At 43.3% G+C, this 71,135-nt stretch overlaps 2 protein-coding genes and 1 pseudogene across 3 annotated transcripts; 2 read left to right on the forward strand and 1 right to left on the reverse strand.

Moving 5' to 3' along the window:
• Positions 1–12,685: 12,685 nt before the first annotated feature.
• On the forward strand, positions 12,686–33,666 carry LOC133149901 (neural cell adhesion molecule 2-like; annotated as a pseudogene).
• Positions 33,667–45,393: 11,727 nt separating this feature from the next.
• On the forward strand, positions 45,394–49,384 carry LOC133150064 (uncharacterized protein K02A2.6-like). Its single transcript, XM_061272353.1, has 2 exons — positions 45,394–46,008; positions 46,121–49,384. The coding sequence occupies exon 2, from the start codon at positions 46,125–46,127 to the stop codon at positions 49,008–49,010; it is 2,886 nt and encodes a 961-aa protein (XP_061128337.1). The 5' UTR covers positions 45,394–46,008; positions 46,121–46,124; the 3' UTR covers positions 49,011–49,384.
• Positions 49,385–55,726: 6,342 nt separating this feature from the next.
• On the reverse strand, positions 55,727–60,362 carry LOC133149876 (uncharacterized). 2 transcript variants are annotated; one of them, XM_061272074.1, is made up of 4 exons: positions 60,110–60,362; positions 59,933–60,010; positions 59,531–59,857; positions 55,727–59,431 (listed from the first exon to the last, which is right to left on the reverse strand). In XM_061272074.1, the coding sequence occupies exon 4, from the start codon at positions 59,160–59,162 to the stop codon at positions 56,685–56,687; it is 2,478 nt and encodes an 825-aa protein (XP_061128058.1). In that variant the 5' UTR covers positions 59,163–59,431; positions 59,531–59,857; positions 59,933–60,010; positions 60,110–60,362; the 3' UTR covers positions 55,727–56,684. The 2 variants fall into 2 exon arrangements, with proteins under 2 accessions (XP_061128058.1, XP_061128059.1); XM_061272075.1 differs by having other exon boundaries at positions 59,538–59,857; positions 59,933–60,362.
• Positions 60,363–71,135: the final 10,773 nt, after the last annotated feature.

Here is a 71,135-nt window from a genome sequence, read left to right on the forward strand (position 1 = left end):
TTTTAGCCTATTTGTCCTATCCAAATCTGTTCAGTCTCCGATTATGATGCGTTTCTCTGTAGCTCTACGCATTATTCAATTTTTTATCAAATCTCCTCAGTTCTGTCAAACCCAGTGCACAATGAAGCTCCTTTCCACTTTACCCCAAGCCCCACGAAGTTTCAGCACCGCCACGGCAAGGAGTGCGATTTGGCCGTCGGACATTTCAAGTCCATACCCTTTGCCGCACCTCACCCTCTCAAGATGGTGTTCTTTTGTTGTTGCTTCAGAGTCAACACATCCATCACTCTCGAATGAGTCCATTGTTCAAGTGTCCATTTTTTCTTCAACATTGTGAGTTCCTCCGCTTCTCACTGTCTTTTCTCGTCCCCGAAGATGTCGTCTTTTCTCCGGAGTGTACTTGCCCCTTCCAAGCACAACAACAGTCTTTCTTTGTCCTTGCCAAAGGTCAAAGGTGCCTCAAAGCCAGGCACCGTTTTGTAGACGTCCATGGCTGCAGGCAGAGTCTCGGGATCGAGCTTTCAGGGATCCTGGCACTGGAGAGTGACAGACTGGGACATCAAACTTGTAAGACTATCTCCAAATGTAGCTGCTGCCATCCATTCACTAGTAACGTTTGTTTACCAAACTTCAAATTCTCCTAGTAACAGCGATCTCGTCTTTATATTGTAAGTCCTGCAACTCATCCTATTTTCGAGCTACATTCTGTCTATAGTTCCTATTTAATGAGACAGTACATTGTCTTCAGTATCATTATTTAAAATTAACTCAACGAGGTCTGCGTTCCACATGTAGCCCTGATCTATGTCTTGACCTCTCAAACGTTATTACCTGTGTCATGCTTGCTCAAAAATGTGACTTAGAATATGGTGTTGTGAATTTCCAATCTCCCTGATCAAATTGGATCCCGCTTCTTAGCTCTTCTTTCTCATGCTCCTGTTAGCCCGCAACTATCCAAATTAATAATGTTGTTTTTTCTTTTAACTGTCTTTCTGTTGAACCTCTAAATCTTTCTTGTTGCTAACCTATCTGCACCAGGAAGGGTCTTAAAGAAAGGACCAACAGATTACTCCCAATATCTCCTCATTATTTATGAGTTAGCCTCCCTTTCCTCACTCGGGTGCATATCTTGTCAGTTGTTAATGGAAACCAGATGTCTCGTGCCAATGAGATCATGGACCAAGGCCCAAACAATCCCGCACGAACCTGACCCGAAACATGACCCGGTCACACTTAGGCTTACTAGTGAGATATACATTGCATGATACCAGAATAGAATTTTACCACAGTATGACACTAAATGTATTAGAAAATCCATATGTCGTAAAGGTTTGTATTATTACTATCTTCCACTATCTGTCCTATTCACTCCCTCCTTCTGAGGCTTGACAACGCCCATGCCTCACACCTTGACAAACGTTTTGGGAGAACGTGTTCTTTACTACATATGATTCCATCATTTAATTTGACTCTCTTTTCAAAACGCTTCTCAATTTCCCAGTTCACACATCTTCTGCATGTGTTACTGGTTCTCCAGTTTTTTCTCTAGTTAATCATTAATCCAAAAGCCATGTTTTTCATTTTAGCATTCAACTTACTCAAAACCACTCTTTCAGCAAAGTCGCTCTACTAATTTTCCATAGTAGTCGCCAACAGCTTCAACCATTCAACCTGTATTTTCCTATCATTCAAGGCAATCATTCATCAATGCTCATTTGCATCTCACACACAGTCTCCAAAAAGGAGTCTTACCATCACATTGGTCTCAATTCATCCAAGCTCACCACACAACATCCATATACCATTTTCAACTCAAGGTTCCTGATAGAACAATCCACCAATCCAAAAAAAAAACTCAACTCAAAAAAACTACTGGCAAATTAATCTGAATTTTCCCTTTGTTTTTAAATTTAAAGAACTCAATTTCTCAGATTTAGCTCGTATATAGCAGTTTGTATAATTTTATAACACCATCAATCAATTATTCCTATTAAATGTAGCATTGCAATGTCTTAAATTCACAATTTTGCTTCTTCCAATTCCTGAAAGCGTATTCTGTCGTTTCTTTTTCAAATTTCTCATGAGGGCTCGACACTTAACATGCACTAGTGTGGATCAATTTCTGCTCGCAAACACATTTTTCTCTTTTCCTCTCATTTTTATCTTTCCAAATCGTTTCTGTTCTGCGGTGCAAATTGGATAGACCACAGTCTAACAAATTTCTTCACACTGAAAGTTTAGCCAATCTTCATCATTTTAACACACATGCACAGCTCTCGCGCGCGTAGGGCAGGTCCCAGCACCAATGATTCGTCACAGGCTGGCCATTTCCTGTGGTCGATCATGAGCTAGTCCCTCCCACGTACACGAGGACAGTACATTCTAATTTTTCATTTATCTTATAGAAGCAAGTTGCATTTATTTACCACTTGATTTGCAAATTTGAACTTTAGTGTACACACACAGTTTGATCTCTGGTCATTTGTCATTGGGCATACAAACAGCATTGTCATACTTCTTGCATGGACAAGAGCTCTAATAATCCAAAAAATGTTCCAATAATCTGACAATGACATGTTTTGCTGTCATATGGGCATCTATTCTTTCTTTCTCTGTATTAGCATGAAGGGTCAAAGGAGAGGAAGCTTGTCATGCTGTAAATGTTATATTTTTTATGTTAAATTTTTCCTCTGCCTCTTCCTCTGCCCCTTGACTGGCACCGCTTTTTTTTTTTTTTTCTTCTAAAACACTCTATTGACCAGTGTCCACGTTTCCCACAGTTCCAACAGTTGTCAGAATCTGATGGGGGTTTTGAATTGTATGGTGGCCTTCGGCCTTGTTGGTCTCTCTCTCTTCCTCTCCCCTTTGGGAACTTTGGGAGAAGATCGTTGTATCTTCATTTAGATCATTATCATCATCTAGATGAAATACATCAGAACATTTGCCTTTTTGGATAACTTTTTCAGCATGCCTGTCCCACTGCATAGTTGTTGTATACAAGTTTTGCACACGAGCGGAATGCCTCTCTTGCTCTTCTGCTTGAGCTGCGGCTGGAGCCGTGGCCTGGACAGTGCGCCTGCGCACTGTGGCCTCATTGTCTTCCGGCCTGACAAACATGGTCGCAGCACTTTTCAACTTTCTGTCTTTTGTCTTTTGGATTTATTCTCTTCTCTCTTGTGAAGCTTTCAACCACAGTCTAGCACAATTCAACTCTCTCTCTTTTCTTTTTCCACTTCAGCATGTATTACATACAATCAAGAAATCTACTCGCCATGAACTCATCTCCATCAAGAGCTAGGGATCTACTGTTTTTATTTCCCATCTTAATTTGGTATTTTAGGTTTATACAATTATTATTATTATTATTATTATTATTATTATTTATTATTATTTATTATTATTTATTTATTTATTTATTTTTTTCTTTGAGGATCCTCAATGCAAGATTAAATTGACCTTTGAACAATTACTAGCCTGTATTATTTTCGTGGATCAATGCTAGAACTGCTATTTAGTCAATTTATCCTACCTTTCACTCTCAATCACACAAACTCCAGCGCTTTTTTATTTTTATTCTTAGGCCTATCCAGGATGGGTGTAAAACCCTTCCAAACAGCTTGGAAAAACGGACAAAAAAAATGAATCTTCAATTAAGAAAAAAACTTTTTTCTTAGCCCGTTCTTTCCATTGGGACTAGAATCCCAGCTGTTTCTTAGCTTGGAAAAACCAAAGCTGTATCTCATAGCTCGGACGAACCAAAGCTGAATCTCATAGCTCGGACGAACCAAAGCTGAATCTCATAGCTCGGACGAACCAAAGCTGAATCTCATAGCTCGGACGAACCAAAGCTGAAATCTCGTGCACCTTTTTAACTTTTTACGCGTCTTACAACAACACAATCACACAACTTTAGGGCTTTAACTTACTTGTCTCCTTGGTTCGCTGTTCAGCCGGGTCCCGCCAATCCACATCTGTCAGACGAAGGCAGACCTAAGATGCTGGCCCAGCGAAGAAGTTCTCTTCCCAGGACTTTCTTTTCCAGGTCCTCCTAATGGACGCTGGCTTGTCGACAATGCAGCACGTCTTCCTCCGTCAGTCAGATGGTGGGTATGAGGGTCTCCCGGGTTTCGGCACCAAAATGTTAGGGTGGTGCTCACTCTAACTTATTTTGCAAGAACCACTTGGAGACAAGTTAGTCGTTTTGGGCACCTGCAGGCGGAGAGTCCATTCGTCACTGTGCGTACAATAGGGGTGTAAATCGCGGGTTTTTTCACGATACGATATAATATCGATATAAAGAACTACGATACGATATTTGCCGATATCTTAAAGCCTGCTGCGATTCATTCACGATATATCGCGATATAGTGCTCTACGATCGATTTTTTTTTTTTTTTTTTTAATAAAAAATATAGAACAATATCCTGATTTATAACAATTCATACGCAAAATCAACAAGGTACTGCAAACTCTTTATTTAGGAAATTACAAGAGTATTGTAGTATACAAAGTGCTTATTTTAACACTGAACTTTGATGTCGTGTTTTTTCTTTAAATGTGCGGCGAGATTTGTGCTCCCTGAATATTTGATCACCGCATGGCAGGATTTACAAACTGCACGTGTCTTGTCCGTTGAGCCATCTTTTCTTTGGAATCCATAGTGCTTCCAAACGAATGACTTGAAGCCTAAAGGGGAGCAAATTTCCTCGTCTCTTTGGACACTAGCCATAGCACCAGCCCAGGAGCCGCGTACTAGTTGTCGCCTCCCCTTTCACGCGCGTGCTCTGCTCACAACACAACAACTGCTCCCGGAGAGAGGAAGCAAGCAACAATGAACTGGATTTCAAAATAAAGTCGCGTCTAATGTCCGAGGTCAAACACGGCGATATAAATCGATGTTTACCTTTAGCATCGATGCCAATAAATCGTAGAGCATTATATCGATTAATCGATGTGTATCGATGTATCGTTACACCCCTAGCGTACAACAATGATCGAATGACGTCTGACCCTCGCTTCCCACAAGACCATCTTTATTAGGAGAAAAAGGGTGGGGAGTGACAGTGGACTGAATAGACACGTAAAAAGGCCCTTGACCTCTAGATTAGCAGGGCAGGGGATGTTTTACGACATTGTGTAGGATGGAATAAGCTAGGTTATTTATTACTGGTTACACACCAACATAAGCATAAAACTAATCTACCAAGGTTATTCATTACTGGTTACATACATTCCAACATAATCATATTGTTGGCAGAGTAGCCATACAGCAGCAGGTACATGCGTGGAATCCAATCACAGCAAACTCGGTGGAATAAAATAAAGAAAGACGAGGAGGCCGATCAACTCTGTTGGACACCATTCACTGCGACTACTGCGGCGTTGGCTTGTAGGGACCCAACTGTGCAGCATGCAGGAAGGCTTTTTATTACACACGCCCACTTAACAGCTCTTCACAGGTGGTTCCAATCATACAATAATCAAGATACTATCATAAGAAAATAACACTATTTAAACATATGACAAAACATACAATAGAAAATGTATAATTGGGAGCATCTCTCAACACCCCCACTTGCTCTCACATTATAAACCTAAAGAAAAGAGTACCTTGACATTTTAGTCAGAAAACAAGTCCATTTTCCTTTAGTTAGACCCAAACATAAATCCAGCAAATTTTGCCAACTTAAATTTTGTTGCAGGCTTGGTCATATTAGCTGTAGGAGAAAATGTCTCCCCATAATCCACACCCATCTTCTGGCTATATCCCTTAGCAACATATCGGGCCTTGTACTTCTCAGAACCATCAACATCTGTTTTAATGGCATACACCCATCTACCCCCCATTGCTTTCTTGCCCTCTGGCAAATTGGTCAGGGTAAATGTGTTGTTTTCTTTAAGTGAATGCATTTCCTCATCCATGGCTTTAACCCACTCTTTTGCCTTATCTGAGGCTACAGCTCCTGAAAATGACACAGGTATGTTAAACATTACGCGATAACAGTAATCAATGTTACTCTGGACTTGATCAGTCTCTTCATCATCAGACACATATTTGGACACATTACAATCTGTGTATCTGTCTGGCTGCCTTCTCTCTCTGGTAGGGTAACGGCTACCATCAGGCTCACGTTTGACTTCAGCTCTTTCTTGTTGTGGTTGGTGGTGGCTGACTTCAGGTTTTTGTTCTCCGAACACAAGATTTGGACTTCTTGGTTTGGTTCTTACAAAGTCATCATCCTCAGATGTGACAGTCTGTGTTTGTTGTTCTACACCTGATTTTGCCACAAACTTTACCAATCTGTGCTTTTGCACTTTCTTACTGACAGGGGAATACACAATGTATGCAAGACTGGTTTTATCATACCCAATAAAAACACATTTTTCACACCTTGGATCAAGCTTTCTCTTGTCTTGTTTATAGGCATAACACTCTGAACCAAACCTCTGCATCCTAGACAAAATTGGTCTTCTTCCTGTCAACATCTGAATGGCTGTCTGCCCTGTTCTTTTGTTAAAACACCTGTTCCGGATCACAGCAGCAGTTTGGACTGCATAGGTCCATAGTTGTTTTGGCAAACCACTATCAATGAGCATACACCTTGCCATGTCAAAAAGTGTTCGCCAATTGCGCTCAGCAGTACCATTTTGATGAGGAGAGTACGGTGCTGATTTCTGATGTTTAATCACATTTTTAGTGAGCAAAATCTGGTAATATTTACTTGTAAATTCAGTACCATTATCAGATCGGATACATTTTACTTTGCCATATGGGGCTACATCTGCCAGAAACCTTTCTGTAGCTTGAACAGTGTCACTTTTGTTCTTTAAGAAATACACAAAAACAGTGCTGGAAAAATCATCAGTAAATGAAACTGCATATCTGTAACCCTCTTTAGATTCTGGGTGGATTGGCCCTGCCAAATCTGTGTGAACTAGTTCTAGAGGGGTCTTAGCCCTCACATCAGGATCTTTGTTCCTGGTTTGGAAAAACTTTCCTTTAGTACACACTTCACAATGTTGAGGTTTGCTTATTGACCCCTTAATTTTCATGCCATCAACAACATTTTGTAATTTCTGAATGTCTTTATAGTTGCAGTGTCCCAGTATCTCATGCCACGTCTGAATATCATGACATCCTTTACACTGATCCTGATCGCAATCATCATCATCATGTACTGTATGCAAATAATATAGTCTATCACGTACGTGGATGGGGAATTTCGTACCGTCTTGGTAGATGAGGACGTTCTTCTCCTCCTTGAAGACCACAGTGGCTCCCCTGGCAGTAGCTGCTTTCACGGATAGGATGTCTTGTGGGTAGGATGGGATGTACAGCGCCTGCCTCAGCGTTGCGTTCAGGTGTCTACCTGTGCTGTCGATCAGGCAGACTTCTGCATCACCTCGGCGCTCCGCGACGCCCTTGCACCGCGTGCCGTCCGCCAGCTCCACGCAGTGTGTCTCGGCCTGGAACCCGTCATCAAACCGCTTGAATTTCGCCAGGTCTGTTATGATGTGCGAGGTAGCCCCGCAGTCAACCATCAGGCCTCTCACGTCGACTCTTGCTGCCCCCTCGCTCACTCGGAAGAAGTACTCGTCTCGGTCCTGGTACTCCGTCACCCCGTGGACCCTCCGTGCGTCGTCCCGGTTGCCGCCCTGCTTCTGCCTGCAGGTCGCGTCCCGGTGTGTGCTGCTCTTGCAATGACTGCACCACAGTTTACGTCGGCAGGCCCTGGCCATGTGGCCCTTCAGGCCGCACTTGAAGCACACCACCTCCGCGGCGCTCCTCTCGGCTCCCCGGTCAGCTGGTCTGTCAGGTCTCGCTCTCCTCTGCCGTACGTTCATTACGTTGTCATCTGCTTCAGCCCGCATCTTCTCTGTGTCCTCGTAACTGCGCATCTTTGTTTTGAATTCAGAGAACTGCATCGTCTCATCACGTTGTGTGACATGGATTGCAAATGGTTTAAAGGACTCCGGCAGACCTTTTAACACCATTGCGACCAATAGTCCATCACTTAATGTCTCACCGGCATTTCTTAGCGCTGTGATTGCGGTCTCTGCCCGGATCACATACTCGGTCACACTTTCACTCTCAGACTTCTGTAGCGATGTCAGTTCTGTGTAGAGACTTATGATGCGTGGCTTGCCTTTGCCTTGATAGTAGTTTCTTAGGATCTGCAGGGCCCCTCGCCCGTCATCTGCAGCATCGCGCATCACCAGCGACAAACTTTTATCATCCAAAAACTGAATGAGTTCTGCATACGCTTCCTCATTCTTTCTAGCGTCTTGCTGTAGTTCGTCTTCTTCCTCGGTTGTGGGCTCGTTTAAGATAACGTCTTTCAAATCCTGCAATCGCAGGTGGCCCAAAAACTTTGCCTCCCATAATTCGTAATTCTTTTCATCACCGTCGAACATTAACCGCGACCAGCGGCTAGCAAAACTGTTCCTCTCTGTAGCCCGTCCGCTCATGGTGCTCACAGCGTGCTATCATCACCAGTACGTCGGTGGGAACATGCGGTGTTGGATTTACCTGGGCCCATAACCTGTTGGCAGAGTAGCCATACAGCAGCAGGTACATGCGTGGAATCCAATCACAGCAAACTCGGTGGAATAAAATAAAGAAAGACGAGGAGGCCGATCAACTCTGTTGGACACCATTCACTGCGACTACTGCGGCGTTGGCTTGTAGGGACCCAACTGTGCAGCATGCAGGAAGGCTTTTTATTACACACGCCCACTTAACAGCTCTTCACAGGTGGTTCCAATCATACAATAATCAAGATACTATCATAAGAAAATAACACTATTTAAACATATGACAAAACATACAATAGAAAATGTATAATTGGGAGCATCTCTCAACACATATGATCAAGATAGTTTTGGAAAACCCTGACATGTACTTTCTGTACTACGGTCCTTTTATTCTCGCACCTTTAGATGTTCACAATGCGGAGCTAGGAAACACAGAGTGATTGATTCAAGTGCAAAGAGAAATGATAGCTTCAGCGGTAACAAAAGCAAAACAATTGAAGTGTCTGCGCTTGGACTTCTTAATATCTTCAACTTTCCAATTTGCCAGTCTGAAGTCAAACCGGGTGGGTGACCTTTTTCATGCCCCTTTTCTGGTGTCATGCTTATCTTTGAGCACCCCCACCCCCCCCACCGCCCCTCTCATATCGCTAGATGCAGCCGGAAAGATTTGCAATCTTGTGTGTGCGCGCAACAGAAGTAGACTCCAAAAAAAAGAAAGAGAAAACGTATCCAATAGCGTCTAATTGGTTCAATTGTGATGATGATGATGATGATGATGATGATAGAAGTTGTTTATTAAAGCTATTCCAATCAACTAAAGTGCAATCATGACCCACTTCTCAGTGCAGGCCAATTTTGTTTTCAGCAGGGAAGAAAATGCGCGATACTCTACTCAGTCCAGTAAGGCTTCATTCATTTTGCATTTTGCTTCTGTATTGAAACTGCTGATTAAACTGTGAATTGAAACTAATAGGTGGAGAACTGAACTCTCGCTCTTTATATAGCGGACGTGTCTTGCGCATCTGTTCTGCGCATACTCTCATGGCGGCCTCCGTATGATATCCGGTCTTCGATGGAGATTAAAAAACAAACAATATTTGACAATAACACACCTTCGAGGATTTGCATCATCGCATCAAACCATGTGTCGTCAATTATGAATTTTACTGACAGGATGGCTGAATGCGACGCGCGATTGACAACAAACAAGAAGAAAGGTGATTTCTAGTTTTATTTCGAAGGAGATTTTCTTAAAAATATATATATCTAAAAAAAAAATTGTACCCATGTATAATGCGCACCCCAGATTTTAGGACTATAAATTAGTTAAATTTTGCGCATTATACATGGGAAAAAACAGTATTTACAAAAGCACGATTACTGACCAGGATTCTTCCTTCGGCCACAATGCGACGCAGCATTTTAGTTTAAGTCGGACATTTTAAACAAAAAAGAAAAACTTTTCCGTCGTTAATAGCAGAAGTTTCAAATCCAACCGTCAACTCGATAAGGGTTGCGTTGCGTTGCGTTGCTGAGCACTCCGACTTTTCATTGCTATTCAAATGAGTTGCGCCTTAATTTCAAATGATCTGCTGCACTTGACAGCTAACGTAATAAAGCCTCTTTGCAAAACTGCTTTTGTAGGAAAAGAACATTGTGGGTTTTTTTTTCTCGCCTTTAGAGATGATCGACGCTATTCTTTGCCGGCTGCTCATTTGTGCCAACATGTATTTGTAGTGTGTGCGTGTGCGTGCGTGCGTGCGCGTGCGTGGCGCGCGCGCGCGCGTTTAACTCTGGTCTCTACCGAGGTTGGTAACAAGAGCCTGATCAAAATCTGGGATTTTCTTTCCCTTCTACCGCTGGTCTTGAAGGGAGCCTTGGCGAGGCTTTGCTATTGATCACTGTATTTTGGCAATACTATCTTTATTTCTCTTATCTCTATATATTCAAGAAGGCATTGTAGGACTAAAAAAACATAGTAACTGACTATACAGACTAGAGATGCACCGATCCGACTTTTTCAGTTCCGATACCGATACCGATGCCGTGGCTTTGCGTATCGGTCGATACCCGATACCGATCCGATATTATGGTTGACTTAACAAGCTACATAACTCTACATGTGGAACAGAAAAGACCAAAGGCAATGGCATCAGGCAGACTACACAGTTCTTTGCTCTAAATTAGGGGTGTCCAAACTAACGGTCCAGTTTTTATTGGCCCGCAGCAAATTCTGAAAACATAATTGAATATGGCCCGCACAAGAAGCTTGAGCTCAGCTTCTCAGCCCGCCACACAAAGCGTTTGACGTCCCATTAACACCCCCCCCCCCCCCGGAAGAGAAGCGAACACGCAGCGTTTGACATCCGGTTAGCCTTCGCTGTTTTTCTAGTCCTACAATGCCTTCTTGACCTTTAAATATTCCTTAATGACCCAAATTAAACAGAATAATTCATTGCAAAATTGAATTTTTTTTAACTATGCTTACCTGATCTATGGTTATTCTTTTCCATTTGTGACTAACAAAAACCAAGATGTTACATTTTGCTTGAAATGTCCTGAACTTGACTGCTTAAATATGTATTAAGTATTAATGTATTACTTGTATATTAAAAATTGTGTCTTTTCATAGAAGGCATCTGTACAACATAATACTTTATTTTTATATACCAACATTCAGGTGCAGTCAGGAAATACATAGTGGATGAAGAGTGAGTTTATTGAATGCAATAAAATATTACCACTCTTCATTACAGAAGCATTCACTTAATACTATGTAGCTGCTGAAAACAACCATCCAATGGTTATGCGTAACATCTTGGGTCATTTTAATAAAGCCCTAGAACTTTTATATATGCCAAATGCAAGCTGTTTCTATAAAATTCTAAAAACAGTGAAGGAACGAATACAAAGTTTGTTTCTATTTGACCAATACGAACAGTTGTGTTGATGCAACTTACAACGGATAATTAACGGAGTTATGGTTATTGACAGAATTAAACAATATCCATGACCCAGATATTGCTTTCGAGAACGGCATTGAATTCTGATCGGAAGTCTGGGAAATTTTCATAGCTGTCAGCAATGTACAAAACCTCTCTGGTCAAAACCACACCACACTGACTTTCCCTCCGCCACCCCACGTCAGAAATTGGGAATAGTCAGAATTCTGACTTTATTCTCAGAATTCTGACTTTAAAGTGGGAATTCTGACTTTAAAGTCAGAATTCTGACTTTATTCTCAGTATTCTGCCCTTTGTTATAAGTTTAAGTAGAAACACGTTTACATGTAGCGCTTTACCTCCCTCTAACGGTTGCAGTGGGAAGTTGTTTTTGAGAGCAAATACCGAATGGCAGCAAGCAATGTCGACTCGTGTGCATCTGTTAAAGGCTGATGTGTAAACCTTTTATGTTGTGCCTTGGACAAGATTTGTCCGTGAGTATTATTCGAATTTTGAAACAATATTTTATTTTGGTTACATGTGATGTTTAATGCAAACCTATTCACCGTAAATGTGATGTAGCTTGTATGTGTTTAGCTAACGCACAATTTTACTCCTAGTTTTAAGACGGTCTTAAGAGGGCAATGGTTTGAGGCCATTCTACAAATAAATCAGCTAAAAGAAACCAAGTCTGATTATTTGGAGCGTCGTTAACTCGCTGTCTAGCTGGTGAAAAACTAGATGCTTCAGAGTGAGGACAGCACACTCAGAATTCTGACTTTATTCTCAGAAATCTGACTTTAAAGTCAGAATTCCCACTTTAAAGTCAGAATTCTGAGAATAAAGTCAGAATTCTGAGAAAAAAAGTCAGAATCCTGTCACCCTTCGTTTTTTTTTTTCTTCACTGGCGTTCCTTGTTGTTGTTTTTTTGCCACCTCTGGCTAACTGAGATATTGGCTGGGCAAAAAGCTGCCGCGGAGGGAGGGAGGGAGGGTGCAGCCAGCGCCAGCTCGGTGAACGAGCGTGGCAGCGGGAGCGAGCGTAAAGGCAGGGGCGGAGGAAGGAAGGAAGGAAGGAAGGAAGGAAGGAAGGAAGGAAGGAAGGAAGGAAGGAAGGAAGGAAGGAAGGAAGGAAGGAAGGAAGGAAGGAAGGGAGGGAGGGAGGGAGGGAGTCGATAAAAACCAGTGGACCACAGTCGCCCGCCGAGTCCAAGGCGAAGTGGATGAACGGATCCGACCTTTTTCCTTGTACGGCGTCTTTCTATAGCTGCGAAGGAGCTGCTCTACAATGATGCTCCAACTCGTGCATCTCGTGGCGTTGTTGGTGTGCGGCAGCCAAGGTAAAACACGCGCGCGCGCGCGGAATACCCGAGCTTTATGACTTAGTGCACAACTTTATTTGGGCGTTTTGAGATGCTGTGGACGGACGGAGAGAGGGGCTGGATTGTTGGACTGGACCTTGTTTGGTAGTTGCAGCACGTCTTTGCAGGAGCCAGGGGGCTTTGAAAGGAGGGGGCGGTTGAGGGAGCCTTTTTTTTTTTTTTTTTATTGAGCGAAAACACTTTTCTGGTCACTGTTTTCTGTTTAGGTTCTTTGAAATGTCCTACATGTACATCCAGATACTTGGAACTTTAAGTCGCAAAAGAAAGATTTGTGTTCCGTATTGTGAATCGTGCATGCATGACCCCCCACTTCTTCTGTCCAGTCGATCCAAAGTGAGGCATTTGCACTTGTAGTCAGTGATGCCTTTGAGAAGTTTGCACAAGCTGCATTGTTGCGTCTGTGTCTTGTGTATTGATGTGTGTGCACAAGTGGAGACGGTGCCTGTGTCTGCGCTTGCACATCCGATGAGCAGCCTCATGATTGTCACAACTGAGTGTCGGTCGGGGAACGCACATAGGATCTGGCAGCTTGTGTTTAACAAATCCATCAATAACCACCCACAGTCAGGATCATTGTAATAATGAAAAGGTCCAATTTTCATTTCTTCTGTCCGACTTTCATGGTAGGTGATTGTTTTCCCTTTTATAATATTGGTGGCGCACGGTATCACACGGAGAGCTGTTTGTTTGTTTGTTTGTTTGTTTGTTATTGCTTGTGTTGGATATCAAATGAAAAAGAAAAAAAAAAGCAGCATGACGCGGTGCGCCACTGCAACCACGACAACGAAAATAGTGTCAAATATATTCCTCTCTGACCGAGTCACGGTATTCTATTTGCAAAGCAAACATTTTGTCACGGCTCATTTAACATGTAGGCAACCTAGCGATACTGTTATTACAATAAAGCACCAAATAATCGGCAATTATGGAAAAATGGTCGCATGCACAGAAATCGACAGTATACCAAAACCTTGTGTCTTTAAATAGAGATCATGACGTTTGTTGATGAGATCAGGGATTGTCAACTGGTGGTCCGTGGCGGGCGGTATTGCAGGTGGCCCGCCAAATTGGAAAAATGAAATTGCTTTATTTATCTAGTGTTGCACTTGATTTCTTTGAGAATAATTTAGCCATCCGAATGATGTCAAATGGAGCTGAGATTCGAAAAATCCATTTGGTTACGTGACGCAAGCTTAATCCCGTCCACTATGTGCTTTTTATCTGACGACGGTGCAGCTCAGGGTGTCTCTTTCCGACTTTTCACTTCAAGCAACCTCTTCAGATCTATTAGGAGCATCTCCTTTTCACATGATTTTTGTTTATTTATTAATTTACTTTTACACACCATTTCACCTGCTGCACTTTAAAACATATTTGCCAGTTTGAGATGTTCGCTTGTGGCAGGCACAGTGTCAGTGTTTGGTCAAAATATTGCCATATGAGGCACGGTATTGCTCCAAAATGTGTCATTTCTTCAAAATATTTGGTTAAATGAACATTTCCAGAGTGTGCATGACTTCTCGCAGCGTATTCAATTTGAGCATGTTTTGGTGAAAAGAAAGAAAGAAAGACAGACAGACAGACAGAAAGAAAAAAAACCCGCATCAACAAACTGCTTCAAACACTCTTGGAATTGTGAGTAAATGATCTTTTTTTTCGGTTTCCACCTCCCAGACATGCAATCAGGGATTTTCTGTCAAGAGGCAAATCTAGCTTTAAGTCTGTCTATGCAGATTGTTTGGTGAACTCATCGTTTTCAGCCGCTTGTATTTGTGTCATTTCCGAGTGAAAGACAATGGAACCACAAGTGTCTTTCTCTGCGAGGAGATCAACCGTCTAGAGAAAGAAATCAATAGTACAAAATGCACTCGGCGAGAATCTGGAGCATGTTTCTGTCATTTTTCGTCTTGGATCTTTGCAAGATTGCCTCTTATCCTCTGCATCTCTTCTTCTTCACATTGACATGCAAGCTTCTCAACTGGCTATTCGATTTTGAAGCAACCATGGTCATTTCAGCTCGTTGATTGAGCATTTTGCTCCAGCTTTGCCGAGTGCTCAAAATGACGGTACTGCAAAGAGGGTTGATGGAAAGTTCAACAAGGGTAATCACAAATCAATGCTGTGAACTGAATGAATATTTGCAAAGGGCTCATTTTAAGAATGGAAAAAACGTCGATCGGAATTACAATTCAATAATATGAATAAATCATTCTGTCAAATAGTATTTCTTTGTCTGTATGCACAATTCCAGCATATAGTAAGGCTCATACTGCTGCTCACTTTTTTCAATGTTCCTTTTCAAGAGGTTCCATTCTGCATGGGTGTTGTCAACCTCAGTGTGGCCTGTCAGGATATTGGGCAAGCTTTTATTCGCAATCGTGAGCAATGTCACACGCTTTTGTAGAAATGTCCGCGTCTCCATTTATCATAAATGATACGTAAGGCGCAAAAGAGATTTAATCACCTAGCGAGCGGTCAGTCCGCACCGAATGCATATAAAGGCCAATAACTAGTCTCTGCATTATGCGCCATCTGCCTCACTTCATATTACTTTAAATTCACCACCGACAGAAGCCTTTGAGGACTGCTTATCTGTCAGCGTTCCAGCCTGAGATGAACACAAAAGCTTTATTTCGTTTCACTTTTGCAGCATCTGCCGTTGAATCATAAATGCAAAGCAAGCCCCCCCCCCCCCCCCCCCCAGCTGAGTCTGTGAACCTCGGAGGCTGGAGCTACAATGTCTGGAAAATGAATTCAGCCCTAATTTTCACATCACCTCGGCAGCAGAGGAAGTCACTCGTCCTTTTCCCCCAGGTGTCGTATTGATTGAGCCCTCAGCTGGAGTGCCGGGTTTTTTGTCTCCTTCTTATTTTCCCCCCTCAACGTAGAAGCGCCAAGGTTGAATCGAAACTGAAGCCCGTAACATTCTGTCATCTTGTCTGCCTTGCTATTTATGAACACCGTTTGGGACTCAATGTTGCCAGTGTGTTAAGGGGATAACGAGGAGTAGACTTTGGTATAATTGGCCAACATTTTGCCTCTGCGACATTTTCCTCTCAAAAAGGCGTACAGTAGGCAATATTTTCAGTCAGGAAAATATTGTGGCTCAATGCCAAGCTGACAGTTTGAGGTGAATTAGGAGGTCTGTTGGTGCGTCTTTCGGCTTTGGCGCACGTCTGCTTTTTCCTTCACTCTTCGAAAAAAACGCGAGAGATATATTTGCTTGAGTTTTGCTAGGGTGTCTTTGTTTGTGTTGAAAACATACTTGTGGCTTTCCCCTCGATTGGATACTATGATCTAATATAAGTGTGGTCCATTTTTAATTCTTGTTTTTATTTTATTAGATATATATCCTTTTCTTTTACAATCAGACAATCAGTATGTAAGTTTTTGCAAACATGACCTTTTATCAGGCCAGTCTTCAGAAATCTAGTTTCCTATTGCGTGCATCCGTCGCTTGTAATTCCCTCGCTCCCTCCCGGCTGCAATGATTGTCTTTGAAGAGACTAGTCCTTGGCCTAATTGATCTGTAGCGTCTGCCTGATTTATTTCTTATTCTTGCAGATGTCTTGTTGCTATTGTGCAGCTCAAGGTTTTGTAAATTGCAATCGCTCAAAGCTCTCAGACCTTTGAAAAGAGTTCCGTTCCAGGAAGATGATGTGGAAATTCAGCAAACATGGCGGCAGCGGGCCGTTTTTGTGTTTTGGGAACGCATTCATAAGCACCGAATAAACATGTGCATTGAAAACATTGACCTGGACAAGCAATTATGAAGCAAAACGTCGACAACTGCTCCTGGACTCATGAACGTTTTTATACGTAGATGACTGGAAACAAACATGCACAAGCAGTGCGGAAAGATTGGTGGCTCTTATGATATGGATTAGAGATGCACCGATCCGACTTTTTCAGTTCCGATACCGATACCGATGCCGTGGCTTTGCGTATCGGTCGATACCCGATACCGATCCGATATTATGGTTGATTTTTTTTTTTTTTTTTTTAAACGTTTATTTCGAACATTAAAGAAATACAAGAAAAAAATAAAAATACAGAAAAATGATAACTCCATAATACAATAGAATATAAAAGAAAAAAGATATTGCATCATAATTTTCCTTTATCGTAAAATCATATTTGTTCAAAAAGGGAGTAGAAGGAAGCCTAAGCTTATCTGACTCTACCCCATGTAACTACATGTTTCTATTTAATTCTGTCAAGAATTTGTCCATAGTCAATATATTAAAGAAAGAAAAAAAAAACATACGGAAAGTATCGGCTCACAGATCGGCTGTATTTTCCGATACCCGATCCATCTATTTTGTTGATATCGGGACCGATATCCGATCCAGATATCGGATCGGTGCATCTCTAATATGGATCAAGTCCATATTTGAATGAGCTTTCCTGCGCGTGGAATGTTTGGCGTCTTCCCAGAGTGTATGTTCCATTTGGTGTTCGGTTACAAAGTGCACACTATGGGACCCGCTGTGGCTGCTTGTGGACTTGTTTTGACAAGGTCCCAGCCAGGATCCCCTGAGTGCTCTGGTGACAGCCAGCCAGCCAGCCTTAAAAGCCTTCAGTCCATCAAACGACGGACGGTGTGCTTTTGCTGCTATGCCACCAGCTCTGCGCTGTAGCTTTCACATACTTGCTTTCACTTTCAATTCATTGCAATCAATTGCTTTGCTCTTTTCAAGCGCTGTGCCCAGTTAACAAGGAGTCCTGAAGGTCGCTCGCATGTTGCAAAGGAATAGTCAGGAGCGCATGGGAGCAAAAATTGATGGGCTTAGAAATGGATGGTTATCGCAACCACAAAATTGCGACTACTCAAAGTGTTTGATTTTTCCTTTGAACAAGCTTTTGATACTTGATGAGTGAGCTCACTCGGATCTCTGCTTAATGCATGATTGTGTCGGTGGTCTATGCCAGCAATTCTCAAAGACTGGCACTGGTATCTCTCTGTCTCTGTCTGTCTGTCTGTCTGTCTGTCTCTCTCTGTCTCTCTGTCTGTCTGTCTGTCTCTCTCTCTCTCTCTCTCTCTCTCTCTCTCTCTCTCTCTCTCTCTCTCTCTCTCTCTCTCTCTCTCGCTGTCTATCGAGCTAGCTAACTATCAAGCTAGCCATCTGTCATTTTAGTTCGATAGCAAGCTAATGTTTAGGTACATTTATTATCAAACTTTTGTGTGCAATACATTTGAATTGAATCATTATTTGAATGCATTTTTCTTCTATTTAAGAATAGTGTTCAAATCTCTGATCGACACCGTCAGTCACATTGACTCTTAGGTTGATGTTTCTATTTTGGATGGGTTTTAATTGTTTGTTTTACTCGCCACTACAAAGTCGAACCGGGGAATTAATATCACCTTCACACTATTTGTTCGGTATTTTTCTCATGATCTATTCTGTTTTTGATCCGTTTCTTTCTTCTTAGTTGAGAAAAAAAAGAAAATCATAGCTTGTTTGAACGTCATTTATTTGGAAGAAAATGTTAATGAAGGTTAATTGGAAATATGGACTCACGTTTCAGCAGGATCAATCGCAAATTGCACATTTGCTATTTTTATGTCCAGTTGTGCACAGTTTTGGGTTGCCTTCTTTTTCTGATGCGATTCTTTTCCCATTGTGTCCACAGTTCCCCCGGTTCTGTCCGTTACCCAACAGTCATTCAACGCCACCGCCGACTACCAGGAGTCCGTCACCTTTACTTGCATCACCTCCGGATCGCCCGACCCTGTGGTAACATGGCACAGGTATGTTCCACTCTCCAGAAAAACATTTTGCGTCCCATTCACGGAAATCTCACAGCAGCTCTTGAATTTGTGTTCCCAACTGCGTCAATACTTCCTGCAGGTAAAACAAGGAGCTGCGGCACGGCACGCTGGTTATAGATCAAGTCGATAAACCTTTGAATTGATATTCCGTCCTCGCGCACAAGCCTTCCCCCAGCCGTCTAGTAATAGCACACGCTACTTTGGGAGCGGGGGTGTGAAAATGAGCGCCTGGAGAGCCTTTGACACCGCGCTGTCAGCTTTGCACCTAGTGCTCCGAAAATGAGCTCATAGAAAAGCAGCCATTTCCACATGAGGGTCTATTGATAAAGGTGCTTGTTTCCTGTGGCGTGCTTAATTCTTTGATGCGGCGGATTCATCCGAGCCGGCTTAGCGTTGATAATTGTTCCACATGTCTATGCTGCAGCGTGTCGATGTCATGCTTGCCATACGTCGTCAGGCATGGACGGCACTGTTTAAAAGTCAAAAATGGCTTCCTCCAAAGACTGATTGGCGCAAACGGTCAAGGATTGACAATGGTAACACGTTGACGTCTGCATTCCATACTTATGCTAGCCTTGCATTTTGTCATTCATGAATGTTCAAATATTATGCATCAGGATTGAATGGGATGAAGACAATTGTGCTGCCGCTGCCAGCTGTGCCTACGTCTTCCAATTTCTTTTTTGTTTTGGGGGGGTCTTGGACTGATTGGTTGAATAAAACGGTGCGCTGCCTCAGCAAACTTGGGCTGACCAGCTCCTTGCGGACCGATTACATTACAGCCGTTCATTATTAACAAGTCAGGCTCGCTCGTATACATACATATGTCGACCCGAACTATTTCCACTCGAAAGAAATGGTCTGAAAAAAAACATCCGGGCTTTCATTTTGGACATGTCTTGTCAACAATTATTGTACGATTATTATTATATCCATTATTATAATAGCAAGTAATAGCAGACGATGTGGGGACAGAACAATCATTCAATCGGTTTGTTTGAAAAACAACAACAAAAACGGAATTCATCATATTGGGATGTACAGCAACCCTTACAGCATGGCCGTTGTTTTTCTCCATTTTGTTCTTTTTCATATTCTTCATTTTTTCATAAAAAAAAATCATATAGCTATTCTATTTTTTTTTTTGTAAGACCTGTGAACATGGATTTGTGTTGTGCTTTGTTGTAAGGCCTTAGATGTGTTTATAAACACACACACGCAAACGCTGGCAGTTCACATTTTCTACAGATGTGATACAAAAGCCGTACCAAAAAAAAAGTCATTGTGAGAAAATTGGCAAAAAACAACTTTTTCCCAGGAGTCAAAAGACAAGTGAGCTTAGGAAATGGAAGCCGCCTCACACTGTGACGTGCGTGCGAGCGATGAAGATTATCAACGGCGTATTCCACGCCACAGCCGAGGGCCGCCGGCAGCCGAGTGTAGCCAATACACGTCAGCCTTGACAGACAACGCACTCCCTGAGCAGAGGAGGAAGAGCTCTCCGGGTGACAGAGTTTGAGAAGTTGTAGCACGTGTGTAGAATTTTGATGCAGGAGAGGGGGGGGGGGTTGATTTAACCATTCACTAATGAGAGATTCATTGAAAAAAAACATGTGCTCTGTCTTTGCATAAGAAAGGCCAGCGACTGGAGCCATGGGATCATCAGTACATTGGAAGTCCACTGGAAGGGGGGGCGGAGCATGAAAGGTTCATTGAAAAAAAACATGTGCTCTGTCTTTGCATAGGAAAGGCCAGCGACTGGAGCCATCGGATCAGTACATTCTAAGTCAACTGGAAGGGGGGCGGAACATGCTCACCATCCGCAACATCCGTCAGGTTGACGGAGGCTTCTACTACTGCAAGTCTGCCAACAAGGCCGGCTCTCAGGAGATGGAGCTCTTCCTCAAAGTATTTGGTGAGTGGGAAAATGCCCGTAGCTCCCAAGGTTGCGTTGCGTGTACATCGTATAACATCAAGTTTATATTGAATCCTATTTCGCCGGCGTATCAAGGTGATGTATTCATCTGCGCTTCGGAGCCTTTTTTTAATCAAAGATTTCAATTTACTATCGAGGAGGGGTCACCGACTGAAGTATCTGCGGTGTTTCAAATGTCGGCTCTGCTACATGATCCAAATGATCGGAATCAATTTGGCTCATTCTTCAGAATACAGACATGAAATGAAGAGCTTACGCGTAAAGGGAAGGCAATGTTTGAATTTGAATCGGAATAAAACAAATAGCCACGAATACAAAGTGGCATTGTGTAAGCAGATATTAGGTCAGACTGTGTAGACATTTGTTTGCTTCCAATCTAAATTTAGCCTTTGGGGTGGAAGCAAAGAACAAAACATTGCATATTCTCTTACTGTCTGTCCCAAGCTGCTTAAAAATATTCCAATTTGACAAGAGCCTATTCTTTAAAAAAAAAACTTGGTTTTCCTCCATCAGCTCCATTTGAACTGTCTTTATTTTTTACGCAATTCCAAATGATCGTTGCTGCTGGCATTGATCAACCCTGGATCATTTCATTTATTATTATTTATTTATTTTCTATTTTTTTTACTTTTCATTTTTTTTTATATTGGCTTTTAATTTTGAGTTTCCTGTATGTGAACCTTTATTTGGGTCCGTTTCTCTTGCGACTTTGCGCCTTGTGCACAAAAATCATGAAAACCATTTTGTCAAAAGAGCAAGCAAAAGACCTTCAAATCTGTTGTTCGGAATAAATTCGAACAGCTTCCCAGTGTCATTTTGACATGACAGCAATGAAAGCTTTCCTCCCGCCGGTGCAATCACAGATGTTATGTCATTCCGTCTTTCAAAGGCCATCACTGTGGGATCTGATGTTCCTTCACATATACATACGCTTGCGCTGTTTTGAGCAAGCCTCACACTCCCTCAATTGCACTCTCGACAAAGTTCAAAGCTTCCATCCAACCGTGTGGGCTCGTTCGTTGAGAACCCATGTAGCGACGTTGGAAAGATGGTGAAAATGTGTTATGCAACATTTAGAAACCATAACCCCCCCCCCCCCACACACACACACACACACATGCGGCGTTTTCAAGCTAGCTTTGAGTTCCTTATCTGGAGCAAGCAATCTCCCTTAGCACACTTCTAACGTTTGTGTCAGAATGAAAACACCCGGTTCTTCTCCCCCCCCCAGAAAAAAAAGAAAATCAGGGAAGGCAGAATGTGCATGGCAGCAGAGGCAGGCTGGATATTTGAGAAAGACGTTTCATCTGTAAATCTGCTGAGAGTGGGCCAGAGGGTTTCCTCCTCGTCTTGACAGAAGCAGAAGCCAGTGATTTAGAAATGATCAGCACCTCGGTCATGCATCATCTGTGTGTGTTTAAACCTGCCGGCGGCGCAGCCTTCATCTTCTCTTTCTGACTGGCGCTCTCATCTTCTCTTATTTTTCTGGTGACTGTCTCCACCCTCCAAATACATTCGACGTGGCCTGCAGTCGAGCCCCACATCACACAACTGAAGAATGTGACAGCGGTGGAGGGCAACGCCGCCATGATTTTCTGCATGGCTGAGGGCGAGCCGTTGCCGGACATCTCCTGGAGACGAGCCAGCGATGGGCGGACCTTTGTGGACGGAGACAAGGTAGCTAGCGACCGACCGAGCGCCAAAAGACCCATCTGCCATTGGAATTGTGCACAGTGTCTTCTGGTGGGAACACAAATGTGTTGATTTGGTAATGCTCAGACCCCGTCCCGTCCCGGTGCATTTTTCCTTTCAGAGCCTCGCTCAAAACACAAGCACGTCATAAAACAAACGATCCCAAAGATTCTGCTACAAATTGCTTGCGTAGATTCTCCGTTGTCCAGGTCACACCCGCTGAGCTGCAAATGGAGAGACTCCACACCTACACATTTTCAACTGGAGAAGATTTTTAGATTAAAGGTGAAATTTGTTCCCCCCAAAAAACCCCAATAGCAATTGTTATAACTCAGCCTTTGCGGCTTTACGCTGCAAACTGCTTGTGTATCCTGCAAACTGCTATTCACCGTGTAGCCTCCCTTCCCCCAAGACAATAACGAAGCAAACCAAAATGTCTTTGGAAACATCCACCCTAGGCTATTTGAATCCTGTAAAATGCATTTGACGTCGATGCAAAGTAATCGAGTGCCTGTGTTTGCCTGGTCTAGTTGAATGCTAAAAGCCAACAGGTCATCACTGCTATATGTCTTCATAAATGTCGAGTCATAATCCTTCCCACTCGCCATGTCTGAATGGGTGAAATTAGTGTCAGCCTGTCGGCCTACAAGTGCTGCCCGTGACCAGTCCATAATCAGATGCTTTTAATATTCATAATAACGTTGTTTATTTTTCACGCACATGCCGCAACTCAGGATGTCAATGACCTTGTACTTAAATTGACCACAAGGAATGATTTGAAATTGAATGAGGAACAGCTAGGCTACTTTGGGAATGGAATCATTGACGGACGGCGGAGGGACAACAATAACAACAGCGCTGTTTTGGGTTTTTTTGCTGGAAAAAGGTCACCACAAAACATTGCCATCACTCAGTTATATTGATCTTTTTTGATATCGTCAGTAATGATACATATAAGCAGCTATAATCATCTGGATTTTATGAAACAAGACAACAGCACTAGGAAAAGAAGACAAAAACTAACGACACTTTCAAACCATGCTGCCATTTCCAGCTGCTATTTCGAATACGTCCCTCGCACATGCCAGCCCCCCCATCTGAGAGTCAGATGCTTGCTTGTATTATTGATGCATTCTGTAAGATCTCTTCTACCTACTCCTCTTCATCAAGCCTTCAAACCGACGCACCATTTCTGCGCTTCCCTGTTGTGTGCTGGCCACTCACCTTCCACTGAGCTGCATATCAAACAGGCTGTGCTTTGGCCGCCCTGGTCTCTGCTCACACACCCCGCCAGTTGGCAGAGAGGAATGGGATGGGATGCATGCGAGGGAGGGGGCGTTTCCTGACGCAGAAGCTCCTCCCCTGGAAGGTGTCCTCTCTCTTCCTCCTCCTCCTCCTGGCCGCTCCGTCCATCCTCAGCATTCAAAGTGTTGCGTGCTCCTCCAATCCCATTGAGCCCGGCTGGCAAAGTAAACAGTCAACGTGTGAAGTGGTGAGCCACTGGAAGTCATTGGCTGATAGATATAGATAGATAGAGAGCGAGCGCTGCTGTGATAAGAGTGCCGATAAGCTAAATAGGATCAAGCTGAGACAACAAAAAGTGTGTTGGTGAACTGGGGGTTACATTACAAGAGCAAAATGTGCAAGGGAAGATGCACACTGCAGGGAATAAATAGCATGACCAAAGCCACATTTACACCAACAATGGTCCAGTTTAGATTTGTTTTCAACTGAATTTGTCTTAAATAAGAAGCAACCTGGAGTCATCAGCTGATCACTATGAGGTGTTTTTGCACTTTCTTGTCCTGAGATTTATATATATATAGCTACACACATACTATATAAGTACACACTCTCCCTCCCTGAAGTGCCCCCTCGTTGACTCTAATCAATGATTAAGTCAAGAAATAACTGAATAAATGGAGCAATCTAAAGCAATTTGACAATCTCAAAGGTAAGAGCGTAGCAAAAGCTGACTTGGGAATCAGATTAATGATGCCCGTCATGATGTAATATTTCCTCTCAGGTGCAGTTACTTTGTGAAATATGCACGAGTCCAGTGTTTCACCTCCCAAACTATTTTCATCTCAACAGCAGCTGAATGAACTGAACTCGTGCACTGCCATATAGACGTCATAGGCTTATTGGAAATGAAAAGGTGGGCCTCCTGAACATTTGATGTCCTCAGAGCCAGGACGGACGCTTCGAGGTGCGCGCTCACCACGGCAAATCGGTGCTGACCGTCAGCGGCGTGAGGCTTGCCGACCTGGGCCGCTTCGACTGTGAGGCGCTCAGCAGGATCGGAGGGCATCAGAAGAGCATGTTCCTTGACATTGAGTGTAAGTGGCCATTCCAGGATGTTTCCCGTGACTTTTGTCCTCCCAGCATCGCATGCACAAGTGTCGTAGAATACCTCGGCTGCGAGGAAATATGTTGGCCGCCGCCATTTGGCCCAATTTGCATCTGCTACTCGCCGTAGGACGAGGCTCCAATTAAGAGCGCCCTCTCTTATTAACACCTCCGCGATGTGTCTCGGACAGACGTACCAAAGTTCTTGAGCAACCACACCATCTACTATTCTTGGGAGGGCAACCCAGTGAACATCAGCTGTGATGTGATGTCCAACCCGCCCGCCACTTTGCTGTGGGGGAGGGAACACTTTGCCATCTCGCCGGAAGGGACCAGCAACACTCGGGTGCACAACGCCATGGGCAAGTCTCTACTAGAGGTGTGGCAGAAGCATGAGCACACGGATGCATGACCGACCTACTTGTTGTCTTGTCACGTTTGCTTTGTATTTCTTCCGGTATGAAAGTCGACGGCTTGTTATACTTGTAGGTTACGCCGATGTCCGACAGGGACTTTGGTCGTTACAACTGCACCGCCGGCAATAACGTCGGCATTCGCTACCAGGAATTTATTCTGGCCCAGGCAGGTGAGTGTGACTTCCGAGCAAGTTGGCAAAGTTAGCCGACCCGCGTCAGGGACTTGACTGTACAAGGACTTTGTTGGACATTCAAATGCTAATGAGCCTATTTGTAATTATGGCAAAGTTCCACGTCCACTTGTATTCTCCCTATCTTAATCTCAAACAAAGCCGTCTGATTTACCATTCCCTCGGCTATTTGCAGAAGTGGCCTCTAATTGACTGCAGTGCAGGCCAATACATGATTGCGCATTCCAATTATCTTCAGTGCGGATTGAATGGTAACCAAAGTAAGGAATAAAAGCTGACCTCGCATGATTACATCCAATAAGAGACAAGATAGGCGCCCCTATTCAAATTGGGGGTCTTTCGGGATCCCCCCCCCGCATACTGCCACCGACTTTTGATCCCATGTCCAGATGTGCCGTCCAACCCGCACTCGCTACGCCTGTCAGCCATCTCCCGGCGTTTGGCCGCCGTCACGTTCGTGAAGCCGGATTCCCACGGCGGCGTGCCCATCGGCTATTACCTGGTGCAGTACAAGGAGTTGGGCCCACAAGACTGGAAGGACGTCCGATCGCATAGTGTGCACAGTGAGTATTCCACGGAGCACTGAATGACAAAAGTATCGGGAGGCGCAATCGAAACGACGCGTCATGGAAGAAGAGACGCCGTTGGCCGTATTCATCAAGAAGACACAAGGTCAGAGGTCAAAACCCTCTAAAAACAGACTTCCTCCAACTTTTTCATTTTCTCGCCAAGCTCATCCGGTTCATCGATCGACCGAGCTGCGCTTTGCGAAATCGTTAGGCTATCGCTCGTTTTCATCCTTTACAGTAAATGAATGGCACGTTGTAACTCAGGCAAATTCGACTACAGAATGAAAGCGGATGAATAAGCTGGTCCAGTTGAATGTAGTATTTCTTCTATTAGTCTCTCTTCTTTCAGAGACCACAAATACAGTTTTTTCCGTGTATAGTGCGCAAAATTTAACTAATTTATTGTCCTAAAATCCGGGGTGCGCATTATACATGGGTACAAAAAAATTAATTTCTTTTTTTTTTATTTTTTTTTATTTTTTATTTTTTTAAGAAAGTCATGGTACAACAAATCCAACAACAGGACTGACCGACAAAGTCGTGGAACAAAAAGACAGGGTGACATTACCAAAGACAGGAACATAAACCACATCATGACAGTAACACATGCAATGATCCGACGGTGAGCGAGGGGCAGACAGGACTTAAATAAAAAACACGTTACATCGATTGAGGTGACACAGGAAGAGAGGGGCGACGCGACGCGAACAGAAACTATGGCAACACATAGCAAAACTGGGGACGAGACATGACAAATCTCCCTCGAAATAAAACTTGAAATCACCTTTCTTCTTGTTTGTTGTCAATCGCGCAACGCATTCAGCCATCCTGCCCAACACACTTAGTAAAATTCATAATTGACGACATCGTTTGATGCGATGGTGCAATCCTTGATGGTGTGTTATTGTCAAATATTGTTTGTTTTTTAATCTCCATCGCGGACCGGACGTCATACGGAGGCCGCCATTACAGATGCGCAGAACGGTTGCGCAAGACACGTCAGTTATATAAAGAACGAGAGTTCAGTTCTCCACCTATTAGTTTCAATTCACAGTTTAATTAGCAGTTTCAATCAGCAAATAACAAAATGCGTATTACAGGGGCAAGTTTTGGTTTCCAAGGGTGTTTTTATTCCTCTTCAACGTCTCTCCCATACAGAGCCGCCTCTTTCCCGTGCGCGCACGGAGTGCGGTGGTGCGTTTACGGGCAGTCGGAGAAATCAACGCCAACAAAAAAAATGACATCCAGCCTAGTTAAGACCATACCAAAGACTATAAAAATGGGACCCATTGCCTCCCTGCGTGTGTGACGATCATTGGGACTTAAAAAAAAAAAAAAAAAAAATTTTTTTAGAATTCATAAAAATTGGGTGCTGATCTTGAGGTCCTCTGTGTTTACACTCCATTTTTAATATGCGGTACGCGCGCCGGGAGATGAGCAACAAATGAGCAGGTATTGAGCAATTGAGTGAATCCCAATCAAGCTGGTAAATAAAGAAAGAAATATTTATGAGGGAGGCAACTTGTTCTCAACAGGAAAAGTTGTACGCTCCTGTTTGCGCTGGCCCTGTGATCCATGGCTTTCTGTCTCACCAGCGACGGTGGTGCTGAGCGGCCTGGAGCCCAATACGACGTACGAGGTTCGAGTGGCGGCCGTCAATGAGATGGGTCAGGGCGAGTTCAGTCACATGGAGACTTTCCAGACTTTACCCGTCCGTAAGTCTCTCATTTGGCATATTTCTTGATGGAATTCAGGATTCCTTAGTCCTTATTGATTTCAGTCAGTTCATTGTGTTCAAGGCACAGTAGGCCTTCTGTTTGGGACAGGTTGTTTTCCCTCAGGCGCGGTGGTTTCATTTACATTAACTAAGAGATGGAGTAGTCAGTCACCTGCTTTGTTGTTTTCTACGGATCATTTTATCTTATCGACTGCCTTTAAATGGTGCCATTTCACCCTTAAGAATAGAGGCAATTCAACAACACCCACTAGCTTGGGAGTGTCCCAAAAAAAAAAAAAATGGGTATAGTGCTTTTCCAGACACAATAATTGCATTATTCATTCGTTCACACATTCCCATTTGGGTGCTGATCTTCTTTCCGAGCCTGTGTCAATATAAATGCAAGGCGTTGTAGTTGTGCCATAAAACTATGACTTACTCTTCTGATACGTTAATCAGTCAATAGCATTGGAATGAATGGAATGGAATATCATTAGAAATTCAAAAGGCTCCATTTGTCAGGAGAACCGAGCCCACCAGCAGTCCACGGGCAGAGAGGACTGGGCAAAGCCTACAAGCTGGGCTTGGTCAAGCAGGATGATGGCGGCATGCCCATCGTGGAATATATCGTCAAGTACAAGACAGTGAGTGACAACAAAGGTTGTCTGTTGTGATCACAAACCTCTCATCCATCCATCCATCCATCCATCCATCCATCCATCTGACTCGATTGCAGGATAAAGAAGAGCAATGGATGACCAAGCTGGTTCCGGGCTCCAATGACTTTGCCACTTTGCAGCCGCTGCAGTGGAACACCCGATACGAGGTGGAGATTACGGCCCGCAATGTTAAAGGCTTGTCGGAGCCCACCTTCTATCAGTTCTTCATGCCACAGAAACCGGAAATCACAGGTAAGCGCATTTTAAGGGAGGGACGGTTCTCATTAGGGCTCAAACATATTGGAAAAAAACACAATATGGATTTTGCTAGATCTAACATTTTATTGGACTTGTTTTTCATGTGACATGGCTGAATGTGACTTGATCTGTTTTTGTTTTTTTCCAATAGTATTATTGTTTTAGTTACAATTATATTGTGAGGCAATCTGGACATTCTTATTTGATAGTTTTGTCGTTTTGATGTTTGTGCGCTAATGAAAAAAAAATCTGAATTTAAGCAGTAGTTTTATTTTTCATTGGTCCAAAAAATATCCAATTTAAATAGAGTTATTTAATCACAGAAAATACCTTTGACTTGGCTAATCCCATCCTAACAGTTCCTTTTGATTCTTTTTGTAATAGTACATTTTTTTCAAGAGCTATTTCTGTGTGCGGGAGCAACATACCTAACCCACAGTGCTCTCAAGTGTTTGTTATTAGTTTTCGTTTCAGTTTCGAAAGGTGCTGGCGCTGCGACTGCCATGACTGAACGAATGAATTTGCAAAGCTCAGCTAAATGGTCATCACTGGACCTCTTCTTCTGTGTGAGCAGAATCCCTCTTCAACGGGCTGAGCCTCGGGGCGGTGGTGGGCCTGGGCCTGGGAGCGCTCCTCCTGCTTCTTGTCCTTGTGGATGTCAGCTGCTTCTTCCTGCGCCACTGTGGTCTGCTGATGTGCATCACGCGCAAGCTGCGCAGCAAAAAGACAGCCACCGGCGGCAAAGAAATGGAAGAGGGCAAGGCCGCCTACCTGTGAGTGTCCTTTTCTTGTCAATGTCAACATGAATGACTTTCATGCTTGCCCAGGGAGCATCTGCTGTGGGTGTCACGGCCTTTGGGTCACGACTACATTACTATTATTTTTTTTTTCAAGCTAATGTGCACACGTGTTGAGTGACCTGTGTGGCAAAAGTTAAACCAAACCCGTGAAAGACTCAAATCTAGCTAGCTTTTTATTGGAGAATGAGAAAAGAAACCTTCTCTTTGCCGTCTAGGTGCACCTACAACAGCAGCCCGACCACCTTTTCAACCACAGTATGTCTCTGATAATGTCTTCTTCACAAACATCTCATCCTGCGTGTCTCGTTTGCATGTAGACGTTCACACGGATCAAGTGGTTGTCTCCGTATTTGACCGCGATCCATTGAAGCGTTCATGATTCAAACACAGTTGGAATTGTGCACGTCAAACACAAATTCAGCTTGTCATTCACTTCCTCATTTCATGGACATGAAATTAGGTTGCAGCAGTACACGGAAAAAAAGTTTTTGATGGCTTGATTGAAATTTGGTTCATCGAGAGGTCAAATGAAATCTTCGACTATCATCTCAAACAAGGGACCACTATTATAAGCACGAAGCAAGGGCTTTGGGTGGAATATGCCTTTATTTTCCACCCAAGGTTGGATGCAGGCCATTTATTTGCATCTGCAGGTCTATTTTGGGAAAATTCAACTCCATTTGGATGGGTAAATGAGGCCCAAAATGAATTGGAAAATCCATTTGACTTTGAGAATCTTCCTCATTTTCCAATTTGCCCTGTTGACAATCCCTGATCGAATACACTAGACATCTACCGTAATTTTCGGACTATAAATCGCGTTTTTTTTCATAGTGTGGGTGGGGGGGCGACTTATGGTCAGGAGCAACTTATATACATATATATGGTTTTTTTTTTTCACTTTTTTGGGCATTTTATGGCTGGTGCGACTTATACTCCGGTGCGACTTATAGTCCGAAAATGACGGTACTTGAAAAGTATTTCTGGATTTAGATGATTTGATTTTGTGCAACCACTTGAGGAAATAAACATGTTTTTAGTGTAGCTTCATGCAACCACTACTAAATGGCACTTAAGCTTGTGTTTCCGCTTTGGGCTTGTTACAGTGACAACGTACGTAATAAGCAGCTAAGCGGCGTTATCAGTCGTTCTGGCCCAACTTGATTGAGGGATGTCAATATGCCGCCGGATTCATCCCGAATGAATCCATGCAAAGCATGGTGGCAAAGGTGCCGGCGCTAGTCCAATCTGGGTTTGCATGAGCTCATGAAACATGAAATTGAAATTTGTGTCCCATTTCAATGGATTTGCATCATGAAAGGACGCTGGATGTTTCTGTCGCTTGTGCCTCATCTTTGGGCTCATTCGGTGGGCCAAAGCTAGTCAGTCTCTCCGCGTACTCTGACTTGAACACGAGGCTTTTTGAAATCGATTACAATGATTTGACCGTTGAAGTGACCAGTTACCAGTTACTGTGTGAATAGAGCAAAGATTGAATCATTCACACTGATCATCAAGTAAATAGTGCGATTTGGAGAAAAATGATCCCATTTCCTGAACAAATCCTTCTTGAGGCTGGATATCAAGCGGGAATCAGCTTACTGACAGCAGTACACGAAGGCGTCTTGCTTTCGCTGTCTTCATCGAAAGAATTTGAGAAGATTTAGAAAAGACCCTATCATCTCACACTTGCGGGAGAAAACCATTCTCCCGACATCTCTGGCTTGGAGCGCAGAATGCTAACCGCTAAGCTAAAGGATCCGCCTAGACGCGCGGCGGCGGCGGCGCTCAATATTCGATTTCAAGGGAGGCAAAGTCTCAAGTGGTCGTTTTTTGTGGGGCTTTCGCCTGGAGCGTTGGCGCCGCTATCGTGATGGTTTTCTGTTTCCGCTTTTGTTTGAGCTTGTTGGTATTGTCACATGAGCGACCTGAGGCAGAAAGTGGAATTAAGGAAGCATTCCAAGTGTGTGGATTCCAACTGAAACTGTCGTGTTTGGATTGAGTGGAAGGAAGTGTCGGTTGATCCACGTATCAATTTCTTTTAGACAGTGACCTTCATTGAAGCGTTGGCGTTGGGCTTGGGAAAGCTAGCGAAAGGTTCAGGCTAGCTCCGCATTCGCACGTGATGGCCATGATGACTGACAGCTCCGTCCGTCCAAAGAATGAATGCAAACATTTCTCGCAAGCTTCCATCACTGCTGCCTTTTCATTCGAGTCCTTCCGTTCTGTGACCCACGTCTCATGGACATCCTCCTTGCCTGCTCCGATCCTCTCTCTCTCTCTCTCTCTCTCTCTCTCTCTCTCTCTCTCTCTCTCTCTCTCTCTCTCTCTCACATGCACGCTGTGCTCTGAAAATTGCAGGAAACTGACGATGAAGGAAGAAATTGGCAAAGAGTCTCTCAAGGATACTATTGAAATCAAACTGCAGGGCGACCGCCGCATCTACGCCAACCGGACGACAACAAAGCATAGAAGGGATGGGGAGGGGGGCCGGCGGCGGCGGCAGCTTTCCCGCAAGAAAATTCGGATCACCAGACCAAAACCCTAACAAACATACTGCGGTGGAAGGAAAAATGATTGTATATTTTGTGTTTTGTTGTGTCTGGTTATGATGCTTTTATTTGACCCCCCCTCCTCCTTTTCATATCAAAAGTATTCACAGTTGAGTCATTGCTCCCCCGCTGAGCTCTCTCTCGCTCAGCATCATCACGCTTGCGGGCCATTCTAGCCAGAGAACCTCAACGATACGCCGATGATGTCAACCTTCTTAGTTTCCCTGGCGTGATTGGGCAAGCTTCAGTATGGACAAACTATTTTCTACAGAACAGGGGGAAAGAATCGTTTCATTCTGTGTTGCCAGAGAACAAACAAAAAGGGACTCGTCAAATAAAAAAGACAAAAAAGAATGATGTCGTGGCAAGTAGTATATGTGGGTTGAGTTGTTTTCAAAAGTCTTTTTCTAAAGTATTGACGCTGAGTATTGTTGCCACTGTTGTCATCTGTCATTACGCAATGGATGTTTTTGCTATTTCGGTCTCCTCCTGTGAGCTTGAACTGTGAACGTTTTGATCGATCCGAGCGAGCGCTTTGTCGGAGGGAACCAACCGACCAATCGTCAACATTTACCTTGATCTCTATGCGCTCTGTGCCTTTGATGTCTCCTCAAAGTCCCCCCCCCCCCCCTTTCTCCTTTTGCTCGCTGACATTGTCACGTGTTGTACATAGGTGAGAAGAAAAAAATATTTTGCAGAGCTTTTATGTAAAAACACTATAAAAGATGTGACTTTTTTTTTCTTTTGCAAAAGGCAGATTCTTCTTTTGTCATGTTGTATTTGGTCCAAAGCTTAGTGCTCGTCCAACTTTTGATTGTTTTGTCAAATGTGCAGCGATCGCGGTCATCTGAATTGAGGAGGTCATTCTATTTGTTGAGACATGAATGTTTATATGCGCTGGGAAATGTAGTAAACACTGAAGAGAACATTAGTATGAGTGGTGGGATGACTACTGATGCTGACATAACAGGTCTGTCAGAAAGATTCCAGGACCGGCGGCGCAATCCATATCTTTCAACACACTTTTTCAGTCCACTCTGTGATGCCTTCGGATCTCCTTGAGCTAGGGAAGGAGGGGCAAAATCATGAGTGCTCGAGAACGTTGCTCCAGCACGGACACGGCAATGTTGTTCTCTGCCAGGAAGTGTCAGACGCTCAGGGTATTGAGAGCAGGTGCGAGTTGAAAGCACAACATTTGCTACAGGATCTCTTTGTGGAGGTGCTGCTTGATCGCCTGAGCTCCACAGAAGGACCATTTGGTTTCTTTTGTGACACCAGCCCTAGAACCTTTCTGACATACCATGTTGAGCTTTGTCAACTTTGTCTTTGGCAACTCTGATTTTATTTTATTTTTCTGCTGTATTTTTCATCTGATGCTGTGTGAGATGATCATGACCTCCCATGAATGTGACTCGTTGATTTATGCACTTGTGGACCGTGATTGACTCCCCCAGGCCGCCGCTCAGACCGTGGATTATTTTTTTGGTTTGTTTTTTTACAACGTGCTTTGTCCCAGCCAGCCTATTCTGCCTTTTGTAATAAGTTTAAGTAGAAACACGTTTACATGCAGCGCTTTACCTCCCTCTAATAGTTGCAGTGGGAAGAGCAAATACCGAATGGCAGCAAGCAATGTCGACTCGTGTGCATCTGTTAAAAGCAGATGTTTAAAGCTTTTATGTTGTGCCTTGGACAAGATTTGTCCGTGAGTATTATTCGAATTTTGAAACAATATTTTAGTTTGGTTACATGTGATGTTTAATGCAAACCTATTCACCGTAAATGTGATGTAGCTTGTATGTGTTGAGCTAACGCACAATTTTACTCCTAGTTTTAAGACGGTCTTAAGAGGGCAATGGTTTGAGGCCATTCTACAAATAAACTAGCTAAAAGAAACCAAGTCTGATTATTTGGAGCGTCGTTAACTCGCTGTCTAGCTGGTGAAAAACTCGATGCTTCAGAGTGAGGACAGCACAGTAAAAGGACACTAGCGCGGCGGGCACAACCACGAGGAGCTACATCCAGCAAGATAACCATGAGCCTACCATCAGGAAAGCGGTATCACCCAGGTCTACCAGAAGAAGATCTAATGCCAGACCCTACAGAACCAGGACAAGTGCACAACACAGACGATGTGGACAGCACGGAGAACAAGGGTAACGCAAGCTACACAGACACAAAGATGAAGTCTTCACGCTCGCATACATCCAAACGTTCATCCGTAAGTTCTGCAGCGCTAAAAGCACGTGCACAAGCAGTTGCTGCACGAGCACAGCTGGAGTATTCATTAAAAGAAGCAGCCATAATGAAACAGAAAACTGAACTTGAGGCTAGTTTACATGTTTTGAGTAGTCAAAAAGCTGTTGCAGTTGCCGAAGCAGAGGCTGCTGTTTATGAAGGAGAGGAGGGTCTCTCAAAGACTGAACTGAGTCATGTGTTTGTAGAACCACCTGCTAATCCAATGCAACGCACAGCAGAGTATATTCAGCAACACACAGACATTTGCCATGAAGGATTCACGTCACGAGTCGATCCTCTCGCTTGCCACAATGCTGCACGTGAACAATGTGAAATGGCTATGACTACAAAGATAGACAATAAAGGCATGCAAAGCGTGGAAAAAACGGATATTAAAGTAGAGCACCAAACACAGCAAGGACAGACGAATTCCCCCAAACTGTATCCGTACGACACTCCTCCGTCCAAACGGGTGCGTGTGATCTCAGTGTACAGTGCGAGTCGTCCTCGTGCCCCAAATTTCTTTGCGCCCGTTTGGACCTTCAACCCTAACCCCTCGCGGAATGTGCTTTGTGCAGGCAGGACGTGGGAATATCGATGTCTCTCTGTATGTACATGTGCAACACTTGTGTCATATGTAAATAAACATGTCCTGGTAGAAGAGGCCCTGGTTCCCGATGTGGCTTTCTCTTTGTTGCTTCAAGGACGTCGACGGGCAAGCGGCGGGCGGGCGGGCGACACGCACGCATGCACGCACGCACGCACGGACGGCAGTCCTTGTCATTATCCCGGCCGGCCGTTGTGACAAACTGTCGGTGAAATCACATTCTTACACAAACATCGATTTTTTTTTTTTGCCCTTCAATGGACAATTGGGTGGGCTTTTTTGTCTTTCCCAATAGAGGGCAAAGTGCTTTTTTCCGTCAGGGTCATTTCCAAGCCAGTATTATTTCAAATGGAAGCTGTGTTGCATTGAAATCCATCGTCCACTCCAGGACGAGAAAGTCAAGAGAATTGTGCGTGCAAGGTGAAATGAAATGAAGATTTTAATGCGGCGTGCTTTTCACTTCACTCGTTTGAGTGCCATCAACTACAATTTCAATTCCAAACTGCTTTTGATGAAGTGCGCAATTTTAGACAGGCAGCAAATTGCTCATGTAATTCTCTCTGAAAAATACTTAGTATATAGTACATAATAGTAGTATTTTTAGTATATCGCCTTTTTTCCTCCATAATTAACAATCAAAGTCTTCTCATAAAATTACTTTTCCTGAATTCGTGACCACTCTAGCAATTTAATGACCAGTTCCAAATCTTTCTGGGTTGTTATTAGCACTGATTAAACTCCCTCCATTTTTGAGCCCCTAAGCATCCAGACTGCAAATAAATGGAGCTTGTATGAATATGCCACTGGCGGCTCATTTAACTCCTTTTGTTTCCAGACAGAGACCCAGAGAAATCTATTGGAAAGTCATAAAGGCTTTTGTCAACATTTGGTGCTGCGGAGGCCAAAGGTGGACTGAAAGCCAATCAAGCTGATTCTGATGAAAGAAAACAAAATATACATCCAAACAAAGTCAACAAAAGCACAGATCATGGCAGTTTGTAAAAATACTCCACTCCGGTTTATTGATAGAGCACTTTTGAAAGAACCTCATCTGAAACAAAAGGCCTGACGGAGATGAGCTGGCCCTCAATCATAGCCGGCGATCCAAAAGGATAGCACGCGGATGGATAGCCGGCCGCTCCCTCCCTACCTCCCTCCCTCCGTTGTTCAACTTGTCATGCTCAGCTGTCTTGGTTGGGCCACATCAATTCAAACATTGTTTTGAGCTGACTGGCAGGAAGTCATAAAGCGGAAGAAAAAAAAAGAGAGCACAATAAGCCTCAGGTAATATTTTCCCCCTAATCTTAGGCTTTGCAGAGTCCCCCATGATACTGACAGACAGCACCTTAATCCCAACTACTCAAGAAAGTTTGAGACAACACCCAAGCCATTGTTGGAAGTTTGGGCTCCCTTATGCGTAAAAGCAAGCGTGCACTTAAGACACCACTTCTCCGCACAATTCCGCAGTGACAGCCGCACACAAATTCAGACCATTATCAGACCAGACCAGAAGCACACAAGGTATCCGAGCGGCTTCAACTGAATGTTGACGCTAATCAGAGCGGAGGAGCTTGACCTCAGATTCAGGTGGGGTAACCTGACACCATGGTTCCCATGTGGCCGCGTCAGAAGTGCCAAAGGCTCTTTGGCAGGCAGTCCATTTGTGCCGACCACAGATGAGATCGCAAAGGCGTCGCAAAGGTACTTTCCTTCATTTGAATTACTGTAGTAGGACTGACGTGTCATTACCTGTCACACGTTAAAAGCTTTGTTGCGACACCCGCTGCAGCTCAACTTGCCGCCTTACACCTACGTTCACATACAAGATTTCAGTCGCCTCTCTGCCCCGCGTGGACCTGAGGTCGCGTACGCTAACCAGTGATGTGACCGTGCCAGATGCTCTCCTCTGCCTCCCTCGCCAGCTGCGGTCCGTGTCCGGCCCGCTCGGTTCGCTGGCCTGACTTTAGCACGCTAAAAAAACAACACGAACCGACATTTTAGTTCCCAAATGGCTCACTCCAAGACAAGACATTCAGCGGTATCCAGCTAGCAGTGACTTGGCATCCAGCAGCTAGCAAGAACTTGATGCCGTCACTTGCTTTTCTTTCTTTTGTCTGTCATGTCAAGTCAGAGGTGCAAGCCACAGGCAACTTGCAATCAGCTCCAAACCTCCTAACCTGCAGGGGGCAGAGAAAGAGGAAAGTGTCAGCCAAAAGCAGGAGCCCAAGCCAATGAGCCCTGGAACTAAACTACCTACCTACCTACCTACGTATCTATATACTTCCTGTAGCCAGCCTGCATGGCATGGAGAGCAATCAACAATGTTTGGGAGCACTGGAACAAGCAACCAAAAGTCACTCCGCTCACGGTCAACACGCAACTGGTATGAAAATGGACATTTGTATCGATTGTTGAGGAACCTGAGCTATTGGAACGGTCAAATGAATTGAAATGGGAAATTTGAGTACTTGTTTGAAAGTTGAAGTAGGTTTTGTTTGAATTACAATGAGACACATGTTTATTTGTTTAAAGGTTATCAACCTGAAGTACAATCTACATGACAACCTTCATTGGGACCTAAATGGAATGTAAACTGGAACCCAATGAAAGGAAAACGAAATGAAGATTGGACTTGTCCCTTTGCATTCTTCAGAGCAGGCTTTTTTCAAGTTGAAGCAAGAACTGGGTGAAACATTGACAGAACTTGACATTGTCACACGCGCGCACACACATTCACAAGGTGGGAATCAAACGCGCGGTGTCGGCGGCACACAAGACGGGCAAGTGTAGCCAGCCCTCCACCCCATCAGCCGCTCCCTTGATGCTATCGCTAGCAATGTTCTGCCTGTTTACGTTGCTCGTTATTTGATGAGCTCATCATTCCAAATAGGTGTGTTGGAAGAGAGCCACATCTAGTCATTTATTCATTTTTTATTTGATCTAGCGAGTTAGCTTATCTTTTTTGAGCTAGCTTGTCTGTCCGTCCGTCCGTCCGTCCATGTATCTATTTATCCAAAGAGCAAATCTGCTAGTAACTAGCAGATTTTCTCTTTAGATAAATCTATCTATCTATCTACTACCAGCTAGTAGATGTGTACAGAGTTGTTTCTCAGACAAGCTTAAAATGGTGACAGGTGTATCTTGTTCCTTTCTTCTCTGCTGTTCACTTCAAACACGCTCCATGCAACCGCAATGCTCTCGTATCAGACAAGGCTTGCTCGATCACCTGCTCGTTTGCTGTCCCGTGTGCGCACGGAGCGCGGTGGTGCGTTTACGGGCAGTCGGAGAAATCAACGCCAACAAAAAAAATTACATCCAGCCTAGTTAAGACCATACCAAAGACTATGTATAAAAATGGGACCCATTGCCTCCCTACGTGTGTGACGATCATTGGGACTTAAAAAAAATATATATATATATTTTTTTTTTGTACCCATGTATAATCCGCACCCCAGATTTTAGGACAATAAATTAGTTAAATTTTGCGCACTATACACGGAAAAAAACGGTATACTAAAATGAGACTGTATTTTTTGGCCTTCAGTCATAGTTGTACATTTTCTCTCTTTTCTCAGTGTTTATTTTGCTTCCTCAATTTCATTTGGTTTTATGGAGGGATTTTGTCTGATAGCAAAGGGGAAGCTCGCTATTGTTTGTGTATTTGAATGTTCCGAATCAAAGTTGTCAATCAGTCCAAAAAAAAAAAAAAATCGTATTGACAAAACCCCAGAGAATGGTTTTGACTTGGGGTTTAACAAATAACTTGTCATTTTATGATTCTAATTCTGTCCGTTTTGAAGAGCCCAAATTTAGTTCCTTGACCTAGTAAGTGGCAAACCACTGTTGGATACACATTTCTGTTTTGCTTAGCTGAATTTAAATTCAAACGTAGCGCACACAGACAGTCATTAGTTTATTTCCAGTTGGCCTTGAGCCCGACCTGAGAGCATTTTACTCCCTCGGCTTGGCCATATTGTGTTTGTAGGATGAAATGCAGTCACCATAGCAACCCTTGGCGGACGGACGGACGGACGGACGGACGGACGGACGGACGGACGGACTGACGGAGAGAGCAAGCTTCTTTCTTTCTTTCTTTCTTTCTTTCTTTCTTTCTTTCTTTCTTTCTTTCTTTCTTTCTTTCTTTCTTTCTTTCTTTCTTTCTTTCTTTCTTTCTTTCTTTCTTTCTTTCTTTCTTTCTTTCTTTCTTTCTTTCTTTCTTTCTTTCTTTCTTTCTTTCTTTCTTTCTTTCTTTCTTTCTTTCTTTCTTTCTTTCTTTCTTTCTTTCTTTCTTTCTTCCTTTCTTCCTTTCTTTCTTTCTTTCTTTCTTTCTTTGTTGTGATCCAAGGCCAGAGTGCGAGCTCAGCCTTTCTGTGTTCTATTAGGGAAAAGGGCCGACGATCCTATTACCGCTCGAGTAATCTCACCGGGCCCGGCCAGACAGGACTTGGAAGGATTTCCCATCCAGCCCTCCCTCCCTCCCTTCGTCTCCTTTGCCCACTGACCCTCCGGACGGAGTCCATTTCCCCACAGCTCGGCCGCTCTCAACGGTGCTTTGAGGCGCACTGCGCACACGGGTGGTGTGGTGCGGTGCGATATGATGTGAAGAAGAAGCACGGAGCGGCAGGTTAAGGAAAGAGAGTCGACTTCTAGAGAGCGTACACTTCACCTCAGGTCTGCTGGTTGCTAGTTAGGACATCTTCTGTTTGCCTTGCTAACAGCCGTGACTTTTGGAAGTCGCGCATGCAAGCAAGCAAGCAAGCATGCAGTAACTTCTAATCTGGCCTGTTGCTGTTATCAGGTTGAATCCACCTGCTTGCTGGACGGTCGGTCGGTCGGTCGCCCTCAACCTGTAAGGATGACCATTCAAAAGCCAGCCAGCCAGCCAGCCAGTCATTCTGTTGTTTATGCTCCTTTGAAAAATGCCCTTTTGAACACAATGGTTTTGCTTTCTTGCAGCCAAGCTTTGAACCTTTTGAAAAAGTAGAGTGCCGCTTGTTCTTCCTTTTCATTCGTTCATGGTACTAGCATGCTGCGTAAGCCTGCGGGGAATCAATTCGAACTGGGCAGGGAGACTTTTTCAAAGACGTCCCGTGCAGTCTCAACTAGGGGTGTAACAATACATCGATACACATCGATTAATCGATATAATGCTCTACGATTTATTGGCATCGATGCTAAAGGTAAACATCGATTTATATCGCCGTGTTTGACCTCGGACATTAGAGGCGACTTTATTTTGAAATCCAGTTCATTGTTGCTTGCTTCCTCTTTCCGGGAGCAGTGCGCCCGGCGTTGTTGTGTTGTGAGCAGAGCAGGCACGTGAAAGGGGAGGCGACAACTAGTACGCGGCTCCTGGGCTGGTGCTATGGCTAGTGTCCAAAAAGACGAGGAAATTCCCTCCCCTTTAGGCTTCAAGTCATTCGTTTGGAAGCACTTTGGGTCCCAAAGAAAAGCTGGCTCAACGGACAAGACACGTGCAGTTTGTAAATCCTGCCATGCGCTGATCAAATATTCAGGGAGCACAAATCTCGCCGCACATTTAAAGAAAAAACACCACATCAAAGTTCAATGTTAAAGTAAGCAATTTGTATACTACAATACTCTTGTCATTTCCTAAATAAAGAGTTTGCAGTACCTTGTTGATTTTGCGTATGAATTGTTATAAATCAGGATATTGTTCTATATTTTTTATTTAAAAAAAAAGATCGATCGTAGAGCACTATATCGCGATATAGCAGGCTTTAAGATATAATATCGTATCGTAGTTCTTTATATCGATATTATATCGTGTCATGACAAAACCCGCGATTTACACCCCTAGTCTCAACCAATCAGTGCTTCTGTCAAGTCCATGTCTTGGGAAGAAGAAGAAGAAGAAAAACAACAACAACAAAAGATCAGTTGTCCCACTGACATCTTGTGCGGTGCCGAAATGGCAGCAGCCGTGTCAGATGAATGCGGCGGCCATTCCTCTTGTGTCTCGTTTAAATGCTCATTGAGCCTGCAAATATGATGGTATCTTAAAATGAAGGGCATTCATCAAATCTCCAGGCACTCAGGTTTCTAACCATGTATCAATCACATGACAAATCAGGGATGGATATTTTGGATGTGGAAGGGAAAAGTGGACCTCATGACAAATCCCCTTTAAGGCTTAAACCATCAAAGCCTTATAAGGCAGTGTTGTGTATAAGCCGAGCTTCACAGAACAATTAGTTCTGCCTTATCAGTAGTCTGTGACCTGCTCCTGTGCATGTCATTTGTACTGTCAAGCCAGCAAGCTGTTAGCGAGCGTTTGGGTGTTTTTGAGCATTGTAAAGTTGCTTTGAGAATTTTGGAATTGACATGTATAATATACAGAGATCTCTGTGCATCAACATGGCGTATTCTAATTTGGCAGACTGCTCCAAAGCTGGGAATTGTGGCAAAGCTATGGAGGACCAAAAATCGGTCTCAATTTCGACCTGCTCAGAGCGCATCAAAAGACTGGCGCAGCTGATCTCGTGCATTTCTGGTCAATTTAATTGGGGCACAGACGGACAGATATCAATGTCTGGACCTTGGGTACATCATCTTATGGCTGCTCTCAAAGATGTTGGCTGTGGCAGCCAGAGAGGAAGTGGACTGTCAGAGCCAGATGCCAATGCGAAACCCAGCGAGCAGTCCGACTGAGACATTGCGTAGCTGTGACGGTGACACACAATATAGAGACATGCCTGAAAGGTTGAGCCTAGCATTTGGAAGAAACAAAACGACAGGCCTGCAATTTGTGAAGCAGGAGCTTTCCAAATGATTGCACTTGGAAATGTTTACCGCCTTGGAAACGAAACTGTATCGGAGATGGTCATTCAAACCTTTTAGCATGTTCCGAAGAACCAAAAAAGAAGACAGACCAACAATGAGTGAAAAGGTGGCTCTTATCTGTTATTAAAACATTTTAGCACATTTGGAAGTAACAAAACAAGAGGCCGACAATTAGTGAAATGGTGGCTTTTTCAGATTTAACCTGACAGACGGCTTATTTTATTTTTTGACTTGAAAAGTTTATCATCTTGGAAATCAAAGTGAAGTTGGTCAGCCATCTTTCCCTGACCTTGTCATCCACTGACATTAGTTCAGTTCAGTTCCGTTTCGTTTCTTCACGCAATATCCAAGACATACAACATGATACAACCAACAATATTAGGCAGCTCGGTTCTTTATTTTTAATAAGGAGTATTTTGACCTGCTCTGGTGTTGTGTTTACTTCAAAGAATATTTTGCAGTTCACCATCCAGGAGTGCTGATATTTCTTTTCTTTCGATTGTCAATGCGTCATCTCTTTAGCTTGTTCCCTCTGCTGTCAGTTTATTGACTAGACTATCATTTTGTGATACAGAAGATGATTCCACTTGTGTTTGATATTGCCGAGGTTCCTCATTTCAAAAAAACGTGTCGATTCATGAGCTGGAACCTTTTTCAACTTCTTATTTTGAAGATCGTGTTTTTGGCAAAGATGCAAAGCGTGTAATGAATACACAGAGAAAAAGAAAGACCGTTATAGCAAAAGCGTCACATTTGCGTAACCGATGAGATTTTTTTTCATCAAACTTGTAATGAGTGCATTTGTTTGAAACTATTCCATGAACCAAGTCATCCCTCCGATGTTTGCCCACTTGAGCAAAGCCATTGTGTCCGCCGGTCGCTTAGCGACCGCCACAGTCTTGTATTCCGCTAAAACTCTTCAGAAATCATAATTGTGCTCCCGATTTTCAAAACAATCTCTGCCAGCACACAAGCAAATAAACAGAGGCTCGCTCGCACAGTTTGCTTGTTGAAGGAAGAATAACTTTACAACTATGAGAGGAGAACATGATGAGAAAGAGAAATAAGAAGACGCTTCACTACAGATGTGGAACTTGGCAAAGATGAAGGCTTTACTGTGTGGTCCTCCATATTTCATGATCACTCCTGAATCATTGGGGGGAAAAAATATTTTTTTTACGTTCCTGGCTCTATCTAAAGTGACATTTTTTGCTCAAGTTAAAATCCCAGGTGCCAGCTGGCTCCCAAACGTCACGTCAGAGCGCTGCGTTGGCTTGTCACCTTGACCTTGTGCTTGTTTGTCAACGGTGTTTTGCAGTCAGCCGATGGTTGTCCGGCCGGCCGGCAGAGAAAATGTCTCCGCTGCATTCGACTCTCAGATGTAGTGACAGGTGAACGGCGGGCGACGGGAGCTAATAGCATGGTACGTGCCGCAGGAGTCTTAAACTAAACGCCGCCTTCCTTTCAGTCACAGCGAGGCGAGGCGTGACGAGACGCGGGTGAGCGTCACAACGTCACAAACACGCTCCATGCGACCGCAATGCTCTCGTATCAGACGCTTGCTCGATCACCTGCTCGTTTGCTGTCCCGTGCGCGCACGGAGCGCGGTGGTGCGTTTATGGGCAGTCGGAGAAATCAACGCCAACAAAAAAAATTACATCCAGCCTAGTTAAGACCATACCAAAGACTATAAAAATGGGACCCATTGCCTCCCTGCGTGTGTGACGATCATTGGGACTTAAAAAAAAATAAAAAATAAAATAAAAAATTAAAAAAAAAAAAATACATTTTTTTTTGTACCCATGTATAATGCGCACCCCAGATTTTAGGACAATAAATTAGTTAAATTTTGCGCACTATACACGGAAAAAAACGGTATTCATCACTCTTACTATTGATTGTTTGAATTTTTGCCTTCTTGTTTTTATATTGTGTCGCGTACTTGTATGTCTATCGTGTTATGTGTCTCGTCACCGTGGGATAGAGAAAAACGTAATTTCGGTCTCTTTGTGTGTTGTGACATGTGGAGAGATTGACAATAAAGCTGACTTTGACTTTGACTTTGAATAAACGAGGGAAAAAGAACTAATGGATCATTTTCAGATATGTCACCCATCCAGGAAAGCACAAAACGTTCTGGGTTGGAATGTGGAGATTTTTGTGAGGATGTCACAAAATGAATTCATCAACGTTTGCGTTAGTCCTGTTTTTGCTTTGTGGAGTGACTTTTTGCCCTTTTGGACGTAATGAATGGCAACAAGCATGTAATGAGTGTGAAATAGCTCCCTAACAAGGGTGCTCTTTCTATACCGTACGCCATCAAGGTTTATCAAGTCATCCCGTGATAGACTCATGGCATCAGCGGAATGGAAAAAAAATTGTACAAGGTCGGGGGGCACAGGGACACAGAGACCTTTCTTTGGTGCCCCCCCTCCCCAACCACCAAATTCTCACCCTTTAGATGGCACTTGAATTCGAGGCAGGATTTGATGTCATGAGATTGGTTCCAATGCAAAACAGGACATGCTTAATTCATTCACTACTGTTAAAGACGCCAATGCACTGATAAGCTCATATGTAGCACCCCCTAGTGGAACATCGGTGTAAAAATCTAGATTGTGATAGCGTCCCTCACTTTGCAATACTACGTTCCGTCCGAGTTTCTCTCAGCGTTATTTGTAAACAATCAGGTTTCTTTCCAGTGGGATAATTGGTGGCATCATGTTGTTCCATGTAAGATTTAAAGCTCGGATTCTGCTTCGAGACTTAAATGCTGGCGTCAGTGCAGCAAGATCACATTTGAGAGATTAAAGTCTTACAAAACGTTTGTAAATATATGACGCAGGAGGCTGGACACGTGGGCAGAAATGAGAGCAATGGCGGAGGAAGAGGATGAAGGAGTGTGTGAGAAAACACATCGACTAACAATCATCGTAAAAGTGACAGCGAGGAAAATATGGAAGTGAAAAGGGAAGTTTTTATTTCAGAGTGAAAATGGGAGGGTGGGGGGGGGAGAATGATCATGGAAGAGTTAAGCAAAGCCAGTTGGAGATGATAGTGAAGGAAACCATGAAGAAAGGAAAGAGGATAAAGATGGAAATCGATCGATTATGTAGAAGAGGCCTATTCACTTTCCAATGTTCTTTTACGTTTGTTTGCATTATGATACTGCCTCTCAGTGGCCAAGGCGGGGATACCAGCATCACAATACATCTAGAAAATTCCTTATTAAAAGGACAAAGGCAAAAATGTATCTTTGTTTATTGACCTTTCCGTCCATTTAAGATAGAAAAGTGTTTTTAATAACAGGAACGATTCAACCCGTACCATTGTTTACTAAATGAGGACGCACAGACTACAAGACCCATAATGCACTACGCCACTTTTCTCTGACGTCATCGCACCGGGTGGTCAACTGCGCGGCGTGTGCGCGCTTTTGGAGCAGCAAGAGTGCAACATTGTTCCAGGTTTGTTGTCTCCTACAAACGTCACTTTTCAATCAGAGTTGACAACTTATTGAACTTGTGATGTGTGTTTAGCAAAATGGCTTCGTTTATTTTGGAGAAAGTATTAAGAGAACAAGCCCAAGTGCGCTCAGTGATTTATTTATTTGGCACCTTGTGTTGATGAGTGACAAGAAGTAGTGACGCTCGTGACGTAGTTTTGCACAGCTAGGTTCTTGCTGACAATGACTTGTTCGTCGCTCCTTTGGAGGAAAAGGAAGATGTCCTGCCCCCTCGAAGAAAACTTTTAGAAGTGAAAAGTCCGCTGATAGAAACACACGTTAATCAGCCTCCTCTCTGGTCTCATGTCGGTGCAGTGTGTGTCCTCACACAGCCTGCTGTCAGGACTCCGCGCCCCTCCGTAAACAGCCAATCACTGTGAGTATGCAAATGAGGCAAGACGCAGCCAGAGTGTGTTGTGGTAGATTGGAATCGAGCACTCGGTGCTCGACTGTGTGGTCTGTCTGTATGGCGAGTCTAGGAGATGTTGACTGAGCGGGCAGTAAAAGTTCGACTTGTACTGCATCCTTGCCTCCGTGTATTATTGGTGAAACAACCAGTAAGCAACCCACGCTTAGTGACAACACTACAACAGTGTAACAGAGCATAAAGCCACAACATGGTGTCAGAAGACGGAGTTACGGAGTAAGTCAAGGACAGTATTCAACACGTGTTGACCGAAGATAAGCGGCAAGCTAACGGGAGCTAACACAGCCGACATGGAGCAGTTCAGGCCACCGTCTCCGCTGATAATCACGGGGAACCTCGCTGAAAACTGGCGCAGGTGGGAGCAGCGTTTCCAGCTCTATATGGTTGCTTCTGGCGCGGTGGATAAAAATGAGGGGGTTAAAATTGCCATCCTGCTCCACACTGTCGGCGAAGAGGCGCTGGAAGTGTATAATACACTTGCCATTACCCCAGAAGGGGAGGAAGCAACGATGGAGGAAGTTTTGGAAGCATTCAGAGGCTACTGCAGTCCACAAAAGAACGTTGTTTTTGAACGCCATCAGTTTTGGTCACACACAATGTCATCAGGAATATCGGTGGACAGATTCATCACAGAACTACGTCAAAAGAGCAAGAACTGTGAGTTTGGAAGACATGAAGATGACATGATAAGGGATAAATTGGTGTTCAGCATTAGTGATACTCATCTGAAAGAGAGACTGTTACGTGATAATGCACTTACTTTACGCAGAGCAATGGAAACATGTAGATCAGCAGAACTCGCCAAGTCACAAATACAAGCGATGCAAGCGTCACCTGTTGTCCATGATGCCTCAGTGGATGCATTGAATAGAGCAAGAGTGCAAACACGCAGCTGGGACAAGAACAAACCAAGCTACAAGAAGCAGGTAACGACTGTGTGCCGTAAATGCGGAAACAAGCATGAGCCTCGTCAATGCCCAGCTTACGGCGCTGTGTGTCATAAATGTGGAAAAAATAACCACTTTTCAAAGGTGTGTAGGGGTGGCTATGAGAAAAATAGCCATTGTAAGACAAAGACTGTAAACAATTTAGAAAAAGAAATGGACTGTTTATACATAGGCATGATTGGAAATGGAACCAAGAAATCAGCACACCAAACAAGGGACACTGTATGGCACGAAACAGCCACGATCAGAGGTGTTGCAATCGACTTCAAGCTGGACACTGGTGCTGACGCTAATGTGCTGCCCAGGCAGCTATACCAACAGCTACCAGGTCCCGTTCAGCTGCGTCCAACAAAGACTGTGTTGATAGCTTTTGGAGGGGCACGCCTGACAGCAGATGGTGTTGCATCTTTAGAATGCAGAACGTCTAAACGCAAGGCTGTGCTGGACTTCCACGTGAGTAGCCAAGCAGACAAGCCAATTCTAGGAGGGGAGGCTTGTGAAGAGCTGCAACTGGTGAAGAGAATGGGGTCGCTCGCGGCAAAGGCTCCACAACAACAACAACCGCCAGCCACCAAAGAGGAGCTACTACTAAGATATGCTGATGTATTCACAGGATTGGGGGAATTTCCTGGAGTTCATCACATACACGTTGACCCCAGCGTCACTCCTGTGATTCACGCATGCAGGAATGTACCCCTCTCCATCATGGATGCGCTGAAAGTGACAATCAAAGACTTACAAAACAGAAAAGTGATAACACCGGTGAATGAACCAACAGAATGGGTGAACAGTCTTGTTGCCACTAAGAAAAAGAACGGGTCGCTGAGGGTGTGTTTGGATCCTTGCAACCTGAATGAGGCAGTCAAGCGCCAGCATTACTCCATTCCTACTCCTGAAGATGTGCGCAGCAGACTGGCTGGAAAATCCATCTTCTCCATCTTGGATGAGAAGGATGGGTACTGGCAGATCAAGCTAGATGAGCCATCATCTAAGCTCTGCACCTTCAACACGCCGTGGGGACGCTTTCGCTTCCTCAGGCTACCATTTGGGATTAAGTCGGCCAGTGAAGTCTTTCAACAAAAGAATTGTGAGACCTTCGGCGACATTCCAGGTGTGTACGTCATAGCAGACGACATGATTAAAGCAGCATCATCAGAGCAAGAACATGATGAAATCCTGCAGAAAGTAATGGAGAGAGCAAAGTCTGCCAATGTGAAATTTAACAAAGAAAAAATCCAGTTCAAAGTGAACACAGTAAAATATATGGGACACATCATCACGGCAGCAGGACAGAGGGCTGATGACGCCAAGACCACAGCATGCAATGACAGTGGCAATCTCAATGAGAACCCTTGTGATGAGAGAGTTGTGTATGCCTTGGAAGCCACAGACGCGCTGAGTAGCGAAACACTTAGCCAGCTGAAATCAGCAACGGCAGCGGATGGCGTGTTACAAGCTGTATGTGAGAAACACTTGAAGGGTTGGCCCATGAAAAAGAAAAGTCTGGACAGTAAACTACACAGTTACTGGCCAATGAGGGACAATATCAGCATCGTGAATGACATTGTGATGGTCGGAGACAAAATCATAATACCCGAGTGCTTCAAGAGAGTGATTTTGGAGAAGCTGCACCTTGCACACCAAGGCGTGCAGCGTACTAAAGCTAAAGCGAGAAAAGTCCTTTACTGGCCTGGCATGACACGAGACATAGAGACAATGGTGGAAAAATGTGTGCAGTGCCAGCAGCTACAGCCCAAACACCAGGCTGAGCCACTAATTCCACACCAGGTTCCTGAACTGCCATGGATGAAAGTTGGAGCTGACATCTTCGAGCTGCATGGTCAGTCATACCTGCTGTTGGTGGATTGCCTGACAAAATATCCAGAAGTGCTCAACCTGACTGATAAAACAGCTCGCACGGTGATTCAGAAGATGAAGTCTGTCTTTGCCAGACATGGGATACCCAAGGAGGTAGTGAGTGATCATGTCCCATTCGCCAGCTATGAGATGCAGTCATTCGCAGCTTCATGGGAGTTCAAGCTCACACACTCCAGCCCAGGTTTTCCCTCTTCGAATGGAATGGCGGAGCGGGCCATTAAGACAGTAAAACACGCGCTGAAGAAAGCAGTGCAGACTGGCACTGACCCACATCTAGTGTTGCTGTCGCTGAGAAACACACCGGTGACAGGACTAAACCTGACACCTGCACAAATGTTGATGGGTAGAGTCCTGCGCAGCACACTTCCATGTTCCAGTGCTGTGCTGAAACAGTCATCCCCACAGCATATTCTCGAAAGAATACAGGACTTGCAGTCCCGGCACAAGCAACGCTACGACCAGCGTGCAAAGCAACTGCCAGTGCTGACCCCAGGAGACACGGTACACATGCAGACGCGACGCGGCTGGGAGCCAGCGGTTGTCATCAGGCAGCGAGATGAACCACGCTCCTACACTGTACAGACGCCGGCAGGGAGGACACGCAGGAGGAACAGGCGACATCTGAGGAAGATACACCCAAGCCTGTTCAAAGACTCTCACCCTGATGAACATTTGGACTCTGAGTTTCAACATACTCAGGCTACTGCAACAGTGGACTCACCACCACTGGAACCGGTACCACGCAACCCTAGTCCTGTGCCTGTGGACGGCATGCCCACATGCTATACCAGGAGTGGCAGAGCAGTTAGGCGCCCTGCCAGGTACACTGAATGACAAAGTGATGTTGTTACTCCATGTTAAGAAAGAAAGAGATGGAGAAATTAAAGTGTGGATGTTTTGTGTTTATCGTGGAGTGTTATAAACTGTTATAGGTTCGAAAGAAAAAAAAAAAGAAAAAAGATTGTTGAAAGCCATTTGGGTTGTTGAAACATGATTTGTTTGTAATTGATATATGCATGTCAAAATTGTGATCAATGTTGATACCAAAGAGTTAAGGTAACCGATACTAGATAAGCTACTTCTCAGTTGGAAAAGAGGGATGTGGTAGATTGGAATCGAGCACTCGGTGCTCGACTGTGTGGTCTGTCTGTATGGCGAGTCTAGGGGATGTTGACTGAGCGGGCAGTAAAAGTTCGACTTGTACTGCATCCTTGCCTCCGTGTATTATTGGTGAAACAACCAGTAAGCAACCCACGCTTAGTGACAACACTACAACAGTGTATCAGAGCATAAAGCCACAACAGACAGGAGGTTGTCACGAGCTCTACACGTCATTTTGAAGCAACGAAAACAGCAGAGTTATCAGAGCTACGTGATAGCAGTCAAATCACACACCCCTCCGGCCAGCAGACGGCTGTCACGAGCATAGAGACGGAAGAGGGAGCATCCACAGACATAGAATTGGCGGACGCTTTATCTGCTTACGAAGACCTTCCTCAAGAATCAATAAAAAAAGTCAGAGGTATTTCTTATTTTTATTCTTTTCATTCTATGTCATCGTTTAAATGTTTTTTTTGACGGTATTATAACGATTTAACTGTTTTTTAATATCTACTTCTAGTTAAGCGTTGTGGAACGGGACTGCTTCAAAGAGCGAGAAAGAGCAGACGCGCAGCCTTCTACTCAACTACTAAGGAGCCTGAATCGACAAACGAGAGCTATCACCATAAGACAAGGCGTGCTATAAAGTGCAGTGGTAACTGTGTTTACAAAAAACGGCTACAAGAATGTTTTAAGGTAATACGTATTTTGACAGATTTAGCTCAATCAAGATAGGTCTGATTTTTTTTGTGTTGTTTATATTGTAATTTCTATCAAAAAGAAAATACAATGGATCAGGCTAACCTTACGTCAGCAGAGTCGGATTTCTTAACAAACATTGACGAATTAGATTTACAGCTACTTTGTGATACACCTGAGCTAGATTTGTCAAACATTAACAATGATTTGCCGTCAACCACTGCTTCTACAAGCCAAATACCAGGATTTACCTCTCTGTATCGATCAACAAGATTTTAGTCAAGGCTATTCACTTTTTGTCTTTAATTTAAGTCAAGCAGATGATTCCGGGGCTTTATCGCCCGTGAATAATGGTGTTTTAAGATTAGATTTGCGATTTCGTGTGCCTCTCCCACATACAGCCACACTTATTATTTACGCAGTTTATGATTCCCTTATTGAGATTAATGCCAAAAGGGAAGTGTTGATGGACTATTATTAAAAAATATGAACGGTCGTGAATTGGATTTGATTATGACCCGGATGCAAAGGGCGTTGTTTGGTGGGGTTTACGCGTCAGACGAGCTAGCTGACGTCAGAGACAAGCCCCCCAGATATTATATTGTTAACACCCACCCACGCCACATGCCGGGCGAACATTGGCTCGCTTTGACTTTAGAATCTGATGGTTCGGCCACATTCTTTGATCCTTTCGGTCTGCCACCAGACAGTCCTTATTACCCGTCAAGTATATACAGATTTCTGAAGAAGTATTCTAATCGTTTGGAATACCATAACGGACAACTCCAACATGAATTGAATGACACCTGTGGTCAACATTGTGTGTACTACTTGTCGCAACGGGGTTGGGGGCTGACCTACAATGACGTCATGAAGCATTATCATCCCGACCCTCTGGATAATGACTCGATGGTTATCGATTTTGTCAAGAAATGTCGAAGACCGGATCGGCTGTGTGGCGGGCAAATATCATGTTCATTACACAAATTTAAAGAATGTCATTGTCTGAAACCGTGTTAATGTTTTATAAAATCTCTTTTATTCAATAAACATTGTTAAAGAGAGTTACAGAGTCATTTGTTTTTTTTCCAGTAACAGCATTAGCGTATCTAACATTTTAATAACTAACCCACTTTACTACCGGTGATCTGTTTTTCCTTTTTCTCTCTTTTACGCTTACATGTTTTGCGTGAGAAACATCATCATCTTCATCCCTAGCGTATTTCAAGCGTTTGAAATCAGCACGAGCAGAGGGGTTGGAAATGCTTGATTCAGGCAGGTTTAGCTGTGCTAATGTACGCAGAAATTCTGTCCAGCCAGCCGGTTGAGCGGCTAGTTTCTTACCGGCTACAATTAAATGTTTTATCAAATCGCTCATGTGTGAGCCCTTGACAGTTTTCCCTCTAAAAATAAATTCGCTTAGCGGCGTCCATCTTACATCTTCGGCCGATAATTTCTTTAGCACATAGGAGGCGCTGCGACGATAACGCGGCCCCATGGTGTCCAAAATATCAGCCCAATCTTCATCTGTCACTTTTGGGGGCGCTTTCCCTCCCTCTTCAACAACCCTCTCGTCATTACGAATCGTAACAGGAATCTGCTCAGAATCTCTTTGTTTGATCAAACCCATATAACGCTGCATCAGGGATTGATAAATTTTGATCTTTTCATATTGATTTAAATTTTTATTATCCAAAACCTGTTTCATCTCCTCATCCAGAGAATACTCGGCGGTGTCCCGAATAGTAGGGGCTGGCTTATTGAGCCTCTCGAGCTGGTAAGGGGAGATCAGGAACATTTTCTGCGCCGTTTTCAAACTCATTTTATTATTTGTTCATAAAACCAGTAATAACGCTCCCCAGAACAGGTGCGAATGCCGCTAATAAAGGCAATATGAAACCACCTTTCTGAACTAACACAGCTCTTTTCTTTTTCAGAGTATTTTTTTTATCAGCTAGAAAGCGGATATTTTTCTTCTGCTTTTTTAGTTTTTTATAAAGTTTTGATTTTAAGGGTAGATGTCCTTTTAAAAGATTCAGAGCAATCTCGCACAATGCCTTCACTAAACTAGCAGGACTTTTGAGGAGTAAATGTTTACGTTTGGCCGGCTTCGATGTAAACAGAGACTTGAGTAACAACGCATTTGTTTTTAAAAGCTTTGTCATCGTTTTATTGTTTGGGGATATAAACTACAGGCCACTGGCTAGGTAGTACACCTGTACGTAGTCTATATTGTTCTGGGCATGAAGGTGTCAGATCAATCAGTAAATACCCATGCGGCTCTTTTGTTGCATCCTCAAAAGATTCCAAGAAGAACTTCCGGTTGCTGGGGCAGATTTGATTCGCCAAAACATTCACTTGCATTTTATCACGGGGATTTTTGAACAGAATCAGATAATTACTGTTTAAACTGATAGTACGACTGAATTTCCCTTGATGGAATACATTCTGTGTTAGCATTATAACGCTTAAATTTTTATGATGTCTATATTGCGTGAATATTCGAACCACTTCCTGATTATCCGAAGCTTGGAAGATGATGTCGTCCAGAACCAGTAGGTGGTGCTGCTGCGGCGGGAACAGCTTCTCGTCATCAAAAGATTCAGGCAGCCCCTTGATAAAAACGATGTCTTTATTCATGTTTTTGAGCTCATCGTACATTGGTTGATATGAAGTATAAACCCAGACAATATTATCAGGTTTTTTTCTCATAACATGTTCAAGATTTCCTATAACATTTTAAACAAAAAACGTTTTGCCACAACCTGAAGGCCCCGCTATTAACGATGAGAAAGGGAGTTCTAATCTAGGGTCAAATTCAATCTGGTTAAAAGCCATTTTCAATAACCAAATGGTTCAGTGTGGCCTTGATTGAGCAATCTTCTTTTGTCGTAGACTACACGAAGCCATTTGGAAAATGATGTGTTTCTGAGATGAAACCCTCTCTTATTGCGAACAATGCCATGTTGGGGTGCGTAAAGCACGTCTGAGACTGCACCTGCTGTGTCGATGTACCCCTGAACCAAATCGAGCATGCTGTCAAGATTGATGCTCTGACCGCTTTCGTGAGTCTGTGTGATACCCTTTACCTTCATGACGGTGCGGTTTGTCGCCCTTGTCTTGTAAGCATATGTTTTAGGCCCTGCTGAGACAAATTCTGAAATGCTGTCGTTCGAAAGCTCATCTGTCAAATCACCCAGATAATCCCCTAGCGGGAGGACAGTTTCGCCAGGTTTGACCGTGTACACGAGACTGTCTGTGTCAGTGTAAAGAACGCGCGTCTGTAAAATTTCTAGATAGTTGTACATTTTTAGACGTGCATAAGCAGTTGTGAAACATGCAGCCGCCACGTTTGATGTTTTTGAGGCCGGTATCTCATTGTTTACGTTGAAACAATATTGTACAACCGAAAGCTTTTCGCTGATAAAGTGGAAAAATTTCACATCGTACAAACCGGAAAACAGAAGATCAAAAAACTCCTCAGATTTTGTCACAATTTTTGTGTTTGTCATGTTCTCACGCTGGGCTAGTTTTCCCCATAGATTGTTTAGACAAAGTTTCGAAACCTGACGTTTCCCATGATTTACAGCAATTTTGGAAGGGTCCAGTTGGATACCCTGATGAATCGCGTAGCTCTGTATGTAATTTTCTCTATCAGCTTGATTGACCGCATGCGCTGGATAGCCTGAAGATTCCTGTTTACCTTTTAGAAATGTTCGCATGTAATCACGGAAAATTGTGTCGCTCGCTCTTGTGTAATGCCATACTTCTGTAATATCAGCAACAGTGTAGCCAAGATCAAGTGCCTTAACAAATTCAGGAGTTGTCCAAACACCTGTTAACGATCTCTGCTCATCATTATGCGTACAAGCTGTCTGCTGGTTGTTATGCTCAGCGCATGTACGACACAGTGTGAAGACAAGTTTACCTTTAGCTGTTTTGAAAGGTAAAACAGGAAAATACAAACCACGAGGTGGATTAACGGTAGCGCTTATGAAACCGAAATACAGTCTTGGGTCTTTAAAATCACCGTGGATAATCGTTGGATGACCAATAGGGTAGATGCCTGTACTATTAATGAAAGGATATAATGATGTGACATCGACGTACAACACCTTCTCGTCAGCTTCTGCCGTGTATCTTAAAACAAACGTGTTTGTTCGACCTCCGAAAAGAGCCTGCCTTGGTTTGAGAGGTGTAGGAAATTTGGCTTTTTTCAGGAATTCCTTAACCTCTGTGTTCAATTTTTTCATTTGCAACCATTCGTGCTCCCACATAATTACAAGGTGCACATCTTGTTTAAGCTGCAGTTCCTGAATTTTCTTTTGGGTGTTGTCAAACCTTTCCTGAAAGGGGCGTTTTGTTGTTGGACATATATTAGAGAGGTTGTAGCATTCTGGGCAGCCATGGTGATAACAACCAAAATACTCAAAAACTATTTTCACTCCCCCAATTTCAGAATACCCGTCTATAGTGTAGTTATCGATCTTAACTTCTCCCCCGTTCAACGCGTGTCTAATGTGGATATTTTGACTATGCATGACCCATTGCAAGTATTGAATAGAATCGTGTGAGAAAGCTTTGTACTGTCGCATGTAGTTGTCTGAAGGTGTAATAGCTAGTGTTTCAGGAGTTAGGAAATTAGTGCGAAAAACTTTCATGCAAGCCGAGGCTATTGTGACGGCGTTGAAAGGGTCTGTTCTCAACTTTTAAAAGCGTGTCTCTTGAAAGGCTTACACAAATTGTTAGTGCGGCTAAACAAACAACATGTTTACTCGACCCTCTTCCAGCCAAACTACTTAAAGAATTATTTCAAATTTTAGGACCGTCCGTCTTAAATATAATCAATCTGTCTGTCTCCTCTGGGATAGTGCCAACAGCCTTTAAAACCGCTATCATTAAACCGTTACTTAAGCGACCAAATCTTGACCCGGACTGTCTCAGTAATTATAGGCCAGTTTCAAACCTCCCATTCATAGCAAAACTTCTTGAAAAAGTAGTAGCGCAGCAGCTTATTGATTACATGGTCGCCAATAATCGATACGACACTTTTCAGTCTGGTTTTAGAGCTAATCATTCCACTGAGACAGCACTTGCGAAAGTGACTAATGATCTCCTCGTAGCTATGGATTCAAACATTTCGTCTGTACTGTTACTACTCGATCTTAGTGCTGCCTTCGACACTGTAGACTTCGATATTTTATTAGGGCGTCTTAAAAGTTGTGTTGGTATTTCAGGGTCAGCACTAGGCTGGTTCCATTCCTATCTATCAAACAGGACGCACCGAGTGGTCCATGGCAATGCGTCCTCGGAGCTCTATAATGTTACATGTGGTGTCCCACAGGGATCGGTTCTCGGACCAATTCTTTTTAATATTTATATGATTCCGCTTGGGGACATAATACGTAAATATAATATTAGTTTTCAATGCTATGCGGATGACACCCAATTATATATGCCGTTATCGATGACAGATCCGCGGGATTGTTGTAATCTTGAGAAGTGCCTTGCGGAGATCAAGCAATGGATGTCTCTCAACTTCCTTCGTCTTAACCCAGATAAAACTGAGATGTTGATAATTGGTCCAGCTCGTTATCAACACTTATTCAAGGAAACCGCTATAACTATAGATAACCGTACTATCACTCAAAGCGATACTGTAACTAATCTCGGGGTAATATTTGACCAAACTCTCTCCTTTCAAAAGCACATTAAGAATATAACCAGAATTGCGTTTTTTCACCTTCGTAATATTGCAAAGATTCGTCCGATCCTCTCGACCGGTGATGCGGAAACTATTATACATGCGTTCGTCACGTCGCGCCTGGACTACTGTAATGTACTATTTTCGGGTCTTCCTAAGTCCCGCATCAAAAGTCTACAGTTAGTACAAAATGCCGCTGCAAGGCTGCTCTCTCGGACAAGAAAATTTGATCACATTACCCCAATACTAGCCAACTTACATTGGCTTCCGGTCCATTTAAGATGTGACTTCAAGGTTCTTCTATTAACCTATAAATCGCTGCATGGCTTAGCGCCTTCATATCTCGTCGACCTAGTTGTTCCTTATGTTCCGTCTCGTAACCTTCGTTCGCAAAACGCTACCCTTTTAGCGACACCGAGGGCTAAGAAAATGTCTGCAGGCTCTAGAGCATTTTCTATTCGGGCTCCAGAGCTTTGGAATGCCCTACCAATGGATATTAGGACTGCTACCTCAGTAGAAACATTTAAGACACGTTTAAAGACACATTTCTATGACATGGCCTTTAACTAACCTGTAGTGGCCGATTCGGCTGGAGTTTGTTTTCTCTCCCTCTCCACCCCCTCCCTCCCCCCTCCCCGGCCGGGGAGGTGGTTAGGTGGTACCCATGCTGACAGCGGCTATCTGGATTCTCGTGGCCAATTCAGGATAGGGGAACTGCAGCTCAACCTCCTCGAAGAGCACTGCCAGGACAATTGAGGGCTCCTTTCGGCAGCCCTCTGCTGTGACATGGACATCCACTTTTTATTTAATTGATTTTCATGTTGTATCATTTGTGCCCTCTCTGCATCCATTTCAACCTGGTGATCCTGAAAGGGGGATCCTTCCATCTGTGGTCCCTTCTCAAGGTTTCTCATTTTCCCCCTGCTAGGGGTTTTTAAGTTTTTCCTTGCCCTTTTGGGAGCTTAAGATCAGGGGATGCTTTGAGAATAATTGTCAATTTCTGTCTATGTGAAGCCCTTTGAGACTGCTTGTGATTTAGGGCTATACAAATAAACTTGACTTGACTTGACTTGACTTGTTCTTGTAGCCTCAAAATACTCGCTCCTGAATTTCTCACATCCTTGCATTAGCAAATCAACATCATTCTCACAGTAGGTTAGCGCCTGTTTCGCAAAATCAAACACATCGTTAGCTTGTTTGACATACCATTCATCAAACTTTGCACGTTGCGAGGGTGACATTTGTTCGACATTGTAGTATGTAGGCTCAGGGTGACATCCTACGTAGTTCAAATGTTCTAAAGAGCTAAATTTATGTGGGAAACAACCCTTTGATTTGTCTTCAAGCCCCAGGGCCTTAGGCATCGCACTTAGCGGCATCGTTAAGAATGACAATGAGTCGATATAACGAGATTTTGTGTCTAAATCGACGAATGATAGAACCTTACTCCCTTGCATCAGAATGTCAAGTTTGATACCTAATTCAAGCATTCTCTTTATCAAGATGTAGGAATCAAAACCTCTCGCGTTATGTGCAACAAATGTCGTTTGTTTAAACCGGGGGTTTCGAAAAAATGTGAGGAATTTGTCAACACAGTCTGTCCCAAACCACTGTTTCGTCAGTCTATTTGATTTACAACAGATAAGAAAGGGGTTGTGTAAACCATCTGCATCTACATAAGTTTCAAAATCATAGTAGACTACATTTTTGCAAGGCGGTTGAGGCTTGATGGGCTGCATGTAACACAGGTGAGGGTTTAGTAAGACATTGTCATTTTGGTCTAAGATCTCACTACACACGGCGCATCTTTTCACGGGGCAGCGATGTTTAGCACCGGTACCATCAGCTTTCACATAATATTGGAGCCCGCATTGCAAGCACTTTTTGTATGTGGTGCAGTTACTCACACGATTCGTCGCTCGGAACTCTTTATGTTTGGCAAAGCATTCTTCATTACGACAAGATTTGTTACAATCAGGGCAGATAACATGTTTAAATCGTCGTTGTTTACAACGAGGATCGAGACAAATGTTACAGTGTCCCTCACATTGATGGCGTTGCCAATTTTCATGCCCTCTGTAACAATATCTGCAAAAATATGCATACCCCATGAATGCCTCTATCGTTTTCACACCGTAGTAATGATTCTCGAGGTGCAAAACAAATAAAGTGTCTTCGTCTGTTTTAGGGTAATGTGTGTCGAAGAAAGTCATGGGGCGGCTGTCTTCTTTTCGATACATGACAGTTATTTTCCGTCTGAGAACTTTTTCAAATTTATGTACATCCCCCAAACTCACAGGTGTTTGACAATCTAAACCCACACTCTGATGCAAAAGTCTGGCTTGTCTTACGGCTTGTTTTGATGTTAGCGTGTCATTTAGCAGATAGGTTAGTGAAAGAGCAAAGCATAGATTGTTGTCCTTATTACGAGGTATGTACAGATGTCGTTTTTTACGCGTCAAAATCTCTTTGTTGGTAGTGTTCATCAGTCGACGACGCATTCCACCACGGATCGGTTTGACTATTTCGACAATAAGCTCTAAATTCTCATCAGCTAGAAGCTCTACATTTGATTGAGCTAGACGTTCAAGCAGATCTGATACATTATCACGTATAGTGTTTATGTCGCTTTTTTGCGAATAAACGTGAGCCCTATCATTTCCAGCTACTAACTCGATTTGAATCACGTCACCTCTCTGTGTTTGCATATCAACCTCTCGCAAGACTTCATCTATTCTATCCTCAATCTGTAGGTAAAAGGTTGCAAAATCATTGCTGTTTGCTTGTGATGGTATATTCAAATGCCGCCTTATCTCAATATTATTGAAATGCGGTCTATTTACTACAACAGAGCCGCCGCGCTGATTAGTTATTACAGAAGCATTGTTGTTGTTAGATTGGTGGGCTATGTCTTGAAACGCTGGTGCGTTGTTGTCAATAACATCTATTTCGTGATCGATTATAACAGAGCAGTTGTTAGGCTGAAATGATGGTGGCATGTTACCAGTTATTACAGAAGCATCTATCTCATGATCTACAGGGTTAACGGTCATTCGGTCAATCAGAGGCTGCGTATTTAGATTTTGGATCATGTGTAACAGTTGAGCAGGAATATCTGGACTGTTGCGCCCACTGTTACCGTTAGCTTGGTTGTTTAATTCTGCTATCATGTTTAGCAGTTGTGACGGTATTAGTGTAGGACTTTGGCTACCATCATTCCGGTTTTGACTGTTTAGCTCGTTTACGACAGCTTGTAAGTGGGCCTGAATATCAGGACTGTCTGTGTCTCTCCCTTCCTGCATGGCATTGTTTACAATGTTGACCAAATCTGGTATTTGGCTTGTAGAAGCAGTGGTTGACGGCAAATCATTGTTAATGTTTGACAAATCTAGCTCAGGTGTATCACAAAGTAGCTGTAAATCTAATTCGTCAATGTTTGTTAAGAAATCCGACTCTGCTGACGTAAGGTTAGCCTGATCCATTGTATTTTCTTTTTGATAGAAATTACAATATAAACAACACAAAAAAAATCAGACCTATCTTGATTGAGCTAAATCTGTCAAAATACGTATTACCTTAAAACATTCTTGTAGCCGTTTTTTGTAAACACAGTTACCACTGCACTTTATAGCACGCCTTGTCTTATGGTGATAGCTCTCGTTTGTCGATTCAGGCTCCTTAGTAGTTGAGTAGAAGGCTGCGCGTCTGCTCTTTCTCGCTCTTTGAAGCAGTCCCGTTCCACAACGCTTAACTAGAAGTAGATATTAAAAAACAGTTAAATCGTTATAATACCGTCAAAAAAAACATTTAAACGATGACATAGAATGAAAAGAATAAAAATAAGAAATACCTCTGACTTTTTTTATTGATTCTTGAGGAAGGTCTTCGTAAGCAGATAAAGCGTGCGCCAATTCTATGTCTGTGGATGCTCCCTCTTCCGTCTCTATGCTCGTGACAGCCGTCTGCTGGCCGGAGGGGTGTGTGATTTGACTGCTATCACGTAGCTCTGATAACTCTGCTGTTTTCGTTGCTTCAAAATGACGTGTAGAGCTCGTGACAACCTCCTGTCGGCCGGAAGGGGGTATGATTTGACTGAAATCACGCTGCTCTGATGGTTCTGCCTCCAAACCAGTCTGTATCAGTGGATTTTTTAGCCTAGTAGCAGCCGCCACGAGATCTGTTACACACATAAAAAACAAAAAAAATCACCAACTAATAGCATTTTATTAACGTAAATGAACAGTTGCCTTACCGTAGTCTGATTGTGTTAAATAAACTCCGCTAAAGTCGTCGTCAAATACTGCGTGCACGTCAGCAAACACAGTTATATCTGCATGACATTACATACACATTACATCATGTTTATATGATAACCTCAGTGTATTATTATTATTATTATTATAACAGTATCATTAATAACATGGCTTACCTTTAAACATCTCGAAACAACTTTTTGACGCTCTCTAACTTTGGACGCTCTCCAACTTCTCCGTTCAGAGCTCATCTGCTGGCGTGTCTTCTCAAAAAACAATCAATAGCCCCACCTTAAATACACTAACATTAAGTCCACCCCTCCTCTCTAAAAAACACCTATAGACATCCCCCAACACTACACCTCTCCATCTCAATTTTTTCCTGTGCGAATGTCGCCATCTCGTGTTATCTTAGTGAGACTGCAGCCCCTCCCCCTAAAACACCTGCACCCTCTCCCCCTTGACACTTACAGCCCCTCCCTTCGTGGTATCTGCACTTCATTTGCATAACAATAAAATCATGTCCAAATGTCGCCATCTAGTGTTATCTTAGTGACACTGCACCCCCTCATTTGCATAACATTAAAACCAATGGATAAGTGCATACTGTGCAGCCACTAATTTGCATAACATTGAAATCAATAGATAAGTGCATACTCTATTTGTGTGTGTGCTCCCTGAATATTTGATCAGCGCATGGCAGGATTTACAAACTGCACGTGTCTTGTCCGTTGAGTCATCTTTTCTTTAGAATCCAAAGTGCTTCCAAAGAATGACTTGAAGCCTAAAGCGGAGCCAATTTCCTCGTCTTTTTGGACACTAGCCATAGCACCAGCCCAGGAGCCGCGTACTAGTTGTCGCCTCCCCTTTCACGTGCCTGCTCTGCTCACAACACAACAACGCCGCGCACTGCTCCCTGCTCCCTGCTCCCGGAAAGAGGAAGCAAGCAACAATGAACTGGATTTCAAAATAAAGTCGCCTCTAATGTCCGAGGTCAAACACGGCGATATAAATCGATGTTTACCTTTAGCATCGATGCCAATAAATCGTAGAGCATTATATCGATTAATCGATGTGTATCGATGTATCGTTACACCCCTAGCGATAAACGAACCGCGAAGTAGCAAAGGATCACTGTACATTCTGTAAACACTTGTTTCTTTATGGTGGATCCAATTAAAATGACGGACTAATTTCATTCCGCGCGCTTATATCAGTTGCTGCCGAACAACAACAACAACACGTCAACTATCGGTGACGTCACGCCAGAAGCGTCACTGCATGCGGCGTAATGAAATCGGCGTTTTATGATTATGTGCAGTGTGACAATTTAATCTATATGCACTTTACATCCTCACCCCGAAGCAACACCTGAGTGCGTAACGGAGCAAAGAGCAAAAAAGGACGCACGTCGTTTTATAAAGCTCACAAAATCAAAACACGTGCACTCACTGAAACATTTCTTTTGTTACCAAGCTCCTTTTTCAATTGAATGGAATCATTTTCCTTGACTTTAAATTCCATCGGTCTCATCCATTGTCATTTGAGAAGGCAATTTCACATTTCACAGTCACACGAAGCAGGATTGCGAAATGAGTTTGACACCTCAAATGCATTTTCAAGTTCATCATACACGTTGACGTCGGCTGATTAACTCATTAACAACTTCTGCACGTGTACTGTAAGGCACCTCGGACAGCCCATAAATCAACCCGCAGGGTTCAGAGTACACACATTTATTCAATACCCCATTAATGTAACAATTAGTCAGTGTGCCGCTCCACTCGTCAAAGAGCCTTTGTGTCCATAATCACGCAAATGCCAATTTCCATCTTTAATTTGCTGGAACGCAAATGTTCCAGCAGTGTGCTTGGAAACGCCTCAAGTGTCGGTGACCTCTCGCTGTTTCCGCTAACAACTCATGTTGTCGCATTCAGGCAACACTTGAAAAAGTGATTAAGTTCAATTAGAAGCGCCCCACCTTTGAATAAAAGATTCAAACATCCTGCTCAAGTTGCAGATACAGAATCGAATCAGATGATGGGCATCGAACGATTTGCCAGAAGATGGACATTCCTATACGGCGTCTTTAATCTTCAGCATATGGGCAAAAGAAACGAGCCGCGAATGCCATAAGCAGACAAAAGGTTTTCTGTGGCAACAGGCCTGAGGCTCACTAAGGGAACCTATAGTTGGATGTCACAAGATGAAATTGTTGAAAGAGTAAAAGTGGATTGATAAATATACAATACAAGCATGTGTGTGTCATGAAATCCAAATCATGAGACTTTTTTCCCCCTGCGAATGAACTGCATGTACCCTGGCGGCGGCGGCTCTCGGGTTCAAGACCTGCTTATATAAGGATGAAGAGAAACACTTTACTCATTGAACTCCACTTACTGAATGTTAAAGAAGACTCACTCAAAGCTCACTCAAAGCCCATTGAGGATTTAAAAAAAAATCACTAATAGGAAAAAAAAAAATTGGTAATTGACAGTGATGGCTTTAAATTAACACTGATGACAAGCAAAAAAAAAAATCTCCAAGTTACACCACTTTTTCTACACCCAACTATTTGTTATTAGTTTTCTTGTAAATAATGTTTTTTTCGGGGGTGACGTCATCTTTTAATAAAAGAGAATGAAGTTAATTGAGTGGACTCACCTTGCCTGTAGAAGTATTCGTTGCCTCTTCGAATGTTCAAATTCCTCCAGTTGGTTCCTCTGTTGATGGAGCAGCTGCTGCTTGGCTCAACTCAACTCCCGGAGGAGCGTAAGACACCTGCGTGCTTCATGCAGGTGCCAAAGACGCACTGTGTCATCGCAAAGAGCCACATCATACACATGAGCACACATGAACACCCCCCCACACACACACACACACAAACACGCACGCGCGCGCGGCCGCACACACACACGCACACACACACCCCTCTGCTCAGCCAAATTTCTTGTGTGACATTATTATGTCACGCACCAACATGATAATGACAAATTGACTCCTACAGTACTAAAGCCACAGACCAAAGAGCCCATTTTCAACAATGAATATTGTGCGCATTGTCTCACACAGACAAACTCTCAGTTCAACAAATTCCACAAACAAAAACACAAGTTTTTTCACTTACTATGTGTGGCGGGACAGACCATTCGTTTTAGTGTGTCATTGTCAGGAGACAAGATTTCAATAACGTCACTGAGGCATATTTTAACGAACTCCACTTCATTGTATGGCTTTTAGCCCGTGCAATGTTCCAAGCCAGTTGAAACAATGCAAGTGTGACAGTCTCTGAGTGCTTCGTATTTTTTTTGAAAAACTGTACCTATTTTTCTGCCTGACTTCTCAAAGTCTCCAAACTTGTGCTTGCGAAATTCAGTCCCTTTTGCAAAGTCCTTATCGATATTGGCATGAAGTGAGCTGAAATGGCGCTGACCATTTGAAGCTTTTAAATGCGCCTATGACGTCCGACATACCAGGCAGAATGGCTTGCCATAGCGCTCAACAAAAAACAACTTTAACTGTTAAAAACGTCCTGTGTTCATCGTCATATATTCATTTAGCTGTGCCTTTTTTCCTTGCCATTTGGCAAGCGTCTTGTCAGCTTTTCTGGACCTAATGGCCCCCCGTAGTCACAGTCGCCATTCATTAAAAAGCCAGCAAAACCAATCGATCTGTTTGTCCCTCCTCCTTTGCGGGTTTTCACCTCATGCGCATGCGCGTTCGACCAAAATACCATATTGAACCCAAGCGAAGCAAATACGCACGAAAAATAAACACAAATGTTGATATGGACGTAAAAGAGCCGCATGAAACCAGCCAAAGAGTCGCATGCGGCTTGCGAGCCGCGGGTTGGCCACCGATCCTCCAATACTTCACGTCTGACAGTCCCAAAATCTAAACTCAAATCCTTCGGTGACAGAGCCTTCTCCTGCACATCACCCGACTCTGGAACTCTCTCCCTCAGATTTCTGTGACTCACCCACACTCCCCATATTTAAGTCCCGTCTAAAAACTTACCTCTTCTCTCAAGCCTATGACCTCCCCTGCCCATAACTGGTTTCCTCTTCTTAATTTTATCCCATTGTCTCTTCCCCGTCCCCCTCCACTCGCGTATGTCTTTGCCTTGTTCCCTGTAAGCGTCTTTGGGTTTTTGAAAACCGCTAAACAATTTTAATGAAATTATTATTATTATTATTATTATTATTATTATTATTATTATTATTATTATTATTATTATTATTATTATTATGTGGGCGGCTTCAGTGCCCAGCCCCCGGCTAGAACTTTTGGCAATGTGACGTGAAATGTTTTGTTGTCGTTTTTCCCCTTCTTTCTTTTTTTCCCCACGATTTTGAACGCTTATTAATCATTTTCTCATTATTTTTTCTAATCATTTAAATTTCTGTGACGTGTCAAATTTGCGTATCAATTAGCAGTACATGTGCATGTTTGACTCCTTCAGCGAGTAAAATGAAACGTGTGAGTGTTGCTCCAAAAGTGACACGTAACCACAACAAAGGAGATTAAGATTTGTGAAATGGTCTATGAATACAATCCCCAGATTATTGGAGGTAAAATGGCAGGAGGCCTGAATTAGTTTTGCTTATTGTAACATTTTCATGGACTTTAGGACTCACTCAATCGCTTTGGTCATTCGAGAACTTGAGTAGCAGCACCGACATGACATAAAAACCCAATTTATTGCATTGATCGAATTGGTGATTTGAGGTTGAACCGAACCCTTAAAAATGCTGAATTTAAAAATTCGGCCGACCCAGGAAGTCGGGTCAAATTGACCAACCTGAAATTGACCCAACTTCAATTTTGAACCCAAATTGGACTGTTTTTAACCCAGCATTCTTAAAAGTGTAGTACGTTGTCGTTCTGCTAAAGAGCGCTATATAAAAGCAGTCTGGTTCCTTATTGCTGCAAATTAAATTGAGTGGAGTGTTTGTACCCACGTTGCTGATAGCTTGGAGATGAGATAAGTGTTTTCCGACCTTTATTAAGCCAGGGCGAAAAAAAGAACTGATCCAAATGTCACAAAAAGTAATAACATCGAAATAATTACTCCTTATTAAACTTCAGTCAACTCCGGGCCTGTGGCGTGTATCTTCTACCATCTAGTGTAGAAGCATTTCATTATTCCGGCTGTCACGATACGTCATAATTATAGAGAGATGAACGTGCGTTTATTTATTTCGTATGACTTTATGATTAGTGAGCAATAATTGCCAGACCAAAAGAGATCACATTGGAGAGAAGAAAAAGTTAATAAGCTCAAACAAAAATGACGTAAATCTCGCTGCCAGGGACACATTGCTTGCATTAAGAAAAAAAAAAGTAATTACGAAACGCTAAATAAGGACGCCATTTACGGATTGATTGGCGCCATTGGGTGAATTGTCTCTTTGCTTGTTTGAAACAGGAAACCTAAATAAACTCTGTGTTTGCTTGAAGTTTTGAAATCGGCCACTGAGTGGCCGGTTCTAGGAATGCACATAAGAGGGGGCAGTGAGAAATGTGAAGGGGGCATGCTCTTTTTTTTTTAACATTGTTAGTGTTTTCTTCACGGCAGTTGTTAGCTGTGTGTCCAGATCTCAACCCGGAGAAGTGGATTGGACTCTGTCAGGCCTCTACACTAAGACCTGTCCAGCTTGGGTGTCCCACTTGATGATTAAAGCTTCTGCTGGTATTGCTCTTAGGGTCACTGAGGCACGCAAACCCCCTGACCACAATAAGGTGGCAATCTCTCAGGGGGGAGAGGGGGAACATATAATATGAATGTTATATTATACTATTATTTGAGTTGTCGTTAATCATTAGTTATATCACGGGTCATTACGACGAGTTTGGTGGAGTTTTTACTGCTTCTTCCAACTCCTACCGCGCTGACTGTAACTTGACACACTCTGGCTGCGTCTTGCCTCATTTGCATACTCACAGTGATTGGCTGTTTACGGAGGGGCGCGGAGTCCTGACAGCAGGCTGTGTGAGGACACACACTGCACCGACATGAGACCAGAGAGGAGGCTGATTAACGTGTGTTTCTATCAGCGGACTTTTCACTTCTAAAAGTTTTCTTCGAGGGGGCAGGACATCTTCCTTTTCCTCCAAAGGAGCGACGAACAAGTCATTGTCAGCAAGAACCTAGCTGTGCAAAACTACGTCACGAGCGTCACTACTTCTTGTCACTCATCAACACAAGGTGCCAAATAAATAAATAAATCACTGAGCGCACTTGGGCTTGTTCTCTTAATACTTTCTCCAAAATAAACGAAGCCATTTTGCTAAACACACATCACAAGTTCCATAAGTTGTCAACTCTGATTGAAAAGTGACGTTTGTAGGAGACAACAAACCTGGAACAATGTTGCACTCTTGCTGCTCCAAAAGCGCGCACACGCCGCGCAGTTGACCACCCGGTGCGATGACGTCAGAGAAAAGTGGCGTAGTGCATTATGGGTCTTGTAGTCTGTGCGTCCTCATTTAGTAAACAATGGTACGGGTTGAATCGTTCCTGTTATTAAAAACACTTTTCTATCTTAAATGGACGGAAAGGTCAATAAACAAAGATACATTTTTGCCTTTGTCCTTTTAATAAGGAATTTTCTAGATGTATTATGATGCTGGTATCCCCGCCTTGGCCACTGAGAGGCAGTATCATAATGCAAACAAACGTAAAAGAACATTGGAAAGTGAATAGGCCTCTTCTACATAATCGATCGATTTCCATCTTTATCCTCTTTCCTTTCTTCATGGTTTCCTTCACCATCATCTCCAACTGGCTTTGCTTAACTCTTCCATGATCATTCTCCCCCCCCCCCCACCCTCCCATTTTCACTCTGAAATAAAAACTTCCCTTTTCACTTCCATATTTTCCTCGCTGTCACTTTTACGATGATTGTTAGTCGATGTGTTTTCTCACACACTCCTTCATCCTCTTCCTCCGCCATTGCTCTCATTTCTGGCCACGTGTCCAGCCTCCTGCGTCATATATTTACAAACGTTTTGTAAGACTTTAATCTCTAAAATGTGATCTTGCTGCACTGACGCCAGCATTTAAGTCTCGAAGCAGAATCCGAGCTTTAAATCTTACATGGAACAACATGATGCCACCAATTATCCCACTGGAAAGAAACCTGATTGTGTAGTGGGTTGACATAATTCACCCGGAACCAAAGTTCACGTTGCCGAGTTCCGGTGGGATGGTTTATACGTGTGGGAGTTTCCGGTTTGTCAAAAAGTCAAAGTCAGCTTTATTGTCAATCTCTCCACGTCACAACACACAAAGAGACCGAAATGACGTTTTTCTCTATCCCACGGTGACGAGACACATAACACGATAGACATACAAGTACGCGACACAATATAAAAACAAGAAGGCAAAAAATTCAAACAATCAATAGTAAGAGTGATGAATACCGTTTTTTTCCGTGTATAGTGCGCAAAATTTAACTAATTTATTGTCCTAAAATCTGGGGTGCGCATTATACATGGGTACAAAAAAAAATGTATATATATATTTTTTTAAATTTTTTATTTTATTTTTTATTTTTTTTTAAGTCCCAATGATCGTCACACACGCAGGGAGGCAATGGGTCCCATTTTTATAGTCTTTGGTATGGTCTTAACTAGGCTGGATGTAATTTTTTTTGTTGGCGTTGATTTCTCCGACTGCCCGTAAACGCACCACCGCGCTCCGTGCGCGCACGGGACAGCAAACGAGCAGGTGATCGAGCAAGCGTCTGATACGAGAGCATTGCGGTCGCATGGAGCGTGTTTGTGACGTTGTGACGCTCACCCGCGTCTCGTCACGCCTCGCCTCGCCCGGCTTGTCGCTCAATCACCCACGCTGTGACTGAAAGGAAGGCGGCGTTTAGTTTAAGACTCCTGCGGCACGTACCATGCTATTAGCTCCCGTCGCCCGCCGTTCACCTGTCACTACATCTGAGAGTCGAATGCAGCGGAGACATTTTCTCTGCCGGCCGGCCGGCCGGACAACCATCGGCTGACTGCAAAACACCGTTGACAAACAAGCACAAGGTCAAGGTGACAAGCCAACGCAGCGCTCTGACGTGACGTTTGGGAGCCAGCTGGCACCTGGGATTTTAACTTGAGCAAAAAATGTCACTTTAGATAGAGCCAGGAACGTAAAAAAAATGTTTTTCCCCCCCAATGATTCAGGAGTGATCATGAAATATGGAGGACCACACAGTAAAGCCTTCATCTTTGCCAAGTTCCACATCTGTAGTGAAGCGTCTTCTTATTTCTCTTTCTCATCATGTTCTCCTCTCATAGTTGTAAAGTTATTCTTCCTTCAACAAGCAAACTGTGCGAGCGAGCCTCTGTTTATTTGCTTGTGTGCTGGCAGGGATTGTTTTGAAAATCGGGAGCAGAATTATGATTTCGGAAGAATTTTAGCGGAATACAAGACTGTGGCGGTCGCTAAGCGACCGGCGGACACAATGGCTTTGCTCAAGTGGGCAAACATCGGAGGGATGACTTGGTTCATGGAATAGTTTCAAACAAATGCACTCATTACAAGTTTGATGAAAAAAAATCTCATCGGTTACGCAAATGTGACGCTTTTGCTATAACGGTCTTTCTTTTTCTCTGTGTATTCATTACACGCTTTGCATCTTTGCCAAAAACACGATCTTCAAAATAAGAAGTTGAAAAAGGTTCCAGCTCATGAATCGACACGTTTTTTTGAAATGAGGAACCTCGGCAATATCAAACACAAGTGGAATCATCTTCTGTATCACAAAATGATAGTCTAGTCAATAAACTGACAGCAGAGGGAACAAGCTAAAGAGATGACGCATTGACAATCGAAAGAAAAGAAATATCAGCACTCCTGGATGGTGAACTGCAAAATATTCTTTGAAGTAAACACAACACCAGAGCAGGTCAAAATACTCCTTATTAAAAATAAAGAACCGAGCTGCCTAATATTGTTGGTTGTATCATGTTGTATGTCTTGGATATTGCGTGAAGAAACGAAACGGAACTGAACTGAACTAATGTCAGTGGATGACAAGGTCAGGGAAAGATGGCTGACCAACTTCACTTTGATTTCCAAGATGATAAACTTTTCAAGTCAAAAAATAAAATAAGCCGTCTGTCAGGTTAAATCTGAAAAAGCCACCATTTCACTAATTGTCGGCCTCTTGTTTTGTTACTTCCAAATGTGCTAAAATGTTTTAATAACAGATAAGAGCCACCTTTTCACTCATTGTTGGTCTGTCTTCTTTTTTGGTTCTTCGGAACATGCTAAAAGGTTTGAATGACCATCTCCGATACAGTTTCGTTTCCAAGGCGGTAAACATTTCCAAGTGCAATCATTTGGAAAGCTCCTGCTTCACAAATTGCAGGCCTGTCGTTTTGTTTCTTCCAAATGCTAGGCTCAACCTTTCAGGCATGTCTCTATATTGTGTGTCACCGTCACAGCTACGCAATGTCTCAGTCGGACTGCTCGCTGGGTTTCGCATTGGCATCTGGCTCTGACAGTCCACTTCCTCTCTGGCTGCCACAGCCAACATCTTTGAGAGCAGCCATAAGATGATGTACCCAAGGTCCAGACATTGATATCTGTCCGTCTGTGCCCCAATTAAATTGACCAGAAATGCACGAGATCAGCTGCGCCAGTCTTTTGATGCGCTCTGAGCAGGTCGAAATTGAGACCGATTTTTGGTCCTCCATAGCTTTGCCACAATTCCCAGCTTTGGAGCAGTCTGCCAAATTAGAATACGCCATGTTGATGCACAGAGATCTCTGTATATTATACATGTCAATTCCAAAATTCTCAAAGCAACTTTACAATGCTCAAAAACACCCAAACGCTCGCTAACAGCTTGCTGGCTTGACAGTACAAATGACATGCACAGGAGCAGGTCACAGACTACTGATAAGGCAGAACTAATTGTTCTGTGAAGCTCGGCTTATACACAACACTGCCTTATAAGGCTTTGATGGTTTAAGCCTTAAAGGGGATTTGTCATGAGGTCCACTTTTCCCTTCCACATCCAAAATATCCATCCCTGATTTGCCATGATGTACGTATTTGTCATGTGATACATGGTTAGAAACCTGAGTGCCTGGAGATTTGATGAATGCCCTTCATTTTAAGATACCATCATATCTGCAGGCTCAATGAGCATTTAAACGAGACACAAGAGGAATGGCCGCCGCCGCATTCATCTGACACGGCTGCTGCCATTTCGGCACCGCACAAGATGTCAGTGGGACAACTGATCTTTTGTTGTTGTTGTTTTTCTTCTTCTTCTTCTTCCCAAGACATGGACTTGACAGGAGCACTGATTGGTTGAGACTAGGGGTGTAAATCGCGGGTTTTGTCATGATACGATATAATATCGATATAAAGAACTACGATACGATATTTGCCGATATCTTAAAGCCTGCTATATCGCGATATAGTGCTCTACGATCGATCTTTTTTTTAAAATAAAAAATATAGAACAATATCCTGATTTATAACAATTCATACGCAAAATCAACAAGGTACTGCAAACTCTTTATTTAGGAAATGACAAGAGTATTGTAGTATACAAATTGCTTACTTTAACATTGAACTTTGATGTGGTGTTTTTTCTTTAAATGTGCGGCGAGATTTGTGCTCCCTGAATATTTGATCAGCGCATGGCAGGATTTACAAACTGCACGTGTCTTGTCCGTTGAGCCAGCTTTTCTTTGGGACCCAAAGTGCTTCCAAACGAATGACTTGAAGCCTAAAGGGGAGGGAATTTCCTCGTCTTTTTGGACACTAGCCATAGCACCAGCCCAGGAGCCGCGTACTAGTTGTCGCCTCCCCTTTCACGTGCCTGCTCTGCTCACAACACAACAACGCCGGGCGCACTGCTCCCGGAAAGAGGAAGCAAGCAACAATGAACTGGATTTCAAAATAAAGTCGCCTCTAATGTCCGAGGTCAAACACGGCGATATAAATCGATGTTTACCTTTAGCATCGATGCCAATAAATCGTAGAGCATTATATCGATTAATCGATGTGTATCGATGTATTGTTACACCCCTAGTTGAGACTGCACGGGACGTCTTTGAAAAAGTCTCCCTGCCCAGTTCGAATTGATTCCCCGCAGGCTTACGCAGCATGCTAGTACCATGAACGAATGAAAAGGAAGAACAAGCGGCACTCTACTTTTTCAAAAGGTTCAAAGCTTG

This window comes from Syngnathus typhle, linkage group LG2 (genome assembly GCF_033458585.1).
Source record: "Syngnathus typhle isolate RoL2023-S1 ecotype Sweden linkage group LG2, RoL_Styp_1.0, whole genome shotgun sequence".
Lineage (NCBI taxonomy): Eukaryota > Metazoa > Chordata > Actinopteri > Syngnathiformes > Syngnathidae > Syngnathus > Syngnathus typhle.

What these genes read in the sequence shown, in the direction of transcription:
- LOC133150064 (XM_061272353.1), top strand. Translation starts at nt 46,125, where the DNA reads ATGGAAACATGTAGATCAGCAGAACTCGCCAAGTCACAAATACAAGCG.
- LOC133149876 (XM_061272074.1), bottom strand. Translation starts at nt 59,162, where the DNA reads ATGGATCAGGCTAACCTTACGTCAGCAGAGTCGGATTTCTTAACAAAC.